This window comes from Ochotona curzoniae, unplaced genomic scaffold (assembly GCF_017591425.1).
Source record: "Ochotona curzoniae isolate NIBS_2020 unplaced genomic scaffold, NIBS_Ocur_1.0 contig_883, whole genome shotgun sequence".
In the NCBI taxonomy this organism is placed as follows: Eukaryota; Metazoa; Chordata; class Mammalia; order Lagomorpha; family Ochotonidae; genus Ochotona; species Ochotona curzoniae.
Window position 1 is genome coordinate 63,730,385 of NW_024466599.1, and position 71,931 is coordinate 63,802,315.

Genomic DNA, 71,931 nt, shown 5'->3' on the forward strand with positions numbered 1-71,931 from the left:
GGGTGTCTGCCCCTGAGCCAGGAAGATAAATTTCTCTGTAAGTCGTTGGAGACTCGTAGCCATGGGAAAGGCACTGACTTATATGTGTGGAATGTTACCCTAATTTGCCTAGCTCTTCCTGGGCCTATCCCTATAGGCCTTCATTCTTTATTCCCACGGACAGTGGTGTCTACGTCTGCATTCAGGTGACCTCTTGGAAATTTGCTTCTTTCTATGACTGTCTTCCCATGGAAATGAACATATGATATCACATTTCTGTGTGTTTTTCTCTTGTTCATTTGCCTTTTGTTACAGGACCTGTCCCAAAAGACAACAGTGAATGGTGGAGATTGCATCACTCGCCTCCATTCTGGGGATGAAGTTGGGCTCCCTGGGATCCCCATCTTGCTATGCTGCCTGTAGCTTGGAACCTGAGAAAACTGGCTGAAGCTGAAGTTGGCTTTCCTTGAACCACTGTCTGTAGCACACAGCCGAGAAAGGGATTTTTCCAGAACCCCCGAAACCTGGTTGACTTCCCCAGTGGGCAGCAAGCCATCAGAATGGAGCAAGAAAGTATGTATTTATTTGCTAAGTATAGAGCCAAGCAGCTTTGACTTCATTCCTAGGGATTGGGGGAAGGGGCACCCACAGGTTGAAGTAGGGACTGGGAGGTGCATGTTAGCTCAACAGCAAGTCCCGTGGCAATTTTAGTATATGTGCTGCCGAAGCGAGCACAGCTCAACAGCAAGTCCCGAGGTAGTCTGCAGTGTTCTTGGAATGCCATGTTCTTTGGGGGAATTTTGGTGATGGGAAAGTGGACTTCAGTCTGTCAAGTGGTTGTTGCTTCTTGCTCAGGGCCTGGGGTTCCTGCAAAAACCCTCAATGTAAGAGCGAGTCTCAAGATGTTATCTATAGAGACCCTGGGCGGGTGGGGGGCCCAGGGCCGACGCCAACTTAGCAGTGGACTCCAGGCAGGTGGATGGCACCTCAGACCAGCATGCACTAGCGCATGAGAAGACCAAACCCAGGGTCTAACTCTGACTGCATATGTGATGGCTGTGAATCACCCTGGAGGGGAGGTTTGGGGAAATGTAGGTGGGCAGACTGCTGAGGAAGTACATTATAGGTGAGTAATGACTTCTGGGGGACTCCCACCTACTGGGAATTTCAAGTAAATAAGGGGACTGAGACTGGGTAGTTTGGAAGTAGAAGAGCTGGAAGACATACGAGGGTCAGACCAGGACTCCTGCCTGTGTGGGAGACCTGGTCTAGGCTAGCTGACATTAATCATAGTCCACTAGTACACATGAATGCTAGGGCTGAGAGGTCTGCCTGGCAGGACTAGGCACAGTGTCTGCCAGTGAGTGACAGGGTAAGGGCTAGGCCATGACATTAACCAGCATGCAAAAGAACTGGGTCTGGGGACAAATTCTGTGGGGCATAAGTGGGCTCGCTCCTGTGGGACTGCCTTACTAGCTGGATCCTAGGATGACTTTGAGTAGCTGACCCCCATCTCCGGATACTGATGCAGTTAGGCTGCTGGGAGTGGCCCTCTCCCCATTTCTTTCCTCTTCCCCCAGATACAGGAAAAATTAGAAGAAATTGTCTCATCTACTTTCTCCCAAACCCGACCCTCTCCACCCCAGTCAGTGGTCCACACAGGCATACATCCTTCTCAACTATGTAAACAACATAAAAAAATGAATTTACTTTTTAAAAAAGATGTTATCTAGAGAGGAGATAAATGACCTCACAGACTGTGGTCAAGGATACTGTGGGGCCAGCTGCGCTACTCCCAGTGTGTTAATTTTAGTAACAGCTTGTTTTGTAGAGAAGCTAGCTGCTGAAGGAGAGAGACTGGGACCTCAACATTAAAGGCACCAGTGAGGCTCAGTTTCCTGGAGATAAAAGTTTCTCTTTGTTCCTTTGCAAATTTCAGATCAACAAAAGAGAAGCATATGCAGGAATGAAGTTCTTGGGATTGTGGCTCTGGTAAAATCTGGTTTTGCGATACCCACCAGATTTTGTCTCGAGAACTTAGTTTGCCTTTTGTGAGCTCATGAGATTCTGATACGGGATAGGTGGGCAGCTAGCTAGGTCTGCAGAGCTAAAAGTCACAAGCCTCCTTGGATAGTCATATCCTCCTACTTGTCAATCAAAACATTCCCTTTCCCAGGCCGCTTCTCCTGGGACCTAAGGGAAATGCCAGGAAGATAGGGATATTGAGCTCCATGTGGAACTTGTGGAGGTGCCGTGGAGTTCCATCTATATGCAACCTCATAATAGAGATCGACATCTGGGACCTTGGCTGGAGGGGCTGCCAAATGCTGCCCATCTGTGTGTCTTCCTCTCCCACCCCTTTTCTTTCTGAGCAGAACTTCTGCTTTTCTTATGACAGGCATGTCCCCATGTGGGGCAACCCATGCTCATGTGCATGTGTGCATGCCCCCTTTCTCACCTTGAAATCCATTTTATGACTTTGTGCGTGTTATACAAGCCAGCACTTAGCCTGTTTATGCAAGAGCCTGGAGGCAAAAAATATTTTAATGTCCCCTTGTCAGATCTGTTCCTGGGCCTCTGTTACAGGTGCCCACCCATCAAACTGATAATGCTTGAGACGAGGACTATACAGACATGCAGTTGGAACCCCATTTACAGCTAGTGACCCTGACAAGCACTGCAGCTCTTGTAGTGCCTTTTGACTGCCTGTGGGAGCGACTGTGGGTCTTGTGGAAACTGTATCTTTGCATTCTTTAGGGGAATCTTCCTGTATTTGTGGTTAACCACCATTCTTGCTACATTTATGTAAATAATTTGGCCAAATATGATGCTTCTGGACTGACTTTTCAAACAAATCAGTTTCACTGTGACCAACCTACTGTGAAATAGGGGTAACTGCAGGGGAAAAAAATGTTCCTTTTTAAAAGATCTGTGTATTTACGTATTTGAAAGTATGACAGAGAAGTAGCAAGAGACTTTCCCATCAGCTGATTCATTTCCCAAATGTACCCCCATTTGGGCAGGGCTGGGCCAAAGCTGGGAGCCTGAAACTACACTCAGATCTCCCGTGTTAACAGCGGGGATTCAAGTCCTTGGGCCATGGTCTCCCACCTTCGCAGGACTGGACTGGAAGTGGAGGAGCCAGGATGTGAACACGAACTGCCATGTGGGGTGCAGATATTCCAGGCAGCAGCTTACCCTTCTGCACCTTGATACCCACCCCCAAATGACATTTCAAGAGAAACTTGGAGAGTCCTGCTGATGAGCCGCTAGGTTCGTTCGTGGTCCTTGAGGTTGTGTTATCCACCTGCAAGCTGGATTGGGTTCCTGATGCCTTCCGTTTCCTCCTGTATCTGGTGAGGACTTTGAGACTAACATTTCCAGTCCTCTCCCACCCTCTGGACTTGAATTCACTAAAAATAAAAACTGCCCTTTTCCCAAAGCCCTGTGAGCTAAAGCTGGACAGTTTGACGTGGATGTCAGAGAAGTCACTGCTGTAGCTCCTGAATGGGCAGCCTTGGGGCCGGCTACTCTGAGGGCTGCTCAGGAAGCGCACTGCCACACCTCTGCACCACCAGAAGATCCCACTGCATCCTCTAGGCACAGAAAATTCTTCAAGGCTGACACCTAGAAATCTGTCCTGAGGAACCAGGCTCATAGTCTGCTCCAATTAACAGCCTTAGATTTTGCTTTGGTTTCCATGGAAATATATAAGGTGGGGAGCTATCCCTCCCCCAACACACTCACAACTCTACCTTGTATGAGCTAGCAGGTAGAAAGCCAAGCCAGACCCTCAGGACACAGAATGAGACCATCTGGAAATAAATGGCTGCCCCTAGGAAGAAAAGGATCAAAACCTAATGAGTCCTTGAAGACCAAATGTGAACCAGAATCTCAGTGCAAAACAAAAAAAAATTTTTTTCTCCTGATAATGTGAATCTGGAAAATAAGAACCAAAGAGGAGATTTTTACCTCCCTCTCTCCACCAGACCATGTGGCAAACACCCCAAGGGCCAATATGATTAGGCTCTGTTCTTTCTGCAAATTTTTGCCTGTTTCCCCTCAGACTTTTGGGTAGCATGTCCTAAATGACATGCAATATATTTTTTTAAATTTTTATTGGAAAGGCAGGTATACAGAGAAGAGCTACAAAGAGAGTTTCCGTTCTCTGATTCATTCCACAAGTGGCTGCCAACAGATGGAGCTGAACCAATAGCTTCTTCCAGATCTCTCATTGGAAGCAGGGTCCCAAGGTTTTGAGCCATCCTTTACTGCTTTACCCAGGCCTCAAGCAGGGAGTGGGAAGGGAATAAAGCAGGGATACAAACCCATACCTATATGGGATCCTGGCCAGAAGCAAGGCAAGAATTTAGCCACTAGGCTATCATGCTGTATTAAAAGCAATGTTTGTGAGGTCATGTAACAGGTGTGAGGAGATGTGATGCAAGCCTCAATTTCCTCAATTTCAATATGACTTCAAAGGCTGATTGCCATCTCCAGCTCCAAAGCCAGACCCAGCTCAGGGCTGGTCAGCAGCTTCTGTTTGTGGAGTCAGGATCTGGGAAGCCATGATGGGACCTCTCCCTATCTGGTGTAACTGGACCCAGGGTAGTAAGCTGAGCTTCCAAAGTGCAAAGCTTCTGCAGAGGTCCCAAGAGCTGATGTGCACCAGGCTCCATTTTTCAGAAGCAGCAAGTGATTCCTGAGAGTTAGTGACTTAGTGACTTGGCCAAGTTCTCACAGAAAAGTAGCTCCTTGACAGAGCAGGGGCAAATGATGGGAGTGGGAAAAACATCCCCACAAGGTACCTGACTTTGTGCATTATCTGTCATCCCAGCTAGGAGCTGGAATTGATCTGGCCCTGCCCCAACCCATTCCTTCCAACCGGTTCTCAGAGTTTGTAGGAATCTATCCTGCTTACTGGCTCAGCTCACTCAGACCAGCTGCCTGTCATCTTCCAGCCCTAGAATATCAAAACCAGATCTATGCACTTATACTAACTCCCAAACCTGTGGGAAGGTAGATAATAGGGGAGAAGCTAATGACTGACAGCTTTAGCCAACTCTATGCAATGGTGTGGACCTGAAATTGACAACCCTGAAAAGATCCAGGCAGTTCATCACTGGTCTGGGGAGTCCTCTGACAGCTCCTAACATCATGTTTTGATCCACCCTGGCGAGCCCCTAAGACAGCCTGGCCCAGCTTGCATGGCAGGTTCTCTTTGTCTTCTTGTGCATGGTGCAGGCCTGGCTCCCATGTACCAACAAGCTCTTACCCCTTCACCAGTTAGTGGAACCTGCAAGTTGCATGATGTTGCAAACTCAGAACCAGCTCTGGCTGGAAATATCTAACATGGTTGCAGGATTTGTCTTCCCCAACCCCACAATCTTCAGGCCATCTTAATGACTATAAAATTCCAATGGGGGAGGGGGCTGGGGACATAGCTACTCCCAACACGTAGCTGACACCATAACATTTCCACTGTTTCCTAAAATGGGCAGTGAGAAGCTGGGTGCTAGAGCCCTGTCTGTGACTCTTCCCCCTTTTGAGTATTCAGTAAGTCTCCCCTCCATGCCTCCACCCTCCCCTCTTTCCACATCACCCTCAGGGCCCCTGGTGACCTAGCCTTGTGGATGAGCTTTTCCTCAGTTAGGCCTCTACTGTATAAATTAGAGCTCCTTTCACATCCAGCCTTTTCTTGACCTAGGGCTTTTTCCACTCATTGAGGCTTTTTCCTTAATGGATGCTTATCAACCATTGCCAGTTTTTTCACTGGAGAGAAGTTTTTCTTTTTGAAATCCTTTCAGCATTTTTTTTTTTTGGTTGTTTTGTTCTTTCATGTCTTGGTTTTTGAGCTGGCACTTTTATTTTTCTCCAAATCAATCCTACCCTCCTGTACATCTCTATGCCTCCATGTCTGAATCCTTCACAAGTGGAAGGAAACCCCCAGGCCCACAACAGAACTACTTATTGGGATATCAAAGAGTGAGAGACTCTGACTGTTAGAGTGAGAAGATCTGATTGTTGTTACAAAAGGAATCTGTGGTGAGCTGACTTAGGACCTCCAAAGATACCCAGGCCCCAATTCCAGGACCCTGAAAGTGTGTTGCTTTATTTGGTAGATATGCTTTGCAGATGAGGCCCATGTGATGGGGAGATTATCCTGTGTTGTCCCAGGGCATCTGAAATACAATCACAAGTTTTCCTACAGGAGTTAGGGGGAAGAGCTGATGATGGCAGGGAGGCCAGGGTGCAGCAAGGAAGGGCTCACAAGTCAAGGAGGGCAAGGAGCCTCTAGAAGCTGCAGGACAAGAAAATGGATTTGCCCCCAGAGCCTCAGGAAGGGCCCAGCCCAGGGAACTCCTTGACATTAGTCTTGAGATAGTCAAGCTGGGATTCTGGCCTCCAGCACTGTGAGAAAGCTTGAGGAACTTTAAGCCAACCAGTTTGCCTTTTAATGATGCTCATGGGGATTTGTCTGTGGGCAAGGCGGGCCCAGGAGAGCAGGGGAAGACACCCTCGCCTGAGTGGGGAATTGTGTTTGTTTAGACAGTACTGTGAGGGGCCACTGGGCTGTGACAAGATGGGTCCCTGCACAAGATCTGGAAGGAAGGAGCTGAAGAAAGTAAGGGCTGAATTCCTTTTCACAAGGTACGAAAGGATGGTGGGAAGGCTCAGGTCAGTGTTTGCTGTTGAGGTAGAAGGGACAAAGTGAACTGTGACATGACAAGAGCAAAGTTGTAGATACACAATAGGGGTTACATTTTAAACACAAGTGGTCTGACTTTTGTTTGTCAGTACATCATGAAATGTCCATTGGCCCTAACAGCCTTTGCATGTATGTCATTTTACCTTCTGTTTTGCTTTTGTTGGTTCTGAAATAGGCCAAGGAAAGGGCCTGAGCTCTCAGGGCAGGGCAAGCACGTTCAGTATAAGAAATGAGCAATATTAACCCATTGCTCTTTGACTTTTACACAGTCCCTGAAGCTGGGAGTCGAAGAAGAAACTCTGAAGGGCTAATATCAGGTTGCTATGTCCAGAGTTCAAGGCGGCTTTCCTGGTGGCATCATACACAGGAGATGAGTTAACATTCCAACTCAGGGACTCTGATAACCCTTTTTTAAAAACTCGTTTTGTTTGAAAGTCAGAGTTACAGATTAAGAGAGAGAGACAGAGACAGAGATAGAGAGAAGCAATCACCCATCCTCTGGCTTACTCCCGGAATGGCCCTACTTCAGTGGGATCATTAACTGTGCAAAGAAACTGCAGGCAGGGTGAGCCACAGAATGGGAGCTCAAGACCATTTCATCTATCTCCCAAGGCCATTTTGTCTCTTTCCCCTGGGGACAGGCTGACCCCAATTCATACTTGGAATGAATAATGTTGTACCATTACCTGGTGCCCTAGCTTGTCTGGAGCTCCTGGTGGGTGAGTCCTGTTTGCCTTCACTAAGTAATAATTATGGAGGGCTATATGCTTTGTATGTCCTCATGTATACCTGCTTTAATTGGATCAGCACAAAACAGGGGCCTTCATTTATCTGTGAGGAAAGAGAGTGGCAGAGTTGCATGCATGGCCTGGCTAGCTCTGTAGCTGATAAGCATCAGATTTCTCTAGAACCTTGTAGCTTTTCCTTTTGTCTTTCCTGTATTCCCCTATCTGGTTAACCACTCCCTGGGGAAAGCCCACACTCATTGCCTTTTCACTTTGAAAGTGCTTGCCTCCCCCAGCCCCCATATCTTTTCAAAATATGTATTTGTTTTTATTGGAAAGTCAGATTTACAGAGAGATAGAAACAGAAAGATCTTTCATCCATTGATTCACTCCCCAAGTGGCTACAATGGCCAGAGCTGAACTAATTTGAAGCCAGGAACCAAGAGCTTCCTCTGGATTTCCCACACAGGTGCAGGGTCCCAAGGCCCTGGGCTGTCCTCCACTGCTTGCCCAGGCCACAAGCAGGGAAATGGATGGGTAGCAGGGCAGTTGGGACATGAACTGGCACCCCTTTGGAGTCTCGGCTCATGCAAGGCAAGGACTTTATCTGCTAGGCTGTTGTGCGAGGGTACATGCCCTTTGGCACCTGGCCTTACACTGGCGCTGGTGGGGCAATGGGTTATTTCCTTGGGCTTTGGGGCAGGGCTGCCTGAGATCCAGTATCAACCGCTAATCTCATCTGTCCTTCCTAAAAAAATCCTCTGGTCACAAAATAATTGCTGCACATCCATCTCCAAGGCTGCTTTCACACCAACACAGAGCTGGAGGCCAAGTTCTCACTGCCCCCATCAACTCTGCTCCTAGCAAAGCAAGAAACGGCACTTGATTAACATCTGCCCCATCCAGAGAGAGGCTGGTACAGGCAGCAGCCACTTGAGCCAGGGGGGAGATGGGCATAAGCAGAGTAGTGACGTCCCTCATCATGGGGCTGCCCGTGCCTCTTCAGCTCCTCCTTTATCTCAGCATCTCCTCCTTGGCAATGACTGACTAATGTTGCTGTCCAGTGTGCAGGGACTTTCTCAGCAGGTGTCATCAAGGCTTAGAGCAAGCAGCAGCTGTCCATCTGAATGACTTGGGTGTTCACAACCATGGAATATAGGAAATGCCACCCTGAAACATGGCACCTTGGAAATGGAGAGCGCAACAGGTGCTGCAAGGCCACCCTCTTTCTTCCTCCCTCCTTCCCCAAAACAGACCATAAGTCTCAGAAGGGCCACACTCACATCTCCTCCCCCTGCTCTCCTAAAGACAGGTGACAGTCATCCTGTCCTAGACCAAGAGGCAAGGAACATTATACAGAGAGGCCAAGAATAATATGAGCACATAGGCCTTGTTAACTCCACCCTGGCCACTCCTGTCAGATCATCTTTTGTCCCCAGCCTTGTTTGTGCCTGACTGTCCACGTCTTCATCAGATTAAGTATAAACAGACATGGGTTTCCCGTGACTTTTGGACTTCATTTCTGAAGGTTCCTGTGCCGTGGGAAACGTGCATTAAATAAATTGTGAGGCTTTTCTCTTGTTAACCCACCATGTATGATAGGGATCTCATTCATGGACCTGAGGACAATGTTGTTACTTTCTCTCCTCTACAACAAGATATGCTTGCTGCTGTCTCCCAGAAACCCAGAATGGTGTGCTTCTCAAATACCCAGGTGTGTGTTGAGCTGTTTTTGATGTTGGGGAAGCAGAGATGCCCATAGATCGAGTACGGTCCGTTAGAGTAGCACCCAGGGAGAGATGAGAACATAAGAACACACCCAGGCTTGGAGAAGGGTTAATGAAGGTTAACTGGGGAGGCTTGAAGGATGCAGAGTGAAGGCAGCTTAAGCCTTAAAGTCTTCCTCGCTCATTTATTTAAAATACTGATGTCTTTGAAAGTGACAGAGAGAGAAGGGGACACAGAGAAATCTTCCATCTACTGGTTTATTCCTCTATGGCCACTGAGGCTCAGATTTGCCCAGGCTGACTTCGGGAGCCAAGAACTCTATCCAGGTCTCCATTGTGGGTGGCAGGAGCCAAAGTAGTTGAACCATCATCATTGTCTACTTAGGCACATTATCAAGGAGCTGGATTGGAAGTGGAGCAACCAGGCTTCAAACCAGTGCCTTGATGTGGTATGCGGGAATTGCAGGTGACAGCTCAGTCAGCTGCACCACAACACAAGGCGAGCCCCAATACTCCTCATTCATTCAAGAATTTTCTGAACAGGCTCCATGTGTCAGGCCCGGGGAAATAGCAATGACTGCAATAGATAACCGTGTTCTCCAGCCTTGTATGAGAAAAGCAAGCAGCAGCTTGGAGGTAGTGAGGGCAATGCAGAGAAATAGAGCAGGGTGTGTGTGGGGGGCGGGGGGAGCTGCAATCTTAGATTCACTGCCCACAGAAAGCCTTGAGGAGCAGACGTGTTTGAGTCAAGGTTAAAGGCTCTTGAGGGAATAAGCCCTGTGCAAATCCCGGGAAGGTCTCCTGGGAATCATAGGCTCCAAGCTGGACCGGTTCTTGGGGTTTCTGAGAACAGTTACAGAGTAGACTCTTTCTTGGCCAGGCAGTGAAAAGGTAAAAGTCCTTTTGTTAAAAAAAAATACATACATATATTTGATGTTGTTTACATAGTTGACAAGGATGCATGAGGGACCACTGATTAGAGTGGGGCGGGTTGAGGCATGAGGAAGGTAGGTGGAACAAATGCTTCCAATTTTCCTTTTCTTGTAAGGGTCCTTTTTAAAAGGAATTACTCAGGGTAGCAAGCGCACAGGAGCATCTGTGAGCACCCCCCTTCCATTTTCTCCAGTGGTTCAAAGGGTAGGGTGCAGGGGTGGTGGCTGAGAGATCACTGAGGAAGGGAAGGGACAGATTGATGAAGGTGACATTTGGCTCCTCAGGGTGGGAGGAAAGGAGAAATATGATCAGCTGGAGTTTCTGCAGGGCTTAGAGGGCCATGTTACTACACCAGGAAGTTGGAAAGTAGAAGCTTAATTTCAAAGAACTGCCAAGCCATTTTCGCAAGTGGCTGCACACTTGCATTGTCACCAGCGTTCCACATTCCTGCACACTTGGTATTATCCATTTGTAAACTATCAGGCATCCTAACAGGAAAGGAGTGGCATGTCATGGTGATTTTCATTTTTATTTCTTTGATGTTGAATGACATTGTACGCCTTTTCATACATTCACAGTGGAAAGCTGACAGCTGGTTTGGAGCAGGGCCAGATGCTGAGTCTAAGAGATGTAGAAAGGGGAACAGTGAACTGTGCTTCAAGGTGGCGGGGGAGCCAGTCGGTTTGGGACGGTGCCTCTCCCTCCACCCCAGCCACTCCTGAGGTGACACAGACCAGACAGGGCCAGGGCAGAGATGGTACTCCCCATCTCTCCTTGTTTCTGCAGGAGGTGGATATCTGAGTTGTGGCTGCTGAGAGGTGGACGGCCCCTGGCAGCTGATGCCTACCTATACCCCTTCAGACTGTCCTTTCCCTTTGGCCTGTGCCTGGAACCTGAAAGCAGCAGAGGTCTTACCCTGAGGACAGTGGATGCCAGAGCTGGAAGGATCCTGTGTCCCACGCTTTGGAGCCTCTGCCAATCCTAATTGGCACTTCTTCAGAAAGAAATGAATTCTAGTGGGTATTCACCATCACTGTTTTGTTGTGGGTCTTTTTGTTTGTTTTTTCAGTTAGGGCCACTGCTCTTTCTAAACCTCATCTGAACTGATCTGCGGCAGGCCATCTAAAGAATCATCAGGGACTGCTATGAAGAGCTACTGGGAGGGCTAAGTGTTCAGCCTAGTGATGAAGACACCTGTTAAGATGCCTGCATGCCATATAAGAGTACCCGAGTTCAAATGCCAGTTCCAGCTCCTGATGTCAGCTTCACACCAATGCAGATCCTGGGAGGTGGCATTTTAAACAGTTGGGTTCCTGCCACTTACAAGGGAGACCAGGATTGAGGTCTGACTCCTACCTTTGGCCCTGGCCCAGCCCTGCCTGCTGCTGGCATTGAGGAGTAAATCAGTTAATGAGAGTGCTCTCTGTCAAATAAATAAATGCATTAAAAAAAGAGAGCTGCTTAAGGACTCAACATGGTAGCAAGTGCCTAAAATCCTCACCTTGTATGTGGTGTGATCCCATATGGGTCCCAGTTTGTGTTCTGGCTACTCCATTCCCATCCAGCTCCCTGCTTGTGGCCTAGTAAAGCAGTCAAGGATGGCCCAAAGCCGTGGAACCCTGCACCTGTGTGGGAGACATGGAAGAAGCGCCTGGCTTCAAATCAGCTCAGCCCTGACCTTTGTGGCTACTTGGGGAATGAACCAGAGGAAAGGAGGTCTTTCTCTCTGTTTCTCCTTTTCTCTATAAATCTGAATTTCCAATATGCACTATACCATAACAGTTATGCCTCTGCCTGTGGGACTAGTATCCCATATAGATGCCAATTTGAGTCCCAGCTGCTACACTTCCAGTCCAGCTTTTCTGATAACCAGAGGAGACAACAGAGAGTGGTTCAAGTCCTTGGGCTCCTGCACCTAAGGGGTATAACCAGAAGAAGCTCCTGCCTATCTTTGAATTGGTCCAGATGTAGCCATTGTAACCATTTAGGAAGTGAACTAGCAGATGGAAGATCTCTTTCTCTCCTCTTTCTGCAACTGCCTTTTAAGTAAAAATCTTTTTTTTTAAGCTGTTAGAGGATGATGCATCATGTAACTTCTAAATGTGTGGGATTTACAGACTCACAGGCCAGGATGGTGAACATCCTAGACTGAAGCAGGATAACAGGTGAACCTTACATGAGCAGAGGGTAGGAGGAGACTGCAGGGGACAAGTGCCCCAAATCATGGAGACTTTGGTCACTCTGAAACCTGATCCATGCTGCTAAGCCAGGAAAACTGACACTGTTTTTCTTTTTCTTTTTTTAAGATTTGATTATTTTTATTGGAAAGGCAGATTTACAGAGAGAAGGAAAGACAGAGAGAGAAACATCTTCCATCTTGGATTCATCCCCCAAGTAGCTGCAGTGGCTGGAAGTGAACTGATCTGAAGCAGAAGCCTGGAGCTTCTTCCAGGTCTCCCACATGGGTGCAAGATACCAGGGTGTTAAGCCATCCTTTACAGCTTTCCCAGGCCACAAGTAAGGATCTGAATGGGAAGTGGAGCAGCTGGGACATGAACTAGTGTCCATTTGGGATCCTGGCAAGTGCCACTAGGTCATTGTACTGGGTCCATGGCACTGTTTCAAATGGCCCCTGGAGAAAGTCCATCATTATGCTCGCTCAGCATTAGAGTTTATCCCCTTAGATGTCACTAGACACCACCTTCTAGCACCTCACAGACAAGCAGACTCCATTCCTTAAAGCATTCCTGACCTTCATTCCTGACCTGCTAAATTCAGTGCTCTGTGTTCATGTCCATCCCCAATGTCCAACACCCATACCAGACCCAGTGAGCTAGTGTAAGCAGGAAACCCACTTTCTTTCTTGGCCCCTGTCAGGGCTTGCCTGCTGCTTGTTAATCAGCCCAAGCCTCCATATCTAACCCCTGCACTCTGCACCTGCCACCAGGACATAGAAACAAGGTTCTTGCAGAGCTGAACCCAGCCCACAAGGCCTGCCGTCCTTCTGGCTTCCGAGAACCTGCCCTAATGCCAATGATATGGAGGCAAGAGAATGAACCACCATACATCCCTATTTCAGGGCAGAGAGAGCTTGCCTAAGTGCCTGGGCCCCTGACCCAGCTGCGGAGGATTGTCTGCAGCCAGAAGTGCAGAGCAAACCGGTGTTGATAATTTTGTGGGAACTGTCCCAGTAGGAAGGCATTACTGGGGAATGGAAGCGCTTTTTGCTGTGCTCAATACGTGTATCTGAGGCAAGGGTCAAGGATGCCTGTTTGCTGGTTCTGTTCATCTTGGGGAGACCACGGAAGAGCGGCAGGGGTGAAGGAAGGAGGTGGGGGTAGGGGTGCTTCCTTCAGCGTTGTGCCCAGGTTTCTGCTGCATGGACTCCAGGAAGACCTTATCTCAAAGGCAAACTGAATTTTCCCAAATATTTGATTGACTTCTAAGTTGTGTTTACCCAGCAGCTGTTCTAGTCACCAAACCAAGGTTGCCACACAGGGCAACCTCTATCTCCAGAGGTGGTGGCTGGAGCTCCAGGTAGCAGTACTGCCTCATCTCGGGGAATTTTAGGATTCTATATAAGCATTCGAATTTTTTTTAAGTGGCTTGGTAATGGCTCCTCCCTAGCCCACCACAGGTAGGAGGACCAGAGCTCAACTCCAAGAGGTGAATCCATAGCTGTAGCCCCTGCCACTGGTGGATCGGGGTCTCCCCTTCAGCATGTCCCAGGACCTCCCAACCATCGGTGGCCCAGCTAGCTGTTATCCTACTGTTTATCATCCATAATGTTCTCCCCGCCATCCCCGTATCTCCCAGGACACTGGCCCATGACTCCAGAGTCTAGCCAGAAGTAATAACTTTCTGCTAGGGAGTGAGGACCCTTCCAGAGTCAGCCCCACTCACTGCCATTCCTCCCCTTTCTGTCCGGTGCCAGGACCTAATAACTGACCCATTAACCTATATGCCTATCCCACAGTGTCAGAGCTGCTGATATGAACCTCCAGGAACCTCGAGTCTGCTGGAAATTTAAAAAAGCAATTGCAAAGGGGAGAAGTTGCTCTTGGGGCAGGCAAAAAGTGGTAACATCTGAGGAAAGGCATCATCTCCTGGCCCAGAGCCTCATTGCCTAGGTTGACCCGTGCACCCAGACGTGATTCACTTCTGTGGAACTAAGCCCCCAAGAACACTAGATAAGACCGGCACATTGAAAGTCAAGTGGTTGCCAGCAGTTGTTCGGTGAGTGTTGGACTCTGGGTGGAGGGTATTTGGTGATCCCAAGGGCTAGGATTCCAATAACCTCAGATTCAGGCACCTGTATTGCATGGCTCCAAGGGATGCCGTTCTCATTGAAGACCATGAGAATAAAGTACCCAGTGCCAGGAAGCTGTGCAATGCACAACCCTTGCAGATCTTAGTCATTTTGGTGTATCTGGGAAAAATGTGGCTTTCTCCAGACTATAACTTTATGGTCTCTGGCAGGGGCTCAGGTGTTTGTAGGTTGAACCAGGTGATTCCTTAAAGGCACAGGGATGTTGGAGGGCCTCAGCTTCAGGGATCACCTACAGGGAGCAGGGCACCAGGGAGTGCTGCGGTAGTGCTTCATTTTTACACACCCCCTCCCACCACGCCACCCCTGTTATGGACTCCCTTCAATTTTTGTATATTTATTTTTGTTTGAAGGGCAGAGTCACAGAGAAACAGAGATCTTCCATCTGCTGGTTCATGCTCCAAGTGCCTGCCATGCCTGGGACTGGGCCAAGCCAGGAATCCTGAACTCCATCCAGGCCTCCCACATGGGTGGCAGTGTCCCAGGTATGAGAGCCATCACCTGCTGTGCCTTGGGTGCACATTAGCAGGACTTGGAAGCTGAGTTGGGACTTGACCCGGAGCACTCCAATGTGAGAGGCAGGAGTCCCGAGAGGTGGCTTAGTCTATACAGCTGGAACACTCGCTCTGGATGACATTGACAGGTAGGTTGATTCTTCCAGTTCAGGCCTTTTGGGCAACTGGGGAACATTTTGATTCTTGAAAAGCTATTCCTACATCTTAGCTCGGTTACAGTCATTACTTATTTTATGTGTCAACTTGACTTTGCTATCTAGTGCGTTCTTCTAACTAGAAAGCCTGCCTTGCTAAAGTTGCCAGGTGCTGCTCTGTTGGGGGATAGTGGTGAGAGGGCTTCATCACCACCTGTGGCCACTCAAACTCCCTTTGCTCATGTGATTGTGGGTACGAGGCGTCCGTTCTGCTTCAAGGCTAAGCCAGTGTGCTTTGGTGTCTGCTATGCTGTGTTGTGTTTGGCAGGAGTGCCCTTTGCCCCACCTTTGAGCTTCGGGCTGCTGGCTGGGATGTCTGGGTGGGTTGGGTGGCTGTGCTCCCTGGTTTGTGCCTGCTGTGGTAATGCTGTGGTAATAGCACCGGCCTTAAAGTATGTGCCTTTTTGGACAATAAATGATAAAGTTCCCGTTGCAGAAGTTTCTTAGCAGGCAGAAAATCAAGATTCTGATTTGTTTTGGTTGGAGGAACAGTAATTCTATAACCTGGAATGTTCTGAACAAGAATAGAAGATTTTACAGGAGTTGCTAGGGGTTCCTTGGAAGGGGACAGGAAGGCTGGGCCAGGAACCCTGGCCCAGAGCCAATGTGGAGGTGACTAGTTGTAGACTTCAGAACTACAGCATCCAGGGGCCACCCTGTCTGCATCTCTGTGTGGCTTTGTGCACCTGCAGCATATTTCTACTCATGTTCAGGAGTAGACTCTAATGTATCTGGCATACAACAGTGGAGAAGATCTGACCTATGTCGTTGAAATTTATTGTCTAGTGCGAGGAGAAAGAGAACAGGAACAACAACAACAAAAATAATCAAGTGTGATTCTGTGTCATGGCATTAAGTATCATTGAAGAACATCTGGATAAATAGTGGGCAGTTATTTTATATGGCAGTTGTTAAAACTTGTAAGCCCAAGGGATCTCTGAAATAAAAGGGGTCATTGTGCCATGACAGATGTCAGCCCCTCAGAAAAGGACAAGATCCTGCACAGAATCCAACCCAGGGTAGGTATTTTCTGGAAAAAAGTGTCTGCTGACCCACAGCTAAGAGCATTTCTTCAATCATGAAAATCAGGGGAGGGTATAAGGGTGAGTTTCCTGCTCTGAACTCCCATTGGCTGTAGCTTTCAGGGGCGGGATTATGCATGCAGGAAAGGTTTGGGATAGGAGGAGGAGTGAGTGAGGCTTCCAGACTGGCTGGGGTTGTGAGCATGATGGGAAAAGATGGCACAAAGGAAGGCAGCCTTGGTTCCTGTCTCACGTGAAACTTCCATTCAGACAAAGCAGTGAGTGGAGCAAGATTTGTTTAAATCAGAAACCTCCTCTTGGAGCAGCCCAGAGCTGGTGTGTAAGGGAAGGGAAAATACAAAAAATGGTGACTATGGAATCTTCCAAATACAATTTTAGGGAAGAAATAAGTAGAGCACAAGTTAACAAGCATTAATAAGAGATTGTGGACAAAACTCATCAAAGGATTGAAATTGCACAAACAAAAAGCAATCAGAGAGGTGTGACTGGTAACTTTCTGTTTACTAAGCAAATTCCGAAGTGTAGAATCATTGCTGTTTCTCTTGACAAAACAAAAAGCCAAGGATTAGGATTTTTTTTGTGTGTGTGTGTGTGTGTTTCTAAAGCAGTTGCTGGGCAGATGCAAGCCTTTCCTACACTTTTTATTATTATTATTATTTTGATACAGTTTGGTTGGCGCTGGGCTCTCCCTTCTGCCTCTTCTATACCTTTCCTATACTTCATTTTTTTAGATTTATTTCTTTTTATTGGAAAGGTGGATACAGAGAGGAGGAAAGACAGAGAGGAAGATCTTCTGTCCCTTGGTTCACTCCCCAAGCAGCCACAGTGGCTGGAGCTGAGCCAATCCAAAGCCAGGAGCCAGGAGCTTCTTCTGGGTCTCCCACTTGGGTGCAAAGTCCCAAAGCTTTGGGCCGTCCTTGACTGCCTTTCCAGGCCACGGGCAGGGAGCTGGATGGGAAGCGGGGCCACCGGGATTAGAACTGGCGCCCACATGGGATCCCGGTGTGTTCAAGCGCAGGTCTTTAACCGCTACACTATCTCAGGCCCTTTTCTGCACTTTTAAAGAGACCCCACCACCACCACCACCACTACCACCTTTTCTCATTCCTTCAGGGAGCTGACCCTGACTACCTTATAGCCCATCTACCTTTCACAGAAATAGGACATAGGGACGCCTAGGGCATAGTCACTGGCCCCAAGGGGATTGAAGGTTTTAATACAATCAGGATGTAAAATGGGCTTGGTCTTTGGTTGCTGAGGAATTAACTCTCGCTCTCTCCCCAATCAGTGCTCCAGGCTGCAATGAAATCCAGGATACCTCAGAATTTTTTTTAAGATTCATTTATATTTATTGGAAAGACAGATTTACAGAAAGAAGGAGATACAGAGAGAAAGATCTTCTGTCTGCTGGTTCACTCCCCAAGTGGCCACAACGGCCAGCTGAGTCAATCTGAAGCCAGGAGCTTCCTCCAGGTCTCCCAGTTGGACGTAGGGTCCCAAAGCTTTGGGCCATCCTCTGCTGTTTTTCTAGACCACAAGCAGGGAGCTGGATGGGAAGTGGAACAACCGGGATCTGAACTGGTACCCATATGGTATCCCAGTAAGTGCAAGGCAAGGATTTAGTCACTGATCCATAACCCCAGGCTCCATCTCAGAATTTTTATCAGGTGGTCAAAGTTACCTTACTGATGTGGGGAGGGGGTGGATGGAAATACCTATCTTAAGTGCATGGCTGAGACCCTAAAATAAAGACACAGCAACATGCAGCAAACATCGCCATTTAACATGGTATGGCACAAGTGCCTTCAGAAATGAAGACCCAAAGAAACAGGTGTATCTCTTCTACAGACAGTCATAGGAAACTCTGACCAGAGGGCAATGGTGCATGATCCGAACGTCACAACCTCGGAGGGGGGTACTTTGGTCAGAGGATGTTAAGGAAGGCCTCAGGACCTCCACAGGGGAAGAAGGCAGGAGGAAGTCAGAGAGTGACCTGCCCCAGGGTTTTGTTCCGCTCTAGGGAGAAGGGCCAGGAATAGGTAATGTCACCAAAGGATGGTTGGAGTCTCTGCCCAACAAGCATACCACCCAATCTGTGACCCCCAGTGTACTAGTGGCAGGGAAAAACCTGCTTTGTGGCAGATCAGAATGGATACTGCAATCTATTTTCCCTGCTGCCTCTGAGAGCCTGGGAAAAGTTCTCTGACTCAGAAAGAGAAGTCAGGGTATGTGGACAGCTTGACAGGACAATTACTGAATGGCAAGGCCCAAAGCAAGAATACACTGTGAGGATGAGTCCAGTTGGCAGATGTTAAAATCTGTCGGCCTTCTTACTTCCGAAAGTTGTTGGACTGTTTCTGTTGGTGGTGGTTGGACAGTGGGGGAAGGGATGTGCAGCTCTGGTTCCAGGTGTCACCTGTAGGTCATAGTTCTTTTTGCATGGACACGGCTGAGCTGGTCAGCCTCCGTCTAGCTGAAACTAATTTAGACAAGTTAAGCAATGAAGCTTGTAAAAGAACTTGTGAAATAAGGACTTAGTAATTTGACATACTGTGGTTAATGAGTAGAATGTTGGGGTCAGCTTTGTGGCACAGTGTAACACTGGCATTCCATATAATTAATGTTCAAGTCCCGGCTGTTTCACTTATGACCCAGCCCCCTGCTAGTGCATCTAAGAAAGGGGCATTGCTTGGAGGATGGCCCAAGCGATCCATGAGGACCGGATGGACTGCCTAGCTCCTCTCCTCTCTCTGGCCCCAGTTGTTGCAGCCATTTGGGCAGTGAACTAGTATCTCTAATTCTGCCTTTCAGAAGTATATATATATATTTTAAAGATTTATTTTTATTATTTTTTTATTGGAAAGGTGGATATACAGAGAGGAGAGAAAGAGAGGAAGATCTTCCGTCCTATGATTCACTCCCCAAGTGAGCTCAACGGCCGATACTATGCCGATCCGAAGCCAGGAGCCTCTTCTGGGTCTCCCATGCGGGTGCAGGGTCCCAAAGCTTTGGGCCATCCTTGACTGCTTTCCCGGGCCACAAGCAGGGAGCTGGATAGGAAGCGGGGCTGCCGAGATAGAACCGGCACCCATATGGGATCCCGGGCGTGCAAGGCGAGGACCTTAACCACTTGCGCCACTGCGCCGGGCCCCAGAAGTATATATTTTTTTAATTTGGAAGGAAGAGTTATAGAGAGGATAAGGCAGAAAGAGGGAGATCTTCCATCTGCTGATTCACTACCCAAATGTCCACAACCGCCAGGGCTGAGCCAGGAGCTTCTTCCAGATCTCCCACATATGTGCAGGAGCCCTGGGTCTTGGGCCATCCACTACTGCTCTCCCAGTCCATTAGAATGGAGCTCAACCAGAAGTAGAGCAGCAGTAACTCAGACCAATGCCAATGTGAGATGCCTTGCACTTCAGGCAGTGGCTTAATCCACTGTACCATGGCACCAGCCCCCCACATAAATAAATCTTTTATAAAATGGGTAGGGTGATAGCATAGACTTTTGGAGCAGTGGTTAAGATGCCTACATCCCACCTCAGAGTTCCTGAGTTCAATGACTGAATCTGGCTCCTGACTCCTGCTTCTTGCTGATGATGAAGACCCCTGGCAGCAGCAGTGATGGCTTCCGCCGCCCACACAGGAGCCCTGGATTGAGTTGCTGGCTCTGAGCTTTGCTGTTTCCCAAGCCTGCTATAGGCAGTAGTGCATGGAAGCTCTCTGATTCTCAAGTAAGTTAGCAATGATAGTAAGTGGTTGGTCATAAAGGAATAGAACAGGGAAGACTGGAAAACCCCTCAGGCTTTTGAGCATCGGGCAACAACTTGATAGCTCCTGCTGGAGCTGTTTTCTCAAATGCCACGTTGCCCAGGAGACATAAGGATGCTGAAGGAGCAGCCAGGTGGCCAGAGACTGGGGGATGAGAGTTCCAGGGAGAGGGGACAGCAAAAGAGGCCCTGAAGCAGGACAGGCTTATCTGGGCAGGAAGCTAACAGAGGGTGATTTTAGGTACTTATAGGAAGTTTTCAGCAGAAGAATAATGTAACTTCTGTTAATAATCAGCTTAAAATCTTGTATTAAGATTTCAAAGTAGTGGCCGATGCTATGGTGCCACAAGTGAAGCCACTGCCTACAATGCTGACATCCCACATGAGCACCAGTTCAAGTCCCAACAGCTCCATTTAAGATGATTCAAGTTTCTGGTCCTCTTACATCCATGTGGGAGACCCAGATGAAGCTCCTGGCTGTGGCCTGGCGCAATCCCAACTGTTGAGGTCATTTGGAGAGTAAACCAATAGGTGAAAGATTCTGTGTGTGACTCTGCCTTTCAAATAGATCTTTTTTAAAAAAATTTCAAACTACTCAAAAATAGTCTCATGTACACAGTTTAATAAATTAGCAAAAATTTTGTCAGATTTGCTTTATCAATTGCTGCTTTTTTGCTCCAATATTTCAAAGGAAATTTCACGCATCTTATATTTTACTCCATTAAGGATGCTTCAAAAGTTTCATGGAAAATGGGATTAAGTGTATTTTGGGGCAAAAGCACTTTTTTCATAGAACACATTTTCTATTAGTTTAAAAAAAAAAGTATTGGCTTGCATCATTTAAAAGGGAAATAAAGACGGGGACAGTCAAGAGATCTTCCATGTACTGGCTCACTCCCCAAATGCCTGCAAACAGCCAGGCTGGGCCAGGCCCAAAGTGGCTGGCACCCAAGCACCTGAGCTATCTCCAGAGGGTGCACACCAGCAGGAAACCAGAACTGAAAGCAGAGCCTGGATGAGCACAGGCCCTCTAACGGGGATGCCGGCGTTCCAGGCAGGGTGCCGTGTCAAACACCTGCCCTTCTTACAAACTTGTTAAAGATATTTTACGTGCATGAATTTCAGTTTTTTCTACCAATGTTTTCATTCCATTTTCCATGATTTTTTGAAGTACCCTTTTGCATACTTATATGTGCATTTCAAATAAAGCAGGAAGTTCATGTCCTCTATAACCTCAGTGCTATGATTTCACCTGTGTCAAAAGTAACCATAATTCCTTGAGCCATAAGCATGTGTCTGCTACTTGTTCACATTTGGATGTATTTTAACTGGGACCTGAGCAAGCTTCTTAATGATCTCAACTCCATGTTGATGTGACATTTAATGGGATTTTTAAGATTTTGTTGTTGTTGTTGTTGGAAAAGCATATATAACGAGAGAAGGAGATACAGAGAGAAAGATCTTTCATCTGTTGGTTCACTCCCTAAGTGGCTGCAGTGACTGGAGCAGAGCCAATCTGAAGCCAGGAGCCAGGAACTTTCTGGGCCTCCATTCTGGATGCAGGGTTCCAAGGCTTTGAGCCGTCCTCTACTGTCTTCCTAGGCTAAAGCCAGGAGCTAGATGGGAAGTAGAGCAGCCGGGACATGAACTGGCACCCACATGGGATCCCAGCACATGCACGCAAGGATTTAGCCACTAGGCCACCGTCCTGTGCCCCAGCTGTTGGGTTTCAATGGGGAATCAAAAGAGATGCCCCATGGATTGGTGGCTCTCTGGCTTAAGTATAAAGCTATGAAATTAGCCACTGTGTTGAACCTGGGCTGCAGGAGGACCTTGGGGCCTGGCCTTCATCCCACTGAGAGGCGAGGATTACAGGAGAGAAAAAATGTTGTGTGTGTTTGCTGTGGGGACAAATTTGCTGATGGATTACATGTGGAGACACTGAAAGTTCTGTTTCAGTACAAAGATTGTCATCAGCAACCATAGGTGATTGTCATCAGAAATGCACATATTGGCCTACAGCAGAGCCTCCTGAACTCTGCTCTGAACTCTACTCTGAAGAAGCCTCCTGGGAATTCCAGCAAGGAGACAAAGTGCCCATTCCTATCAGCATTTTAAAAAATCCTTTTATCCCAGAAGAGAGGAGGAGAAAAATTTTTTTTCTGTCCTTCTGAATTCTTGCCCAGGAGCTCTGCAACAAAGGGTAGATCAATAAGAGGAAAAAACCCACAAAATTATATACATTTTAAATGAAGAGGGAGTCTTCATAAGAACTCAGTAAACGGTTAGACTGTAGCATTTTTCTGTGAGGATTTGTTGTAGGGGCCGCAGAGAAATGCTCATTGCCTCCATCCCTGCTAGACTGATTCTAGACTCTTGCCTTCAAGTGTGCAGGGACCCCGGGCGGAGACGTGAATGAAAGGGAGCAGGAAACTAAGACTTCCTTAAAGACAGGAAAAGGACACTCAGCATGCAGGCAGCTTACTAGATTGGAGGTCATGCTTTTTAAAATAATGTATTTATTTTTATATTTTTTAGATTTTTATTTCTTTTTATTGGAAAGATAGATATACAAAGAGAAGGAGAGATAGACAGAAAGATCTTCCACCTGATGATTCACTCCCCAAGTGGCTGCAACGACCAGAGCTGAGCCAATCCGAAGTCAGGAGCCAAGAGCCTCTTCTGGGTTTCCCACGTGGGTGGGAGAAAGTTTTCTATTGGCAAGTCAGATATACAGAGAGAAAGAGATATAAAGAGAAAGATCTTCTGTCCTCTGATTCATTCCCCAAATGGCCACAGTGACCAGAGCTGAGCCAATCCAAAGCCAGGAGCCAGGAGACTCTTCCAGGTCTCCCATATGGGTGCAGAATCCTAAGACTTTAGGCCATCCTTGACTGCTTTCCCAGGCCACAAACAGGAGCTGGATGGGAAGTGGAACAGCTGGGACATGAATTGGCACCCATATGAGATGCTGGCAATTGCGAGGCGAGGACTTTAGCCCACTAGGCTTTTGGCACCGGGCTCAGAGATCATCTTTTTATAGGATAGACACTTCTCAAGTTGGGGAAAATTGCTTTTTTTTTTTTTCTTATGTGAAAAGGGATCAGAAGTTTGGTAATGGGCACTGTGAATTTTGAAAAATTTATTGGATAGTAAATGGAGTTGATCCATGGTCAGGGAGTGGTTTGGATTCAGGAGAGAGTTCTGGTTTGGGATAAGAATGTAGTCATTGTCAGCACCTCTAGTGGGTATGGAAGGGCTCGCCCAAGGGGCTTAGCATACAATGCTTGAACTGGGTTTAGCTCATGGATCAACATATCTTCCCTGTCAAGCACTGTATAGTATTTTGAGCTCTGTGGGCCATCTGTTTCTTTTGTGAGACTGGGGAATCCAATAGCAAGGGGCTGCATCTGCTAAGGACCTTCTTGCTGCACCCTTGTAGGGCAGCCGATGTCTCATGGTAAGAGAGAACAAAAGAGGGCCAAACTCACTTTCTGAATAGACCCAGCAAGCTTATCCCCTCCCTTAACAGCCTTAATCCATCTTTGAGACCTGAGCTCTCATGACCTGAGCCCAAATGGGATTCCAGTGCTTGCAGGCAGGGATTAACCTACTGTGCCACAACAGCCCCATAAACATTTTTTTAAATCATCAAAATAGTTCAGCATGGTGACTTATCTGGCTAATCCTCCTGTGTCACCAGCATCCCATGTTAGCCCTGATTCATGTCCTGGCTGCTCTTCTTCCAACCTAGCTCCCTGACTGTGACCTGGAAAAGAAGTGATAAATAACCCAAGTTCTTGGGCCCCTGTACCCACGTGCTTTGGACTTACTCAGCTCTGGCTGTTGTAACTGGGGACTGAACTAGCAGATAGAAGATCTCTGTTTTAGTGTCTCTTTCAATCTTTCCCTTTCTCTCCTTCTTTCTAGTAAAAATCTGTGTTTCAAATGAAAGTAAATAGTAGAGTCTGGCATGGTAGCCTGGTGGCTAAAGTCTTCACCTTGCATTCGCCAGGATCCCATATGGGCACCAGTTTGTATCCCAGCCATTCCACTTCCCATCCAGCTCCCTGCTTGTGGCCTGGGAAAGTAGTTGAGGATGGCACAAAGCCTTGGGATCCTGTACCCATGTGGGAGATCCAGAAGAGGCTCCGGATTCCTGGCTTCAGATCAGCTCAGCTCCAGCCGTTGCGGCCGCTTGGGGAGTGAATCAGCAGATATATCTCCTCCTCTCTGTATATCTGATTTTCCAATAAAAATAAAATAAATCTTAATATTGGAGGGACCAGGGAAGACAAGATTGCTTTGAAAAGGGGAAAGAGAGAGAGAAAGATGTTAATGTGTGTCCTGGGAGATAGCAATGTTGGCTAAAGTACTTGGCCCCATCGCCCATGTGGGAGACCCAGAAGTTCTAGGTTCCTGGCTCCAGCTTGACCCAGATTCAGCTATTTGCAGGGAGCAAACCAGCAAATGGAAGATTTTTTTTCTGTCTGTCCTTCTAACCATTGCTAAGCCTTTCAAATAAATAAATAAACTTTAAAAAAATAACTGGAGCTGAACATTCTTAGAGCAATACAGATTTCATTCAGGACCATTGCAAATGGGGAGAGAGACCTCAATACAGAGCTGGGTGACTAAATTCCAAATATAACATGGACAAGAAAGTATTGAGTCAAGGAGCAGAGGAGGGGAAATCGCTGGGAAGAACTAGGTGAGGCGATGGGAGGAGCCTGATTCAGATTTGGCCAAGAGAGTCCTTGTCAAGCTGGAGTGGGGAGGAGGACGGAGAGGGAGAGGGCTGCAAAAGCACAAGAGGAGGAATCCTTGAGGTCATGTGGATGTGCTGCACCTGTCTCTGACCAGTGTCACTGCCAGCTGTGATGTCCCACAGTCCCACAGGATATGATCACTGGGGAAGCAAAACAGTATGTGGGGTGTTGCCTGACTTCTTACAACTGTGTGAATCTGTATCTCAAGGTAGGAATGTATGTAACAAGCAGCGTTTAAGGGGTGGGTACTTGATGGAGTGGTTAAGATGTGCCTCAGAGCACTTACACCTCATCTCAGATTCTGGGTGTGAATCTCAGCACTGCCCCTGAGAAGGAGCAAGCGATGGCTCAGGTAGCTGGGTCCCTGCCACCCATGGCAGACTTAAGGACTGAGCTCGAGCCTGCTGGCATCAGCCTCTCCCGGCCCTGCTTGTTGCAGGCATGTGAGGACTGGACTAGCAAACAGAAGAGCTCTTTTTCCAGCTCCCTGTCTTTCAGATAAACAAAGGATCAGTAAATAGCTTTTAACAAAGTGAATGAATCTCTAAAATACCAGCTTTCATAGAGTATGAGCCTGTAACGGTAAATGCAAAGCCAGACAATGGCATTTTGTCCTTGAAAAGGAAAAAAATGTTTTCTAAAAAAACCACATTTATTTGAAAGAGTTACAGAGAAAGCTCTTCTGTCTCCTGTTCACTTCCCAGATGGCTGCAACAGCCAGGGCTGGGCCAGCCAGTGCCAGTAACTTCATCCAAGTCACCCACACAGGTGGCAGGGTCTAACACCTGGGCCGTATTCCTCTGCTTTTCCCAGGCACATCAATAGGAAGCTGAATCAGAAGTGGAGCATCATGGGGCAAAAATTGTTGCAGGTGTCATATTCAATGGCTTTACCCTCCTCACCACAACACTGACTACAAAAGTACAGGCTGTATCCTCTTGGCCTTACTTACAAGGTTCAAAAATCTATGTTTGCATAATGTGCATGGATTTTTTAATACCAGATGTGCTTCGATCCCTTTGATCCGGCATTCCAGAGCCCTCCGCCGCCCTCCTCCCCACTGCCTGGTTATTACTGTGTTTCCTGGCCCCCATGATGGCCAACACTCCCCTCCTTTCCTTCTTTCACTATAATCCTTGAATTCTTTTTTTTAAATAAATATTTGTTTATTTATTACAAAGTCAGATATACAGAGAGGAGGAGAGACAGAGAGGAAGATCTTCCGTCCAATGAGTCACTCCCCAAGTGAGCGCAACACCCAGTGCTGTGCCAATCTGGAGCCAGGAGCCAGGAACCTCCTCCAGGTCTTCCACGTGAGTGCAGGGTCCCAGGACTCTGGGCCGTCCTCAACTGCTTTCCCAGGCCACAAGCAGGGAGCTGGATGGGAAGTGGAGCTGCCGGGATTAGAACCGGCACCCATATGGGATCCCGGCGCATGAAAGGTGAGGACTTTTAGTTGCTAGGCCACGGCGCCAGGCTCAATCCTTGAATTCTTAAGGACCCAGCATGATAGCCTAGTGGCTAAATCCTTGAATCCTTTTTTTGTCCCCCAAGATTTATCCATTTCTTATTGGAAAGTCAGATACACAGGAGGAGAGACAGAGAGGAAGAGCTTTGATTCACTGATTCACTCCCCAAGTAATGCAATGGCCAGAGCCAAGCTGATCTGAAGCCAGGAGCCAGGAGCTTCCTCGGGGTCTCCCATGTGGGCACAGAGTTCCAAGGCTTTGGGTTGTCCTCGACTGCTTTCCCAGGTCACAAACAGGGAGTTGGATGGAAAGTGGGGCTGCCGGGATTAGAACCATTGCCCATATGGGATCCTGGCATGTGAAAGGGGAGGATTTTAGCCACGAGGCTACCATGCCATGTCCCCAATCCTTGAATTTTTAAACCTTGACCTTCCTCTATGGATAACTGGCTCCAGATAAGGGGTATCTGGCAAAAGTTCTCTCCGAATACATTTTCCATACTCAAAAAGAGCTGAAGTGATTTTCTTTCCCTTAGTCTTTCAAAAGAAAGGTACTATACTTGCAATAAAAGTTTTCCCCCAAATTCACTTGAGACTTTAATGCTGAAGTTGTAGGTTAATGGTGGTAAGACAGTGAAAGCACTCAGTAAAGGTGCTCAGAGGTGGGGCCTAGCAGGGAGTCCTTCCGTCGCTGGGGATGTGCCTCTAAGTACTAATTCTCATGATGGGGTTGGAATGAAAGCCAGCGTTTGGGCCCCACTACTGTCTGCTTCCTGGCTTGTGGTCTTTGCCCTGCAAACTCTCTGCCATGGTCATCCACTGCTCTCATCAGAAGCTGAACCAATGGGGCCACCAGAGCTTGAACTTGAACCTCCAAAACTTTATACCAAAATAGTTGCCTTAGGCTTTTCACTGTAGAAACAAAAAATGGAGGCATACTGAAAGCACACCAAACCAGCAAACTGTCATGCATTAACTAATTTCCAAGGGAATTATTATCTACCTAAAAATCACTGCCATCCACCCCCACACATGCATGTGCGCACATACACACACCCTGCCTCTGCTTCAGGGAGGCCCACTCTGTCCTCTCTGGTCTGCCTGACTCTGGGGTACCCCGGCTTTGCCCCACCAGAGTCAGCTCCCCTAGAAGCAGCCATGTCAGCAGCACCAGCAGCAGCACCAGGACCGCTGGGACATAGCAACAGAGGCCCAGGCTTAAAATCAAAGAAATTATGCTAGCAAAATTAATGAATGCAATAAGCACTGCCTCCATTTTTAATAGAACAAACTTGATCAGGAGTGGGAAAAACCTGTCCCTGTGGATAGCTTTTCTGGGCAATATATTGTTTCTATCTTGTTTCCAAGATTAAGTTGGCCCCTTTATTAGAGAAGAGGGTGACTCCAGCAGAGCTTTCCTTCCTCCAGCACCTCTGATACCCAACAGCTTCCAGTCTTCCCACACCTGACCCTCTGAGACCATAGATGGAGCAGAGGATCTGCATGGGAGGCTGAAGGGCAGGTGAGGTGAGCCCTGCGAGGTGAGGTCTACAGGGTGAGTGCTGGTGCCTAGGCTAGGCTCGCTTCTCAGGACCACTACAGCCTTCCTATAGTTTGCTAAGGATAAGTATACAGCAGATGCACTCTGAAGAACAGATATTTAGGGTGAATGTTTGGCACCACAAGTATCACCGGAGACACCCACCTTCTAGATCAGAGTGCCTATGTTTGTGTCTCAGCTCTGCTTCCAATTCTAGTTCCCTGCTAATGCACACCCTGGGTGGTGGTAACAGATGATGACTCAAGTACTTGAGCCCTTGCCACCCACATGGGAGACCCAGATGGATTTCCAGACTGTTGGCCCCAAGCCTAGCTCAGCCCAGGCTCTTGGGGGGCATTTGAGGAATGACCCAGCTGAGAAATTGCCCTATCATTCTGCCTTCCAAATGGATAAGACTTGATATTCAGATTCATCTGACCTGTTTATTCAACTCATTTTATTTCCCCACTGAGATCTCTCAGCTCCTTCTGTATGGTCCTCTGAAATTGATAAAGCCATTCCCTTTCTGGGATTCTGTCACTGTTAGAAAATTATTTTTCTAAAAAATTTATTTATTTTTATTGCAAAGTCAGATATACAGAGAGGAGGAGAGACAGAGAGGAAGATCTTCCGTCCAATGATTCACTCCCCAAGTAACCACAATGACCGGTGCTGCGCTGATCCAAAACCAGGAGCCCAAATCCTCTTCCGGGTCTCCCACATGGGTGCAGGGTCCCAAGGTCTTGCGCCGACTGCTTTCCCAGGCCACAAGCAGGGAGCTGGATGGGAAACGGGGCTGCCAGGATTAGAACTGGTGCCCATATGGGATCCCGGCATGTTCAAGGCAAGGACTTTAGTTGCTAGGCCACAGCTCTGGGCCCAAGAAGATTATTACAAATAAAATCATGACACTCACAAGTACAATATAGAATCATTTCAAAGACTAACTCATTCGTTAAAGGGAGCCAGCACAATGTTACTCCTGGCTCCAAGGAGAAGTCCGAGAGCCGGCATCCCTACTGTGGCAGCAACATGGACACCAAATGCGTTTATAGAGAGAAGGTTACACTTAGGCAGTGTCTGCGTGTGTTCGAGTGGGCAGAGTCCTTTGCACTTCTATCAGCTCAGAAAACCAAACATGAACAGACCCAGAAGGGATTGCTGATCAGGACATGAGGCTGCAGGAAATGCTGTCCATCCCCAACTCTGAAATTTTTCCTGATATCTTCAATGGAAAACAAAGAATTTTCTTTATAACTGTAGATTTCCCTTACAAAGGGTAATGTCTACTCTGTTTGCAGAATTTCTTCTGTGTCTGCTGTTTCTCAAAATAATCAGCCTAAAATACTTATGCCACGGAGGTATATTTTAGGCTGGCACAGTCTGGTCCCCTACACCACCCATTTAAATGTTGTCCTTCACCCCTCATTATAGACTTCCCCTTTTTTGTATTAAATATTTTTACTTTTTTGCAGATAGTAGATGGCATAAATTTTCTGCTTTTTACTTAACAGAGTAAAATTTGCCAATTTTACTGAGAAAGTATGATTTTCTCAAAGTTAAAAATACAAACCTGATGCAAATCTTTAGGATGAGAACATGTCAAATATTTATTGAACTCATTAATGAGGGAACCAGTAAGAAAGACCAGTTGAAAGAGAATGAGACCAAGTGGCTCCTTCGTAGTGGCAATAAGGCAGAAAGCTTGAGAAGTTTGCTAATTCAGATAGAAACACTGGTTAATGGTCTAAATTAGCTGTGCTTTGTGATGTGATCTCTCCAAGGGGCTGATATCATTATCTTCATAGAACAAGATTAACAATTAACATGAATTGCTATTCAGTTTCTACAAGTTAGTCTCTTAATAAAATAATGAACCAAAAGCATAATAAGTCAGAGATTCATGCCTCTGGCTGATCGGAAAGCCCCGGGTGGATCTTCCAGAGAAAATCTAGAAAGAATAGCAAAAGACCCTTTTCCTTCTTTCCAAGTTCTGAGACTTTTTAAAAATTGTTCATTTACTTGCTTAGTTTTAAAAGATCTCTCTACTCATTTGAAAGGTAGAATGACAGGGGAAAAAAAAACTGGAAGGGAGAGACCTCCCTGCTCGCTCTCCAAGTGCGCACAGGAAGCAGAGCTGGGCAGGCTGAAGCTCCGAGCCTGGAGTTCCACCTGGACCTCTCACTCACCGAGTCCCCGAGTCGTCTTCTGCTTGCTCCCAGAGTCTCCGTTAGCAGGAAGTGGGAGCCGGAGCTGGAGCCAGGCATCAACCCAGGCGCTTCAGAGCTGGACACAGGTGTCTTAACTGTCACACCAAATGCCCACCCCTGCCTGAGCCCTGGAAGCACAGGAAAGCCATCATTGGGGCTAAGGACAGTTCAACAGAGATCATTTCCTTTAAGCACCCCATCCTTCCTAGATTGCTAGGCTAGGGAGCAGTGTCACAGCAGCCTGCCTCCAGCCATTATAACTTGAATGACTATCTTGTGGTAATGGGTGTAGGTATTGGGTGAATGTTTTGTTTTGTTTTTCCCAGATGGCAGTGTGCCTTCTGGAAATGACTTTTCATTTACAAGAGCATCTGCTGGTAGGGATTTCAGATACTGCCTGAGGCCAGTGGTACTGATATCTGTGGACTGTGTAGGGAGTGTTCTATAATGGTCTATTCCTATGAAGAAGGCCAAAAATAGAGCACCCCAAAGAATGACTAGAGGAGACCAGAATGTGCCACCTCAAAATATAGCACTTTGGCATAAGGACTCTTTTCAGCTGATTATTTTGAGAAACAGCAGACATAGAAGCTCTAGAACCGGAGTAGACAGTCCCCTTTTGTAAGGGCAACATGCAGCTATAAAGGAAATCTCTGTGTGTAAGGGTGGCTCCTCTCTGGAGGAGGAAGAGAAAGATGACTAAGTCACAGAATCTCTTAGTAATGGAAGAAGAGGGCCCAGCGCAATGGCTCAGTGGCTGGATCTACACCTTGTTGGTGCTAGAATCCCACGTGGGTGCCAGTTTGTGTTCCAGATGCTCCACTTCTCTTCCAGCTGCCTGCTTTGTAGCCTAAGAAGGCAGTGGAGAATGGTCAAAAGCCTTGGGAGCCTGCACCCACATGGAATACCCAGAAGAAACTCCTGGCTCCTGGCTTCAGGTTGGCTCAGCTCCAGCCATTACAGCCACTTCAGGAGTGAACTAGTGGGTGGAAGAATCTTTCTGTCTCTCCTTTCTATAAATCTGCTCTGCCTTTCTAACAAAAATAATAAATTTTTTAAAAAGAAAACAAAGGAAGAGAAGAAAGGAAGGAAGGAAGGTAGAAAGGAAGGAAGGAATGAACGAACAAACCTGGGCCTGGTTAATGCCAAATTTGTGTTAACTTTACCAGTGTGCCAGCATAGTTGTCTAGCCTATTCTATTTGTTTTGTCTAAATATATGTGGAGGAAGGGGGGTGTTCTGGCTCTGTGAGCCCCAGAGGTGGGGCGTCAGGCAGGACCCAGATCTCCTGGCCTGGGTTCTTAGGCCTGCCTGCATGGTGGGTGCTGGGTCCATGAGCCCCAGGGATGGGGGCTCCAGTGGGACCTGGGTTAGGAAGCCTAGGAGCCCTCCTCAGTAGGTATCAGACCCAGATGCACATGGGGGTATGGCAGTCCACTGGGGCCTACAGAGGACATCTGGTACCATAGCAGAGGATGGAGGGCAGAACAAATTTGACAACCACCCAATCAAGCGATGACAGCAAATATCTGGGCAAATAGAGGCTCTAATATGGACTATGTCAATTAACGGTCCTTGGAATGATTTCCTCATCCTTGGATTGGCCCTAGTTCAAGTCCCAGCTACTTGACTTCCTTTCTGGCTCCCTGCCAATGCTCCTGGGAAAGCAATGGATGATGGCCCAAGGGCTTAGGACCCTGTACTCATCCATGTGGAAGACCCAGAGGAAGTTCCTGGCTTCAGTCTGGCCCGCTGTTGTGACCATTTGGGAAGTGAATCAGCAGATGAAAAATGTGCCTCCCCACACCCTGCTCTCTATAACTGCATTTCAAATAAAAATCTTTATAAAATATATTTAAAAAAAAAAAAGAGCAAAGGCCCATGGGTCCGGCGCCGTGGCCTAGCAGCTAAAGTCCTCACCTTGAATGCACCGTGATCCCATATGGGTGCCAGTTCTAGTCCCAGCAGCCCCACTTCCCATCCAGCTCCCTGCTTGTGGCCTGGGAAAGCAGTCAAGGATGGCCCAAAGCCTTGGGACCCTACATCTGCGAGGGATACCCCGAAGAAGTTCCTGGATCCTGGCTTCTGATTGGCACAGCACCGGCCGTCGAACTCACTTAGGGAGTGAATCATCAGGCAGAAGATCTTCCTCTCTGTCTCTCCTCCTCTACGTATATCGATTTTGCAATAAAAATGAAACAAATCTTTTTTTTTAAGATTTAAATCATCCATCTGATGATTTACTCCCCAAGTGACTACAATGGCTGGAGCTAAGGCAATCTGAAACCAGGAGCCAGAAATTTCTTCCAGGTATCCGACGTGGTTGCAGAGTCCCAAGACCTTGGGCTGTCCTTGACTACTTCCCCAGGTCACAAGCAGGGAGTTGGATGGGAAGTGGTGCTGCTGGGATTAGAATTGGTGCCCATATGGAATCCCAGCGTATTCAAGGAGAGGACTTTAGCTACTAGGCCACCACACTGGGCCTTTGCTCTTTTTTAGAAATTTTTTAAAAGATTTATTTATTTTGATTACCAACTCAGATAAACACAGAGAAGGAGAGACAGAGAAGAAGATCTTCAGAGAGGCAGCCATTTCTCAGATGGCCGCGGGTGGATGATGCCCATGCCAGCAGCCTGGAACTCTGGGTCTCCCAGTTGGGTGCAAGGGGCCAAACACTTGGGCAATTAGTCACTTGTTTCCCAGGTTGAAAAGGTAAGCAGCAGAGCCTCAAATGGGCACTCTGATAGGGGATGTGGGTATCCCAAGCAGTGACCTGACCTGCTGCTTGTTGTAGTTTTACACACACATACATGTGTACTTCCAAGAGTTCACTGGCATCCCGGCACGGTAGCCTGGTAGCTATAGTCCTCACCTTGCATGCACCGAGATGCCAAATGGGGGCTAGTTTGTGTTTTGTCTGCTCCACTTCCCTTTCAGCTCCCAGCCTGTGGCCTGGGAAAGCAGTTGAGGATGGCCTAAAGTTTTGGAACCCTACACCCCAGTGGGAGATCCAGAAGAGGCTCCTGGCTTTAGATAGGCTCAGCTCCAGCTGTTGAGGCTGCTTGAGGAGTGAATCAGCGGATGGAGGATCTTTTTTTCTGTCTCTCTCTGTAAATCTGACTTTCTCATAAAAATAAACAAGTCTTTAAAAAAAAAACCTCACTGTTCACTGGAAGTAGAATGTGAAGCGTTTGGGAGAAGCGGAATTTGCTGAAGAAAGGCAGGTGCTGCCGCAGGGAGGAGTTACCCAGCAAAATCTAAGCCAGGCATGAGTTTCTGCATTCAAGTTGGTGTGATCAGTCCAAGCATCATTTTGATGCAAAATACTCTGAGGTCCCTGAAGAGCTTGTCTGTAAGGTGCATAGTCTGTGAACTCTTGGAGACCTCTTACAGACACAGTTAGCTACAGTCTCCTTGGCTTACAGAAACAGCCTCCGGCTTAGAACGGCGCCTTTAGCTTTGTTGCATTTCATCCCTGTTGTTGCTCCCATCCTTTCTTCTCTATCAGCCTTCCTGTGCCAACTTACGTTGAGTGCCTGGTGTCTGCCAGGCGCCGTGCCAGGCCTGGGATGCAAAGACCATGGATTCAGCTGCTGTAGCATTCAGCCCTGCAGGGAATGCCGGCCCACCGACAGGCAGCCACCAAGCAAGGGGAGAGCTGTGCTGGGGCCACGGGCTGGGGGCGGGAAGGCTTCCTGGGGAGGGCCACTTGTGCTGCTTGGCAGGCTAGGTGGGAGTCAGCCAGCTGAAGATCAGTGGGTGGGGAAGGCATTCCAGGCAGGGGGAACAGCTTGCTTGAAACCACAGACACAGAAGCGAGGCACAGCTTGGTGTGGGCCGGAATTGCAAGTCCTGGAGCATTGTTGGAGCTTAACATTCAGTGAGGGGCCAGAGAGCCGGGAGGTGGGCGGGAGGCCAACTCCAGGGCAGCGCTTGGGCTTGCTGAGGGCATCCAGGCTGACTGCCCAGCTCATTTCTCCTGTTCACTCACTTCTTTTCTCCTGGGTCAGCCAAAGTGCTGAACTCTTGTTTGCAGCCTCTTTTGAATTATTATCTGTTTTTGGCTATTTTGAGAGACAGAAAACACGCTCCTCTCCTCTGGGTCATTCTTAAATGCCCACAGTGGACGGGATAAGGCCAGGGGACCTTCTCCATCCGGGTCTGCAACTAGGGAGGCAGGGACCCTAATACTTGAGCCATGACTGTGGCCTCCCAGGGTGTGCTTTAGCAGGGAGCTGGAATGAGAAGCAGAGCGAAAATGTGAATTCAGTCCCTGTGATGTGGGAGGACAATCCAAACCAGTGTCTTAGCCACTGGCCACCTGCTTGCCCCACCCCCAACCCCTGCTAGACCCCAGCTCCTGTTCTGCAGAATCCATCCCCACTCCTGCCCCTGTCATCAGATCTGGTTTTAGTCTCCCTTTGCAACTCACCAGCTGGGTGACCCTTTAAGCCCCTATTTCCCCATCCATCCTGGGAGGACCAATCAGAGCAGTGTCCTCCTTGTTCCCACTGAAGGGAAACAGTGCCCATAAACTACAGGTAACATGGGGGCAGGATGATGTAGAAATGAGGGACACAGACCTGAGAGCCACGCTGTCCAGGCCTGTCACTGCGTGATTGTAAGCAGGTAGCTTAATCTGTTTGGGCTTCAATTTTCTTATCTGTTAAGTGAGTGCTACATGTAGTCCATGGTGTTGTAGAGCTACAAAATCAACATATAGGAAAGGAAGTGTTAACAGTTTTAACTCTTCCCATCATCCTGGGGTTGGGGTTGGGATAAGCTGGCAGCCGTGCAGATGACAGAGCCTGTCTGATTGAGGTCAGTGGAGTGCACACAGCTCTCTCCCCTTCTGTGGAAGCCAGGATTCCTGAGTGAGTCCTCTCACTGCCACCTGTTCCTTCCTCCCCCGGCCTCATGTCTCGTCTCATCACTTGTGTGAGACACAGAGGCTAATGAGCCGATCTCTGTCACAGACGCAGAAGCAGAGGTGGGGACTAAAATGACAAAGTCAAATTGGAAAGCAACACTTGGGAACACCCTGAAGGCAGCCTGGCATAGAGGACATGGCTAGCCTGGTGACAACCACCTGCTCCCACTGCTTGGGTGAGGCTGGTCACTCAGACAAGGCAGTTCACATCTGCTTTCCACTGCAGGAGGTGAGGGGGCTCCATCTCCCATCCATTCCCTGAAAAGCTCGCCAATGTATTGCTGCGTGGTCCAGCTGGCTCCATCCCTTGCTCTGGCAACCAGGGTGACTGCAAAAGTGTAAATTGTTCTTGCTAAGGAAGACCCGGATGCAGCAGCACAACTCCCCAGGGGTTTAGCCATGGGCTTGAGGAGGAAATAGCCCATCTGTGTCTTCTGATAAACTGTGGGGATGAGCAAAGCACAGCTCCCAAGGATACACCTCCACACCAAACAGCATTCTAGGCAGATTTGCTGAGAAGGCACTTGGGAAGAAGCTGACCCAGCAGGACCACATTTTCATGAGGCTCCAGGGAGGGGAGAGGGAGTCCAGGAGGTGAAACATTTCTGGAGAGGTCAATCTGACAGCTGAACTAAAAAAAAGAAAGAAAAAGACTGAGGCTAGGGAAAGCCCTCTGGGCCCTGAGCACCTGATGGGTGTATTCCAGTGTTTTCCCAGGAACATTAACAAAGAGCTGGAGCAGAAGTAAAACAGCCAGGACTCAAACCACCATGCATAGGGGATGCTGGTGCTGCAAGCAGTGCCTTAACCCACTATGCCACAGAGCCATCCCCAATTCATTACTTTTATGTTATGGCAAGGAGGGTGCCAGGTCCTGGAGATACAACCAACAACAAAATGTAGCTCCTGTTCTCCCAATTAGGTTGAAAAAGTAGACAATTAAAATGTACTCTGTCCGTTACACTGGCTTTCATATAAGTAAGTAAACAACATGCCCCTTCTCCTGAGGCTCCCTCCTGGGCTGTGGCTGTGCCCTCGGTTCAGTGCCTGCCCTCTCTTAAATCACAGGACAGAGCTCCCTGCTACCCAGTGCCTGAAGAATCATCTTATGCATTCCATCCAGTTTGTACGGAGCCAAGAGTGACATCAAATTCTCCATCAAAACTGACTTCAAAACATCTTTGTTGAGGGACAGGAGTTGTGTAGATTAAGTTGCCACCTGCACATGGGATGTGGGGACCCTGGTTCAAGTCTAGTTGCTTCATTTGTGATTCAGCTCCTTGTTACTGCACCTGGGAAAGCAGCAGAGGACGTCCAAATGCTTGTGCCTTGCCACCCATTTGGGAGATCTGGAAGAAGCTCCTGGGTCCTGGCCTAGGTATGACCCAGCTGCCACTGTTATTGTCATTTGTGGAGTTTCACCAAAAGCTTCTTCTAGAAAATAGTCTGGCAATTTCTTATAAAGATATTCCTCTTTTGAAGATCTAGAAATTCAGGCCCAATACAATGTCTAAGTGGCTAAAATCCTTACCTTGTACATGCCGAGATCCCATATAGGCACCGGCTCTTATCCCAGCTGCTCCACTTCTCTTCCAGTTCCCTGCTTGTGGCCTGGGAAAGCAGTCAAGGATGGCCCAAAGTCTTGGGACCCTACTCCCACGTGGGAGACCTGGAAGAAGCTCCTGGGTCCTGGCTTTGGATCAACTCAGCTCTGGCCATTTTGACCACTTGGGGAATGAACCAGCAGATCTTTCTCTTTGTATCTCCTTTTGTAAATCTTTACAAAAAAATCTAGAAATTCTACCCAAAGTGCATAACTAACAAAAATGAAGATATGATATGCACACAAAATATTTGTACCCAGATATCTATGGTTATCATTTATTTCTACTAGTCCAAACCTAGGAGCAAACTTTCTGTCCTTCAACTGGTAAAGGGACACACAAACTTTGGCATAATCATACTGAGAGGAGGCAGGCTAGACTGCCTTGCAAAGGGCCAAGGGCCCATGCTAGGGAGATAGGAAAGTCCTCTGTTATGAAAAGGATTACATGGTTACATGGCAGCATGCATTTGTCCAAACTCATAATGTCTTGCATGTGTATTGTTCATACACACAGCTATGCAAATTTGTACAAAAAGATTTATGAGCTAGGTTTGTAAAAGGAAATGAAAGACTGAAGAGGAGACTCGGTCAGGATACAGAAAGAAAGGAGGTGGAAGCTAGGACTCCTGAGGGAAAGAGGAGGGAGAAGATCCAAAGCATACGTAGAAGCTTACTGTGTCCACTCAGGTGCCGGGAGGGCATTGGGCAGGGAGCTGACGGCCAGCAGGTAGAAGGACAGCCAGGTCAGACTGTGCTACGCACCTAACCTAGCCTATGGTTTCCCAGGGTGGGATTTCTCCAACATTTTGTTCAGTTAAAGGAAGAGCTATAGGGCCCAGTTTTTCAGGAATTTGGAGCAGGAGACCTGTAAGGGGAAGAGAAAATCCAAGACTTGATGCTATAAAAAGTAGCTGGATGACCAGCATGGTGGATCAATCCTCTTGAAAGCACCAGTTTCCCACATGGATGCCAGTTCATGTCCCAGCTGCTTCAGTTCCCATGCAGCTGCATATTTGTGGCCTGGGAAAGCAGCACAGGATGGCCCTAAGCCTTGGGACCCTGCACCTGCATGGAAGAGCTAGAGGAAACTCCTGGCTCCTGGCTTCAGATTGGTTCAGCTCAGCTCTGGCTGTTGCAGCCATTTGGGGAGTGAACCAGCAGATGAAAGATCTTTCTCTCTGACTCTCCTCTCTTCTAGTCTGCCCTTCCTATAAAAATAAAATAAACCATCTTTTTTTTTAAAGTAGCTATAAGGATACCCAGGGAGAAGGCAGAGGTGAAACCAGGACAGGTGCAGGCAGGGAAGATGCGAGACTGGAGGGGCCAGCCGAACAAGGGAGAATGCAGGGCCAGGAGGTTGTGCTGGGCTGGAATTGAAGTTTAAAGTTTCTGATCTACTCGCCTGTAGCTCTCACAGCACCCAAGAACCCTGCATCACAGTGACTGCCTCATGTTCATTAAAGGCCTGGTATAAGGGAAGCCAAACTGTCTTGTCAAGGGAAGACTAATAGAAAGGGAATTCTCCCAGGGCTGTGTTCTTACGGCTCCATCTGCCCCCCTAAGCTGCACATGTCACTCTGTGAGCTTAAATGGAAAGCCTAGGACTCTATCTAGCATGAAAATCTTCATACCCTGTAGGCAGCCGTCTTGCTTCGGAACTTTTTCTCTTACAGGTGTGTTTGCATAAGTATGCAGCAACTTCTATACAAGAGGATGCTTTGTGATACTATTTTTGGTAGCAACCATCTCTGGAAGGAGAGATGCCACCAGAAGCTGGCTCAGCAGAGGTGGTAGTTCCATACAGTTAAGCATGATTACATCTGACAAGGACAGGAAGAGTCTCAAGTGGCTGATGTGGACGGATGTTAAATCACATGGTTTGAGTACACTTTGAAGATACAGGGAATAGGGGTGCAGGGTTTTGTCATTTGCGTAAAAGTAAAAGCACACAGGGATGCTTCGAGTGCTCAGAGGGTTCCTGGACACAAACAGTACTGAGAACTACAGACACTCATAGCATGGTAACAGCCTTACAAAGTGAAGAAATTTCACCTGCTCATTTACACAGATCCCATCACAGTCTCTCCAGGAATGTCTGACTTGCTGGCATCACAAACATGGTGATGCTGCGATGGCTGATGTGCTGCACCACATGGCCCCTATGCAACCACCAACTCTTGGGAAACTCTGAAGTGTCTCTGGAGATGTTATCAAGTTCCTGTATTTCTCTTTTTAAAGATTTATTTATTTTTATTGCAAAGTCAGACATACAGATAGGAGAGAGCTAGAGAGGAAGATCTTCCATCTGCTGGTTCATTCCCCAAGTCACCACAATGGCCGGAGATGCACCAATCCAAAGCCAGAAGCTAGGATCTTCTGCCAGGTCTCCCACATGGGTGCAGGGTCCCAAGGCTTTGAGCCATCATCGACTGCTTTCCCATGCCACAAGCAGGCAGCTGGATGGGAAGCAGGGCTGCTGGGATTACAACCAGCACCCATATGGGATTCCGGTATGTTCAAGATGAGGACTTTAGCTGCGAGGCCACCATGCTGGGCCCAAGCTCCTGTATTTCTTCCATTCTTATTCAGCCATGTTCCCCTTCCAGGGATCCCCTTGGCCCCTAGAACTGATCTTAGAGTTATTTACAACTGAAGACATTTGAGATCATCAGGACTTCAGAACTACCTTTATGAGGCTGGTGACAGATCCTTCCACAAGAGAAGCTGCTGTAAATCTCTTCCCCCAGGGCCTGTTCTCCAGAGAAGCAGTGGCAGTTCCCACAGACGCCCTCAGGGAGGGCCCCACTGTCCACTGGCTTCCCTCATGGTCCATTTGTCCATTCTTAACAAGACCCGCTCGTTCTTCCCATGGAAGCCTTCTCCCTGCTTCCTTCCCCTTGGTGAGGCCGGGCTGCCAACCCTGGGCTCAGCTTCTCTCAGTGAGCCCCTTTGGCTGCAGACTCCCACAGATCCAGAAAGAAAGCTGGGTTTCTCTCCCCTCATTTCTCTGGCTATTGTCATTCATCTTCAGGCCCTGCTCCCTGCACTTAAGTCCTCAGGGGAGGAAAAGTTTCTCCTCGCTTCTTGCTTACGAAGGTTGAACTGTGTTTGGGTAGCAGGTGTCGGAGCCCACAAGGAGAAAGAGGTGGCACATTATTAGAACATAGAGAGGTTATTTCAGGCAGCAGACTGTGTTTATACTATTTTAAAGGCAGAGATGAGAACACACTCACAGTTCAGGTCATTTGCCCTGCCACACACCGTTCTTGCTAATAGGGGGTACCCCAGTGTCTCCCCTCAGCCAGCCTCTGGTGTCTGTAACCACGGCCGGAGGCTAATCATGGGGAACTAAATAATCTTTGAAAATCTTTGATGAAGAAGACAGAGAAGAGCCATGTGTGTGACCCTGAAGAGAACAGAGAACTAAATAACAGAGCCCTTAGCATGAAAAGGCTTGCAATCTGGTGGCACCAAATGAAGCAACTGACATGAAAGTATCTGACAAAGAAAAACTTCTTTAAAAAATGAAAGATTGTTTTTATTTATTTGTAAGGCAGCATGATAGGAAGAAACAGCTTCCATGTGCTGGTTCACTTCACCAAATGGCTGCAGCCAAGGCTGGACTAGACTAAAGGCGGGAACCACTGTCCCAAGAACTTGCTCAGTCTTTCTCTGCTTTTGCAGGTGCATTATCAGGGAGCTGGATCAGAAACAGAACATCCAGAACTTGAACCAGCACTCTGATATGGCATGCTGGCTTTGTAACCTGTAGCTTAAACCACTGTGCCACAATGCTGGCCCGGAAACTACCTTACACAGGGAAAGTGCCGATATATTTTCTTGAGGCATGGAGTTTATGGACATGTCCTTAACAGAGGAACAGTCTCGGTGAAAACCAAGGCTCACAACATCATCTCCTTTTCTTTAAGATTTATTTTCATTGTAAAGGCAGATTCATGAAGAGGAGAGAAAGTCCCATCCATTAATTCACTCCCCAAATGGTTGCAATGGCCAGAGCTTAGCCAATCTGAAGCTAGGCACCAGGAGCTCCTTCTGGGTTTCCCACGTGGGTGCAAAGTTCCAAGGCTTTGAGCCATCCTTCTCTGTTTTTCCCAGGCAATTAAGCAGGGAACATATGAACTGGTGCCTATATGGGATGCCAAGGAGGATTAGCCAGCTGAGCCATTGTGTTTGCCCCCTCACAACCTGTTCTTGTTGTATGTAGCTACTATTATACAATAATTGCCAAAAAAAAAAAAATGTTTAAGATACTTATTTTTATTGGAAAGGCAGATATACAGAGAGAAGGAAAGAAAGATCTTCCATCCACTGGTTTACTCCCCAAATGGCCACAATGGCCAGAGCTGAGCCAATCTGAAGCCAGGAACTAGGAGATTCTTCTAGATCTTCCTCATGTCATAAGGGTATGGCCCCAAGGCTTTGGACCATCCTCTACTGCTTTCCCAGACCATAAGCAGGTAGTTGTATGGGAGGTGGAGCAACCAGGACATGAACTTACACCTGTATGGGATCCTGGCAAAGTGAAAATATAGCCATTGACCCATTGCACTGGCCCCAATATTTGAAAAGTTAAGTCATGGACATAGATAGTATGGAATCTGAGAAACTGGAAATGATTTCTAGTTTGTCCTTTACAGTGCAAATAGACAAAGGGCACTTGAAGAGCACAAGGCAGGGTTATTCATCCAGAGCTTGGTAAAAAGGGGATCAGCCACATTAGCTGTGTTTGGCAGGGATCAAGGGCAGGAAATGTGGGTATATCCTGACTTTAGGTTCCAACTAGACTGGGCCTTCCTAAGCGAATGGTTAAGGGAGAATGTTTGGCTTTAAGTTGGGAGCAGGAGAAAAGATCAGGAAAGCTGCCAGGCACTCATCAAACCCTGCCTGCTTTGGGTCTGTAGAGGCCACCGTTTGCCATCCTGGGCTGGCTACTGCACATAGAAGGCCAACTTCAATAGGTCTGACTTACAGAGAGCCATCTGGTAGCCTGGCCTGGTTACTGCACATAACGGGTTGGTTTCCCCAGCAAACTGCTGCACATTGTGGGTTGGAGCTCTATTTTGATATCTGGTCCCATAGCCAAAAAAGAATAAAAGATGTATACTTCTAGAATTCAGGTTAAGCACTTGAGTGAGTGGGTACTTGAGTGTCTTGAGGTCTTGCTGTTTGTATCATGCAAATTCTCACAGAGTTTGAGAAAGATGCAGTCCATGTGAAATGCATCCAGTAGAGCGACTGGCACAACACAGGCATCAGTGAGCATTGATCGCTGTGTCCTAATCCTCCCACAAACCTCCAAGACAAACCCTAGGGTTTTTCTGTCCTAGTATCTGACCCATAGTAGGTGCTCAGCAAATACATGATGAACAAAGTGTGAAGAAGCAGGGCCGGAGGGTGACTTGCCAGTCTATCTACACGCTGCATTCTCTCTTCAATTCCTTTCCAAGACACACCGCAACACCTGGACTTGGGCCCCCGCCCCTGCTCATAACTCCAGCGCAGCCCTGTATGGAAGCCGAGAGATGCCTGCCTGCTTCTTACCCACCCCAGCCAGGGAGGCCCAGGGACAGCAGTGTCTGACTCTCAATGACACTTTGCCTTTGCTGAATTATTCAGGCCTTTCCTTAATTACTTAAGACTTTAAACTGCCTCTCTGTCATCCTGGGAGCCTGCCCTGTGGAAATCCGCGTCAATATTTACAGTCTGACTCAGCGGTTTTCAGAGCGGCTATGATCCATCGCTTCTCGGCCTTTTGGCTAAGATCAAGTGCAGAGTGGCTGTGATCCTCCACACCAGACAAGATTGTCCTTTGGAGCCGCCTCCCTGACCTTGAGGAAGAAGGGGTGGGGCCCTGGGATCCTGGAGCAGCACCATGTCTCACCCACCTCCAATCCAAACCCCCCTTACTCAGTCATTCATCTCCAACTGTCCATCCAGGGAGATGCAGCAGCACCTGGGTCTGTCCTCTTGGTGCTTCTAGAATCAGCTCCCTCCCCAGCAGACCGGCTGCAGCACCTGTCCCTCCAGCCACGATCTTCGTATCCTTGTGTCTCCAGGCTTGTGCTGCTCCAGGGATGCTGTTGTGGCAGCTGTATTGTCATTGTGACAGAACAGCAGCAGGAAAGGTCACTGGGTCTGTGTCTAGTCCCCAGGAGACGTGGTGGATTCCTCTCCTCGCCGAATTCTTGGGGAGCAGCACAGCTAGCTACCATCTTCCATCCCTTTGGGGGCCCCCTCTCTCTGTTGTAGCTCTCTCCTTTTGAGTCCCAGCTTTCCTCCTCTATAGATCCGTCAGCATTCTTGTCTGCTGGGTCACAGCTTCTTTTTTCTTCCAGACCCTTCTTCTCTTTCTTGCTCTCTCCTGCTCTCTTAAAATTTTATGTATTTGAAAAGCAGGATTATAGAGATAGAGGGAGAGACACACAGAGAGATATTCCATCTGCTAGGTCACTGGCTACAGTGCCTGGGCATGGACTGGACTGGAGCCAGAAGCTTCTTCCCAGTCTCCCACATGGATGCAAGGGTTCAGGTACTTGGGCCGTCTTCTACTGCTTTCCCAGGTGCATTTGCAGGGAGATGGATTAGACGTAGAATATTTCCAATTTAGAAGCAGGTGGGACATGAACTGGCACTTGTATGAAATGCTGGCATCAGAGGTGGCAGCTTAAAACCCACCATACCACAAGAACCTCTGGTTCTTTGTCTCTTGCATACAATGAATGAGCATATGGTTAAAGAAAAAGTGAGCAGAGCAAAGGGCATTTATTGAGGAAAGCTAAGAAAATTCCCTTCCAGCCAGGGCACTGCCCCAAAGGCACTGCCTGACTCAGGATTTTTATGTATTTCTAAAGGAGAAAGTCCATCCTAATTGGTTGAGGTGTATGCTATTGAGATATTCCATGTGAACTAATCATAGAACTGATGTTGGAATATTTTTTCTTTTTTTAAAGATTGATTCACTCTTTTTAGGACCAGAGTTAGAGAGAGAGAAAAGAGAAAAAAGAGAGGGAGGGAAGGAGGGAGACAGACCAACCATCCATTTATCCCCGAACGATTGCAACTGCCTGCTTCATCCTCGTCTCCCACATGCGTGCGGGGTTCCATCTTCTGCTTTCTCAGGCACATAAGCAGGGAACTCAATAGCCAGGACTCAAGCTGGTACCCACATGCCATCCTGATGTGGCTTATTCACTATACCCAAGGCTGACCCTGGAGGAATCTCTTCCTCCTTCAGGCATGGGGTGCAGGTAGCAGCATCTGAAGATTACCTTACAGATGCTTCTTCATCTGTCCCTGCCTCAAGGCTCCTGGAGGACAACTACAGGGGTTTGTCTTTTGCCTTTCTGGGGACCTCTGGAGTCCTCATCCATATGACCCCGATTGCCTTTCACTTAGAGCCCCCCAGAGACTCCCCATTGCCTGCTACATAAGTCCAGCTTCTTCACAATAGCATTGGGACTCTCCCTTTTGGGCTATTCTCCCACCTCCCCTGCCTTGGACCACATTCCCCACCAAACCTCTGCATGTGGCCCTTGACATGTACATTCTACATGGAATCAGAGATTTCATTTCTCAATTGCATTATTAACAACTTAGTAGTTGGAGGTTGTTTGATGGACTACCCAGAATTAGAATATTCCCAGGCCTAGGTGCAATTCCTACATAATACTTCTCTAGAAAAAACCCTCAGGCTATGTACCCGTGAGCCTTAGGCGGCTTCACCCTACCAGGATGTTGTACTTCTGCCTGGAAGGCACTCCCAACCTCCTTTTCACCTGGGTGTAAGACTCACTCAGCCCAGGACTCACTTCCAATAAGCTCAGTAGGGCTTCTTGTCCTAATAGCCCCTTGCACCAACTCACCTGTCTGACCCCTGGGCATCGGCTGGTGTAGCTTCTCAAGGAAAATAAGCTCTTCCTGGGCAGGGCCAAGTCTTTAGCAGCTCAGTATCTGCAGTGTCTGGCACCAGACAGGCCACCTTTGCAGTCTGTGAACCTAGCCCAGGTCTAACTCTCAGCAGTGCCTGAGCATAGAACAGTGATTAGCCATTGGAGCAGGATTTGGTGGGGAGGGTTGATGGTTTCATAATTGGAATGTCTGGAGTTGGGTCTGACTTCAGGTATGACTGGATTAGCTGTGATGGTAATTTAGCATCTGTAGCCTTGTACGTAAATAGCTTTGGTTTAGCATCCTCAAGGGAAGGCAAAAATTCTGTTTGCTAGTGTCTTCCTAGCGGTCTCCAAGAAGCTCCTATTTGGACTGTCCTCGTTATATGATCAGGTGGGATCGTTGTGGCTACATCACCCTGGCTCATTGGCATGTCCTTAGGCTGGGACTGGGGTGCAAGAGTGTCCTGATTGGCAGCAACCTCGCAGGCCCCTGCTGTTCTCCTGGAGTCAGAACAGGGCAGCTGGCCTGGCTTCTCTCCCTGTGACCCGGACTTGAGGCCACACACCTCAACTTAGCACCTTGGCAATGCCCACTATCCTTAGACTTGCGGTCAGCAGTGAGTAGGTAGCAGAGGCTCTTGAGTTTGATGGCCTCTCTGGTCTAAAAATGCAAAATTCATGGAGGTTCTAAAAACACAGAGCATGTTCCGGAAATACCTCTTGTAGAACTTGCCAACTCTGACCAGTGCCACACAAGCTGCTCCGCACTCTTCTGTAATTTGAAAAATTGAAGTAGAACATGTAAATAATAAAATGCTCCCTTTTTAGTGTGTGGTGTTGGGAGTTTGGTTGTAGTCATCTACCACAGTCAAATACAGAGCAATTCCACAGGTCACAAAAATTTCCATGTGGGCTCAGTGTGGTAGCCTAGTGGCTAGGGTCACCAGTTTCTGTCCTGGTTGCTCCACTTCTCCTTTAGCCCCCTGCTTGTGGCCTAGGAAAGTGGTAGAGGACAGCCCACACCCTTGGGACCCTGCACCCATGTGAGAGACCTGGAAGAAGCTCCTGGCTCCTGACTCTGGATTGGCTCAGCTCCAGCCATTGCAGCCGCTTGGAGAATGAGCCAAAGGACAGAAGATCTTCCTGTCTGTCTCTCCTCTCTCTAAATCTGACTTCCAATAAAAAAAAATTTTCCCTGTGCCCCTCCCCTTTAAAATTTTTATTTATTTTAATTGGAAAGGTAGAGTTACAGAGAGAGAAGGAGAGAAAGAGCTTCTATCTACTGGTTCACTCCCCACATGGCCACATCAGCCAGAGCTGAGCCAATCTGGAGCCAGGAGCTTCTTTCCAGACATCTTTCCAGATCCAGAGATTCAAGGACTTGGGTCAGCCTCTGCTGTTTCCCAGGCCATCAGCAGGGGTCAGAACGCCCAGATGGCGCCCATGAGGGATGCTGGCATCATAGGCAGAGGTTTGGCCTCTTTCACCGCTGCACCAGCCTCACTGTGGCCCCTTTGTAGTCACACTGTTTCATGACTCAGAATACCGGTCCATCCTGTGTCTCTGTGGTTTTACTTTTCCCCCGAACATCCTGTAAATGGAGTTTCTCAGTTCATAGCCTTGAGGTTTCTTTCCCTCAGCATAAAACAACTGAACTGCCTCCATTGTGTCTTTTTCAGTAGTAGTTGGCTCCTTTTATTGCTGAGCGACACGTGTCACTGTGTAGATACTCCACTTATTACTGATGCTGTGACTGAGGGACATCTGGGCTCTTTCCAGCTTTTTTGACTAAAACTGCAAAAAACACAGATCCTCATTTCTCTCAGGTCAACCTAGGGCTGAGATCCTGAGTTCCCTGGTAGATGGTTGGCTGCCAAACTGCCTCCAAAGAGGCTGCCTCGTCTTGCACTCCTAACCAGCAATGCATCAGCATTCCAGCTCTCTGTTTTCCTGACAGAACTTGAACTGGGCTTTTATGTAAGCTGCTCCGACGACACATCGTGCCATCTCATTGTAGTTCCAGTTTGCATTTTCCTAATAACTAATTGTGTTCAGCATTTTTGCTTGTGCTAATTTCCCACGTATATACCATCTTTGTGGAAGTTTAATCCAGTACCTGATTTTTAAAGTTGCATTGACATTTTCTTATTTTTTTAAAAATGCATGGTTTGAGTTTCTTGATGTAAGGCAACTCTTTTTTTTTTTTAAGATTTATTTATTTCCACTGGAAAGTCAGATATACATAGAGGAGAAGAGACAGAGAGGAAGATATTCCATCTGATGATTCACACCCCAAGTCACCGCAACGGCTGGTGCTGCGCTGATCCAAAGCCAGGAGCCAGGAACTTCTTTCCAGGTCTCCCACATGGGTGCAGGATCCCAAGGCTTTGGGCCGTCCTCGACTGCCTTCCCAGGCCACAAGCAGGGAGCTGGATGGGAAGTAGAGCTGCTGGTATTAGAACCAGTGGCCATATGGGATCCTGGTGCGTTCAGGGCGAGGACTTTAGCCATTAGGCCATGCCGCCAGGCCCGCATTGACATTTTTCATGGCTGAGTTCTTTGTACACTCTTAATTTTTTTTTTAAACTATCAAAATTGTGTTGGGAGACAGGCATTGTCACAAAGCAAATTAAGCCATTGCTTGGAATATCCACATCCCATTATAAGCATGCCCGGGAGAGTTCCAGCCACCCTGTCCTTCCAGTCCAGCCTCTGGGGAAAGCCCCTGGAAGACACCAGATGGCGGCGCAAGTACTTTGGTTCCTGTGGCTCACATGGGAAATGCAGACAGAGCGTGCAGGCTCCTGGCTCTGGCCTGCCCAGCCCTGGCTAGTTCTGCTGTTTCAGAAGTGAAGCAGTGGATAAGAGATCTCTTACTCTCTCTACCTTTTGAATAAATAAATCTTTTTCAATCTTTTTGTTCTTCTGCTTTTCTGTATACATTTTAGAACCAGCCCAGAGACTCCACTCTCGACAGGCCCTGTCTGGGGAGGCCCACATTGTGTCGGTGATGGCTCGGAAGTAGCTCTAGAGCAGGACGGAGGATGCGAGATTCTGGGCCAGACTGCTCTGACTCAAATGCTAGCTCCAGCTACTTGTCTGTTTATGAGAGAGATTGATTTGTTTCCTATACGCCCACCATGGCCAGGGCTGGCCTGCACCCAAGGCATCAATCAGGAGCTCAGTGCAGGTCTCCCACCGGGTGATAGGAACTCAGTCACCTGAGCCATCACCACTGCTTCCCAGGTCTGCATTAACAAGAGCAGAGTGGAGTTTGAAACCAACTCACTCCAAAGCAGGATGCAGGCATGTTCAGTGCTAGGCTAAATGCCCACCTGATAGCTCCAATGCTCACTAGAAACTTAAGAAGGTTACTTGACGTCCCAGGGTCTCAGTCCTGTATTCTATAAAATACAGAGACTGTGATCCCGTCTAAGTGATTGCTGTGAGAGCTGTGCTCACAAGAGGAGGGCAGAACCTCTGTATGACACACGCGACCAATAGCAGCTATGGCCTGTGTCACTTCTTCCCTACTCAAGTCTTCTCCCTCACTCCAAACCTCTACTAGATCCTGACTTTTCTTCCAAGGATGTTTCTTTGGCTGCTAAGCCATTCAGTGACCAGCATCTTACATTGCCATGGGCCCTGTGGCAGACCAATAGGCAGAGATAGTCTGTGCTGTTTCCCCTGGCTGGTTCGCATTTTGTGATTCTGTTCCTCAGCCAGTCTGCCCTGAGAACAGACTTGGGTGGTGAACAGACTGCTGGTGCCCTGAAGTACCCAGGCCAAAGACCAAAGTGGGTGTGAAGCGTCCAGCAGGCAAGGCCTGTGCCTCTGCTGGCAGACTGGCTCAGTGCTTCCTCCACATGCCTGCCTGGTTGCCAAGGTCAGGAACTTGACATTACTGGCTCCTCCCAGTGGAAGATGCTCCCTTCACAGAACTAAAGATTGTTCAGATGTAAAATTTCAGTATCCCAGGTTTTTGGGGCTTTTCCCAAAGGGTGTTTATACCCATCCCTGTGGAATAGTATTCCTAAAGAGTCGGGCGATATCTTCTGTATTGCTGAATGTTGTTTTCTTCAGTATATTGGTTTTTGTTTTGTCTTAAATTAGTCTCAAGAGCTTCATTTAAAAATATTTTTAAAAGATTTATTTATTTCTATTGCAAAGTCAAATATATAGAGGAGGAGAGACAGAGAGGAAGGTCGTCCATCCTATGATTCACTCCCCAAGTGACTACAACAGCCAGAGCTGAACTGATCTGATCCGAAGCCAGGAACCAGGAGATTCTTATACATCTCCCAAGCAGGTGCAGGGTCCCCATCTTTGGGCCATCATCGACTGCTTTCCCAGGCCACAAGCAGGGAGCTGGATGGGAAGCAGGGCCGCCAGGATTAGAACTGACATCCATATGGGATCCCGGCATGTGCAAGGCAAGGACTTTAGCCATTAGGCCATTGCACTGGGCCCTAAAAAAGATATATTTTGATTGAAAAAGCAGATTTACAGAGTTAGGAAGAGACAGAAAAAAATATTTTCCATCCACTGATTTACACCTCAAGTGGCCAAAACAATCGCAGCTATGCTGATCCGATGCCAGGATCCAGGACCTTCTTCTGGGTTTCCCATGTAAGTACAAGGTCCAAGGCCCTGGACCATCCTCTACTGCCCACCCAGGCCACAAGCAGGGAACTGGATGGGAAGTGGAGCAGCCAGGACACAAACCACGCCCATATGGGATCCTGGCATGTACAAGGTGAGGATTTTATCCACTGAGCCTTTGTGCCAAGCTCTTAAATATTATTGATTGTTGCCATTGTAGTTCTAAAACATCACTTTCTGCCTGCCAATGTCACTTTTTTTCAAAGATTTATTAGATAAAGCAATAGAGAGAGGGCAGGAGGGAAGGAGAGAGAGGTAGAGTGATAGAGAGCAAGAGAGGAAAGACTTTCATCCTCTGCTTTATTCTCTAAATGACTGTAACAGCCTGAGCTGGGCCTGGAGGAGCCCCGAGGTTCCTCTGGTTCTCTTTAGTTGGTGTAGGGTTCCAAGAACTTGGACCATCCTCTGCTGCTCTCCCAGACCATTAGCAAGGAGCTGGGATCAGAAGAGCAGTTTGCCTGGACCAGAACTGATATCCATATGGTATGTCAACATCGCATGCAGTGGCCAGTCCACTCTACCGCAATACTGGCCCCTCTCCACTTTGTTTTGCTGAATCTTTTTTATTTGTTTGTTTGAAAGAGAGAAAGAAAGATCTTCCATCTACTCCCAAATGCCTGCAATGGCCGGGATGGGGCCATGACTTAATAAATCAATCCAGATCTCCCACATGGGTAGTAGGGAGCCAGTTACTTAAGCTGTTACCTGCTGTCTCCCAGGGCACACATAGAAATCTGTATATTTCTCTTCCAAATAAAAACAAATATATTTTTAAAGATCTTCCATCCTGGTCCGGTGCAGTGGCCTAGCCTGGTGGCTAAAATCCTCGCCTTGAACGCTCTGGGATCCCATATGTGCGCTGGTTCTAATCCCAGTAGCCCTGCTTCCCATCCAGCTCCCTACTTGTAGCCTGGGAAAGAAGTTGAAAATGGCCCAAAGCTTTGGGACCCTGCACCTGTGTGGGAGATCTGGAAGAGACTCCAGGCTCCTGGCTTTGGATAGGCGCAGCACCAGCTGTTGAGGTCACTTGGAGAATGAATCAATGGATAGAGATCTTCCTCTCTGTCTCTCCTCCTCTCTGTATATCTGCCTTTGCAATAAAAATAAATAAATCTTTAAAAAAATAAAAAAGATCTTCCATCTGCTGGTTCACTCCCCAAAAGGCTACAATAACCAGAGCTGAGCCAATCCAAAGCCAGAAGCCAGGAGATTCCTCTGGGTGTCTCATACAGGTGTAGAATCTCAAGACTTTGGGCTCTCCTCTACTGCTTTCCCAGACCACAAACAGGGAGCTGGATGGGAAGTGGAGACCATGTTGGATTCCAGCGCATACAAGGCAAGGATTTACCCACTAAGCTATTGTGCCAAGCTTGCAAATAAATTTTTTTTTTAATGCAGAATTTACAGAATTAGGAACAGACAACTGTTTTTTATCACTCTGGTTTTTCTCCCCAGCTGACTATAATGACCTGGGCTGGGCCAGGCCAAATCCAGGGCCCTGGAATTCCGTCTAAGTCTCCCAAAAGGATGCAGGGTTCCTAGGCTTTGGGCCATTTTCCACTGCTTTCCCAGGCACGTTTGCAGGGAGCTGGGTTGGAAGTAGAATAGCTGGAACTTAACTGGTGCTCATATGGGAGGCCTGTGTCACAGGTGGTGACTTAATATGCAGTGCTACCACACCGATGCCCACATCCTTCCCCTATCATCTATCTTACCCAGATCTTCGCCGCTGTTATCCCAGTCCTCATCCATGAGGACAGCCATGTAAGTTCAATGTCAGCAATTAGCACTTTTCTTCTCCCAGACTTCATCATAAAAATGTTCTTGGCTTTCAGATGCGGCAGACAGATTTCCAAATTCTGTCTAACAGATATGGGAAAGCAGACAGGGAGTTAGATGGAAATAAATGAGTTGGGATTCCTCCAGACCTGCATGGTAGCCCTAGCTCTTCACTAGTAATTTAGTTTTCCTACTGTCCATGATTCACCTGTGTCTCACCCAGGATCTGGAAGGAGGAGCTGCCATGATGGTCCTGTGGAGCGTCAACACCAGGAAAACCCCCAGAAAGCCTCTCCCACTCACCACACATGCAGCTCTGCCCAGACCATGCCTCATTTAAATATTCAATTAAGGTGCCACTCCTTGACTCCTAAGAGAGGTCTGTAACCGGGGAGGGGGCCCTCTGCACTTGACCGGGCCTGAGTTCTCTGGTCTCCCGCCTGCTCCTCACGCAGCTCTCTAGCCTACACATGATGAGTATATCTCCAAGTGGGGTGGCTGGTCCACACTCACAGGTGAATGTATGTTTTTAGATAAATTCTGCATTCTGCACTGCATTTCCACTTTGCGTTGAACTGTTTGGGGAGGCTTCAAATTTTTCTTTTTAATTTGTTTATTTTCAAATAGTTACAAAGACAACAAGCTTTCATCCACTGGTTCACTGCCCAAAAGACTGCAGTGGCTGGAGGTGGGCCAGTCCAAGCCAGGAGCTTCATCCAGGACTCCCATGAAGGTATAGGGGCCCTAGCACTTGGGCTGTCCTGCTCTACTCTCCCAGGCACATTAACAGGGAGCTGGATCAGAAGTGCAACAAGCAAGAAACGAATTGGTGCTCATATGGGAAGCTGTCATTACAGGCAGCAACTTTATGTGCTATGCACAGTGCCAGCTTCTTGCTTTGCATTCTTATTTCTGCTGAGGAAAGGACCTGGACAAAAGATTAAGATGCTGGGCCTGGCACAGTGGCCTAGCAGCTAAAGTCCTCACCTTGAATGCACCGGGATCCCATATGGGCGCCAGTTCTAATCCTGGCATCCCCGCTTCCCATCCAGCTTTCTGCTCATGGCCTGGGAAAGCAGTCGAGGATGGCCCAAAGCCTTGGGACCATGCACCTGCATGGGAGACCTGGAGGAAGTTCCTGGCTCCTGGCTTTGGATCAGTGCAGCACCGGCCGTTGTGGCCACCTGGGGAGTGAATCATCGAACAGAAGATCTTCCTCTCTGTCTCTCCTCCTCTCTGTATATCTGACTTTGCAATAAAAATAAATAGATAAATTTTTTAAATTGTTTACATTCTCATTTATACAAAAGTGAGAGACAGGCACAGACAGGTATCTGGCATTTTCCTTCCCAGATGCCTGTAGCATGGAGCTTAATCTGGGTCTCCCATGTTGAGTGGCAGGGACCCAACCACCTGAGCTGCCATCTGCTTCTTTCCAGGGTGTTATGGAGTGGCAGGAAATAGGCTCAGAAGCCAAGGCAGGACTCAAATCCAGGTATTGTGTGATGAAACAAGAGCCTTTTAAGCACTGTGCAAACACCTGTCCCTCAGTCAGTCCTTTTCTTTCAGAGAGCTCTCAGTCTCAAATATTTTGGTTTAGGGGCCGGTGTTGTGGTATAGTGGATTAAGTTGCCCTCTGCGACACCGGCATCCCATGTGTATATTGGTTCAAGTCCTGAATCTTTCACTTAATTTTAAATTTATTTATTTTTATTGGCAAGGCAGATTTACAGGAGAGGAGAGACAGAGAGAAAAATCTTCTGCCCACTGGTTCACACTCAAATGGCTGCAATGGCTAAAGCTGAGCCAATGGAAACCCAGGAGCCAGGAGTTTCTTCTGGGTCTCCCATGTGGCTGCAGGGTCCTAACACTTTGGACCATTTTTCTCTACTTTCCCAGACCATCAACAGAGAGCTGGGTGGGAAGTGGAGCAGCCTGGACATGAACCATATTCATATGGGATCCTGGTGCCTGCAAAGTAGAGAATTAGCAATTGAGCCATTACGCAGGGCCAGCTCCTTAATTTCTGACTCAGCTCCCTGCTCATGTGTCTGGAAAGGCGTTGGAAGATGGCCCAAGAGCTTGAACCCCTGCTGTTGATGTGGGAGCCCAGGTAGGTCTCCTGACTGGGGCCTTGCCTAGCCCGTCTTCATGGCCTGGGAAGTTGACCAGAGGGAAAATCTCTCTCTCCTTTCCCCACTCTTCCCCCTCCAGCATTCCCCACTTCATTCTTTCACTGTGCCTTTCAAGTAAAATTAAAGATCAATCTCTTTTTCTTGGCTTGACCCCTGATTCTGCTTAAAATGCAGGTGAAGAGAAATGCATGAACCTGGGTTGCACATTTTGAATCCACAAAAATTCTAATTAGAGACCCAATGCAATGGCCTAGTGGCTAAAGTCCTCGCCTTGCATGCACCTGGATCCCATATGGGCACTGACTCGTATCCCAGCTGTTGCACTTCCCATCCACCTGCTTGTGGCCTGAGAAAGTAGTAGGGGATGACCCAAAGTCTTGAGATTCTGCACCTACATGGGAGACCTGGAGGAAGCTCCTGGCTCCTGGCTTTTCATTGGCTCAGCTCTGGCTGTTGAGAGTGAATCAGTGGATGGAAGGTGTTTGTCTCTCCTTCTCTCTGTGTATCTCTCTGTGTATCTCCTTCTCTCTGTTTATTTCCAATAAAAATAAATAAATCTTTTTTTTAAAAAATCCAGTTGGGAGTGTACCACCACCCCTACTCTGGGGACCCACACTCTAAATCTTTCTGGAAGAATGGTGTGATCAATTCAGTGTCATGAAAGAGAAAAGAACTGAACTGTTCAGAAATGGTTAATAAAATAATGCCTCCCCACAGAGATTGCTTCAGTAGTAGAGCCCAAAATAGAATGAATGAGGAACAAAACAGGTTTGGTTTCAGCAAGTAGTCCCTGCAATTTAGAAGACATCCAAATGAATTTGGCAAAAAAACAAGTTGTGTTTCATCTCCATGGGGCAATTATTTCATCTTTCACCCATTTTCTTTTCCTCTGTGACTCAGGAGGCAGTGCAGTGCTCTCCTAGAAGGTTGTAGCATTGCACACCTGAGCTTGAACACATGCAAGGCTGTTTGAGCCACTGTAGTTAAAAGTTTGAAATTTGGTGTAGGGCTGGCTTTGTGGCACAAGGGCTAACCACAATGCCTACCACACCAGCATCCCGTACGGGTGCCAGTTCAAGTTCCAGTTGCTCCACTTCAATCCATCTCCCTGCTGATGCTCCTAGGAAAAGCAATGTAGCCTGACCAGGAGTTTTGTTCTCTGTCATTCACATAGGAGATCCAGAAAAAGCTCTTGGCTCCAGCCCAAATTAGAGCTGGTCGTGGTGATCACCCAGGGAGTGAGTGAGCTGATGGAATCAATGTTTCTCTGTCTCTCTCTTCCTCTCTGCAGTTCTTTTATAGTAATAAATACACTTTTAAACGATTTATTTTTATTGGAAAGTCAGATATACAGAGAGGAAGATCTTCTTACCACTGGTTCACTCCCCAAGCGATTGAAACAGCCAGAGCTGAGCTGATCCAAAGCCAGGAGCTCGGAGGCTCTTCTGGGTTTCCCACACGGTTCAGGGTCCCAATGCTTTGTGCCGTCCTTGGCTGCTTTCCCAGACCACAAGTAGGGAGCTGGATGGGAAACGGGGCTGCCAGGGAAGACTTTAATGTGTTTCGGTTCCATCTTCTGTTCCTAGGATTGTTAGGACCCTCCGAGGTGGAAAATGCGTTTGCTTCTCGTGCTGTGCACGCCAGGAGACAGCAGCAGGGGGAACCCAGGGCTGGTAGCTCTGCCCTCTCCCCTGGGTGGGTCCACCAGCAGCATGGACTGCGAGCTGGGTGTGATTTCCCACACTCCTGCAGATGGCGCTCTTGGCCATTCCGCTTCCGTGAGGGCCGCTGCTGCCTGGTGGAGAGGATAAAGTTTTGCCTGCGTGGCTGTTTCTGTTTCCAGTCCTTATTCCACCACGGCGGGGACACGGGAATCAACCACCCCACCTTTGTCATATTTCCCTACAGATCCAAGCTGCAACTTTGTGGAGCTGGCCTCCCGTATCAGAGTGCATGAGGTCAGATCCCAGCTCCGCTCTCTAGTCCAGCTTCCCACCAGTGGGAACCCTGGGAGACAGCAGTACCAGACCTGGACTGAGTTCTCAGCCCCTGGCACTGGCCTGACTTCGCCCTAGCTGTTTGCAGTGTCTTTCTGACTTTCAAATCATTCAGCTGGCCCAAACTTAAAAAAAAAAAAAAAAAAGGAATGGAATTATATGACATGTGATAGGGAGAATAATTTTTCTTCAATTTCTTGAGTTTTTAGTTCAAGTATACCCCTACGACAAGAGACAGATGAATAAGAGAAAAAAATCATGCTTTTCATGTATGCGTAGCAGACACTAGGGAATGAGAAGTTCCCAGTGGTGGCTTCTGATTGCTGCCTATGTAGCACCTGCAACACAGAGCAGCCACACTCAGAGGAAAAGCAGCTCTCGTGAGGAAGGCTGGCTGATGGGGACTCCTCTGCTGCCAACCCTGCACCCGTCCAGTTGTCTGCAGTGGCTAGCCTTTGTCCCCCTGGGGGAAGAGGCTGCAGGGTTCTTTTTGCATATCTGCGTCCTACTTTCATGAAAATAGAGAGCAGGCAGAAAGTTTCCCTTTTGCTGCTACTTTTTTTTAAAGATAGGTTTATTTTAAAGGCAGAGTTACAGAAAGAGAGAATCTTCTATCCATTGGTTCACTCCCCAAAAGTCGGCAAGGGCCAAGGCTGAGCCAGGCTGAAGCCAGGAGCCAAGAACTTCTCCCAGGTCTCCCATGCGTAAACAGGGGCGCAATCAGACCATGCTGGCTTCCATGACCTATCTTTGGGAAAGGCAATTCTGATGTTTTGAGTGCAGAGAGAACTTTTCCCCAATTCCCCTGACAGTTGAGCCTGACTCTGCTGATGTTAGATTAGTGGGAGGACAGACGTTCAGACTGATGAACATGTACCTGTTCGCAAAAGACGTATTAAAATGTGGAACACAAGGAAGGGCCAGATGGTTGAGGCTGTAGGTAGGGAAGAAAGAGCGAGGGATATGGGCCAGTCCATTTTCAGGGGAAATGAGTGGGCCCAGGGAACAGACTGGTTGGCAAGTGGTTTCCTTTAGAACCCAAGTGGACCCACAAAATAGACAAGAGTCTGTGATGAAATACCCCCTGATCGTGGCACTGACGAGTTTTGGGGAGGGGATGGGTGGAGTGTACTGCTAACGTGCTGAACACATGTCGCTTCAGGTATGCCTCGGAGATGCTCTCAGAATGATGTGGGCAGTGAATACATTAATTCCCAAAAACCCCAGTTCTTGCCTCCCACAGAGATTGAAATATTAAGCAGAGACTGATATTGTATGCAGATAGGAACAGAGTTTATTTGGCAATGAGTGAATAGAGGTGCATTGATGCGTGAGTGTCAATGAAGGCTACAAGGAAGGATATTCATACATCGTGGGATCTTAGCATGTGCCTCGGTCCCAGATAGAAAAAGTGTATCTTGTAAGATGGGCACATCAAATCAAGGGTTCAAGTGATGGTATTATATTGCAAAGATCCAGAGAGTCCAGCTCAGTCTACCTAACTAACTCCCTGCCTGCTTAAACCTGTATCAAGAAGAGATGAAAAGTCTGTGTAGGGGGACAGCATTATGACATAGCACGTTAAGCTGCCACCTGCAATGCCAGCTTCCCGTAGGATGGTGGTTCAAGTCCTGGCTGCTCCACTTGTGTTCCAGCGCCCTACTAATGTGCCTGGGAAAGCAGCAAAGGATGGCCCAAGTGCTTGGGGTCCTGTGTTCATGAGGGAAACTTGGAAAAAGTTCTTGATTTCTGGCTTTGGCCTAATCCAGCTCCAGGCATTGTGGCTGTTTGGAGAGTGAAACAGCAGATGGAAGACCTCTCTCGTTCTTTCCTTGTAAAATCTGCCTTTCAAATGAAAATAAATAAATGCTTAAAAGAAAGGAAAGAAGGAACGAAGAAGAGTGTGTGACAGGTGGGCATGAGGTGGTCAGAGATTTGCCTTAAAGGCTTTCTGTCTCCACTGGTTTAAAGTATTGATCATGGCCCCAGCTGTAACTGCCTAGGTTGTGCTGTACCCTAGGCAAGTGTTACACTGCTGGGAGAAAAGCAGCTAGTAGCTGGTGGGCATTCAGGGCCTGGTTAAGGCCAAATTTGTGTTATCTATACTAGTGTCCCAGCATAGATGCCTATTTTTTTTTTAAAGATATGTGAGGGGGCCCAATACGGTGTGGCCTAGCAGCTAAAGTCCTCACCTTGAACACACTGGGATCCCATATAGGCTCCAGTTCTAATCCTGGCAGCCCCACTTCCTGTCCTGCTCCCTGCTTGTGGCCTGGGAAAGCAGTCGAGGACAGCCCAAAACTGGGGACCCTGCTCCCAAATAGGAGACCTGGAGGAAGTTCCTGGCTCCTGGCTTTGGATTGGCGCAGCACTGGCCGTTGCGCCCACTTGGGGATTGAATCATCAGATGGAAGATCTTCTTTGTCTCTCATCCTCTCTGTATATCTGACTTTACAATAAAAATAAAATAAATCTTAAAAAAAAAGATATATGAGGAAGACAGGGAATGCCAGGCCAGCATATGCCACCTCAACCCCAGACAGGGGTGATGCAGATTGCCCAGGGAATGCACTTTGGGGACATGTCTGAGTGGAAGAGGCTGAGGGCATGACAGGGGAAGAAGGACTTCTGCACTCCTTCAGACCAGGTCACTGCACTTACAGTTGGCAAATGAGCTGAGACAGAGGAGTTTAGAGGGAAGAAGCCATAGGACATGTCTGGGTCAAAGCTAGAGCTAGGGGGCATGCCTGACTGGGCTGGACCACAGTACCCACCCACGAATGCTGATAGGTGCTACAGACCATATCAGGCTGGGCTGCAGCACCCACCAGAATGAGAGAGAACCAGATCACGGGCAGATTCTGTAGGACATATATGGACTCACCTCTGGGACTGCAGCACCCATGGGATTATGCAGAGAGCCAGGATGGTGAAAGGCTGAGCCAGGCTGGACCATGGAACTTACCTGACACCAGCAGGAGAGCCAGGGCTGGGAGGAGTCCGGGTGGGGCCAGGCTTCAGCATCTGCTGGCACATGCAAAGACCAGAACTGAGGGCAGGCCATGCCAAGCAGAGCACAAGTAAGATCCTGGGCCTGGTAGGGGAATTTGGGGAACTCTCTTGCTAGGCAGCAGCTCCTGCTGAGGAACACAACAGCTGGGGCAGGAGGTTGGCCAGGCCAGGCAAGGTACTTGTCAGCATTTGTGTGAGCTGGGTCTAGGCGCAGGCTGGGCTGGGCCAGGCTGCAGCACCTGTTGACACACATGAGAGTCAGAACAGGGTATGGGCCATGCCTCACTGGGCGAGGCTACAACACCCACCAGTAAGAGCTTCTTGGGGGTTTCCTGACCAGCAGGCCCCTGTGTCCACTGAGGGGATGAGGTTGCAACGGTATTCCTTTTGTTTTTTTAAGATTTATTCATTTTTATTACAAAGTCAGATATACAGAGAGGAGGAGAGACAGAGAGGAAGATCTTCTGTCTGATGATTCACTCCCCAAATGAGTGCAACGGCTGATGCTATGCTGATCCGAAGCCAGGAGCCAAGAACTTCTTTCCAGGTTTCCCACACGGGCACAGGGTCCCAAGGCTTTGGGCCGTCCTTAACTGCTTTCCCAGGCCACAAGCAGGGAGCTGGATGGGAAGTGGAGCTGCCGGGATTAGAACTGGTGCCCATATGGGATCCCAGCACATTCAAGGCGAGGACTTTAGCCACTAGGCCACGCTGCTGGGCCCACAATGGTATTCTTTAGCACAAACCACTAGAGAGTCTGATCAAGCATGTCCGTCTATTGTAATGCACACACAAACTTACACAGACTAAGAAGGCTGCAGCAACCATTGGCATGCGTATGGACTAGATTTGGGGGTAGCCCAGACTGGACTAGATTTTAGCACCCACTGGAGTTGGCAGGAGTGAGAACGGGTGTGGGACAGCCAGGCTAGGCTGCAGCACCCACTGGTTCACATGAGAGTCAGGTCAGGGGGTGGGCCAGGCTGGACTAGGCTGTAGCACCCACTGGCAAGAGTCAAATTGGGTGTGGGCCAGTCAGACTAGGCTGTACCTACTGGTGAATGCCAGGACTGGAGGCTCAGCCATGTCAGGCTGGGTTCCAGCACTTGTCAACACACATGAGATCCAGGTCTGGGAGCAGACTTGGTAGGGGAACTTGGAGAACTCCCCTATGTAGGCCACAGCTCCTTCTGGCAGGTGCCAAGACTGGGTGCAGATCAAGTCAGGCTAGACCACAGTACCCCTGGCAAACTCATGATTCAGGGCTGAGAGTGGGCCTGGTAAGAAGTGCCTGGGCACTCCTTTGATAGGCTGCAGCTCTCTCTTTGAGCATAAGAGCCAGGGCTGGTGCTAGACTGAGCTGGGCAAAGTCGCAGCACCTGTTGGCATCTGTAGGCTAAGTCTGAGGATGGGTTGAGCTGAGCTAAGCTGCAACATCCATAGATGTGCACAAGAGCCAGAGAGGATGCAGGTTGGACCAGACCAGGCTGCAGTACATCCTAGTACACAGAAAAACCGGGGTTGAGGGTAGGCCTGGAAGGGGGTATTAGGGGTCCCCCCAACTAGGCCAAGCATTTGCTGGTGTTCATAAAGACCAGGCCTGAGACAGGCTGTGCGGGGCCAGCTGCAGCAACCATCAGTTCATGTGAGAGAAGGGGCTGGGGTAGAACTGACAGGCCATGCTGCATCCACCACCATGTGCATTAGCTGGTGCAGGTGATGAACCTAACGTGACCCTGCGTTAGTTGGCACACACAAGAGTCCACCTGAGGCTACCCCAGATCTCCTGAAGCATTTCCAAGACGTGTCCATAACCTTGGGTTCTCAGGAACGTAAGAGACGCCACCCCGTTCCAGGATGAGATCCTGCTTTTCTTTTGCAGCTCAGGCAGTAAGTCACTTGCCCCAAGGTGGTTTCTGTGTGTGGAATTGGAAGTAACTGTCTGGCTCAGTTATTCACTACTAGGCAGGCTATAGCTCTTACGATTGGGTCGTTTAGACTGCACAAGGCTTAGACTAAGCGTGTCTGTTTTGTGCCACTGTTGTTGACTGGATGGTTTGTATCATGCACTGATGTAAGCTTGGTTGATGGAATAATTTGTACAAAGTGCCCGTGCTCTCTTAGTTGATTGAATAATTGTGGCTTAAAAGTCCCTAAACATGGCTGATCAGGGTGGCTGCTCTGTTCTACTTGCAGTGTTTCGGGACAGTCCATCGTTCAGCACTGGCTGATAGACTCCTGAGCTTCCAGGAGTGGGATAGATTTGATTAACTCACATCATACCCATGAGGGAGACAGAGCAGTCTCCTGGCTCCTGGCTTTGGGTTGGCTCAGCTCTGATCATTTCAGCCATCTGGGGAATGAATCGGTGGGTGGAAGATCTCTCTTTTTCTCTCTGTGTCTGTCCATGCCATTCAAATATATATATATATATATGACAATGTGTGCACAATGCAGAAATCCTGAGGCGGGGTTGATCAGTGAGGGAGTCTTTGCCCATGTGAGGGTGGAATCTGAAGGCGCACGTCTGACGTCAAAAGTCCAGATTTAGTCAAATCCAAGAGAATTTCAAGAAGTTCCAGGAAGTGGAATTAAAAGATAAGTTTACCAAAGTTGAAATCCATGAATTTCAAGAGATCTTCAAAAAAGTTCATGTGTTATAAAAAAGTTACGCAGATTTCAAAAACAGATTTACACCAAAATAAGCTTAGCTCTCTCTCTTTTAAAAATTTTTTCCTTAATTTTTTTTTTTTTAAAAAGATTTATTTATTGGAAAGACAGGTACAAAGAGAGGAGAGACAGGAAAATCATCAGTCAGTCATCCCACTCCGCAAGTGTCCACAACAGCCTAAACTGAGCTGATTTGAAGTCAGGAGCCTGTTCCGGGTCTCCCACACGGGTGCAGGGTCCCAAAGCTTTAGGCCATCCTCTACTGCCTTCCCAGGCCACAAGCAGGGAGCTGGATGGGAAGCAAGGCTGCTGGGATTAGAACCAGCATCCATATGGGATCCTGGTGCCTACAAGGAAAGGATTTAGTCGCTGGGCCTAAGCTTAACTTTAATTCCAATAACTTTTTATATTTATGGCGTTGTACTTGTTGTGTGACATCACTTTGAGTACTGTCCAGTAGTGGATCTGACAACCCCACCGCACCCTCCTGCTGCATGGGCAATGGGGCTGTCTTGGGGGTGATGGTTTGAAAGCTTAGCGAGCAGTGACCCCCGGTGGCCGTGCTCGGTTCTGCAACCTTAACCTGCCAGTCCCCAAGCAGTGGGAAGCCGGCTTCTGGCTTCTGGATGCCAACACTCTGGGAAGAGCAGAGTCGGCCCAGCGATTGTGGGGGTGTGTGTTTGTACACCAGGGTCAGGCCCACCTCTGCAAGCGAGGCTTTTTAATATGTCCTGCTCGGCTGGCTGTCCTGATCACCACTCTATCTCCCCCTGGTGGGGGATCTGAAAAGCACAGATCCTCAAAGCAGGGACAGCAAGAAGGTGGTGTGTGGGCGTTGTCGCTCACGGATGCCACTGCCCTCCCACTGCTGGAGTTGTTCACTCAGAGCTCAAGTGTTGCCCTGAGGGGAGCTGATGGTTGCCTTCAGCTTGGTGGTGCAAATCTCCCTTATTATTGGTGAGAGCCACAAGTGCCCCCTTGCCCCAAGGGTGCTGATCCCAGGGGCCAAGAAAACGCTTTTTTTTTTTCCCTCAACAGGGCTTATGGCTTATATCTCCATAACAAAAGAACTGCAAAGCAGTTTAAATGCCCAATAGTCTTTTTTTTTTAAGAGCCTGGAAAGAGGGTTTTTTTTGGTTGTTTTTTTTTGGGTTTTTTTTTAGATTTATTTTATTTTTATTGGAAAGGCGGATATACAGAGAGGAGAGACAGAGAGGATGATCTTCTGTCCAATGTTTCACTCCCCAGGCAGCCACAACGACTGGAGCTGAGTCAGTCGGAAGCCAGGAGCTTCTTCCAGGTCTCCCACACAGGTGCAGGGTCCCAAGGCTTTGGGTCGTCCTTGACTGCTTTCCCAGGCCACAAGCAGGGAGCTGGATGGGAAGAGGGGCTGCTGGGATTAGAACCAGCGCCCATATGGGATCCCGGGCGTGCAAGGCGAGGACCTTAACCACTGCACCATCAACGCCGGTCCCCCATTTTAAAAGGAAGTCCCAGGGCTGGTTTAGGTAGAAGGACAGGACAGGGCAAGACTGGGTGGATAGGGTAATCTGGTGGCTTGTAAGAAGGGGGCACACTGCACATTTGTTCTGATTCTCCTCTCTCTGAGTCCCTGCGTGACAGTCCAGCACCCTGACTCTGGGATGGGGTTCGAGACCGACTTCTGGGGAGAAGGGAGGGGGAGGGCTGAATGGCCTGCTTTGGGGGAAAGAAGGTGGGAGCAAGGAAGGTTGGAGAAGATCAAGAGGCCTTGCCTCTGCTGTCCTCCATCGGCCTCACACATGGCCCTGTGGACCACAGAGGTGGTGTCCCAGCTCACACTGCGGTGGCAGTGGAATGATGATTTTGCCCCCATGATGCAGTTCTCTGAAGGGATCCCTGTCTGAAGCTAGCACCCAGCGAGGAAAGCTGTCCCATGTTGGGGTGCTGCATTCTGAGCCCAGTTACATATATGGTCCACATGGGCCTACCGCTTGGGAGTGGCCAAGGAGAAGCTTGAGCCTGGTCACACAGTCAGGCAATGCCCCTGGGACATGGCACCTCCCAGTCCAGGCCCTGATAAGCCCACCTGCTGGGGTGTCGGGGTGAGGTCTGCCTTCCCAGGTCTTCCTACTCCACCAGCCCACCCAGTGCTGGAGGTCCCAGTGGCCGGACCAGCCTGGCCATTGTTGTGCCGGTTTTTTAAAACCCCCAGATAATCATCAAGTCTGAAGTCGGTGCTGAGGCAAAAAGGTGGTTTATTCAGGTTAGCCTAGGTAACCCAGCAACCTCCCCCAGCCCAGCATGGCTGGCGGGGGAGGGGAGGGGCAGCCGCAGCCGAGGCTGCAAGGATCCACAAGGAGGACCAAAGAAGCACAAGCCAGAAGCGCCAGGGAAGCACCCGAGAGCCCAAGCTCCCCAGTTCTTATACATTTCAGGCTATTAATTATACAGTCATGACTTAGCAGGCTTCTATTGGTGGGTTTGAAACAAGCCACTTTCAAAAAGTACAAATCGATGAGCTATTGGGCAGTGATTCTTACCAAACACCAGGTACCTCCTTCCTGAGGAGTGGTCTGCCTACATGACCTGCCAGGTGTCCTGCTGGGTGTCATGTAGACTATCAGGCCTGGAGTTCACACAGCCCCTAGCCAAGCCATTAAGGCGGAATCACAAAAGGCAGGAAATCCCTAGGTTCTTCAGGCCCAAGCCTAATTTCTTTTAAAAATTATTTTTATCTTATTTGAAAGATAGAGAACAAGAGTGAGTACCCAGCATAGTGGCCTAGTGGCTGGAGTCCTCACCTTCTGTACACCAGGATCCCATACAGGCACTGGTTCTAATCCCAGTGGTCCCACTTCCCATCCAGCACCCTGCTTGTGGCCTGGGAAAGCAGTCGAGGATGGCTCAGGGCCTTGGAACCCTGTACCCACATGGGAGACCCAAAAGAGGCTCTGGGCTACTGGCTTCAGATAGGCTCAGTTCCAGCCATTGTGGCCACTTGGGGGAGTGAATCAATGGACAGAAGATCTTCCTCTCCGTTTCTCCTTATCTTTGTATATCTGACTTTTCAGTAAAAAAAAAAAAAAAAAATAGAATGAAGGAACGAAGGGATAAACCAACGAACGAATGAACAAACTGGATCTGTGTGGGGCCTGATCCCAGTATACTGAAGACAGAGGACAGGAGTAGCCAGTCTCTTGGGAAGCAAGATGGGCTGAACAGCAACTGCAACCAACGAGGCAGGAAACCAGAAGAACCAGGCAGTCCCACCCAGGATGGATTTGGGCTTGTGCTGGCCCCTTGCCCTCCCTACCATCCTTGGCGGTCAGGGAAGTTTCCAGGAAAAGCAACCGCAGGCTGGGGGGACCAGGAGCTGCCTGCCTCCTCCCTAGGTGGTCCCAGCAGATTGAGCAAACCTCTGAAAGGCTCCCCCAGCCCCTGGGGCCGTTGTGGCTATCTTCGGGGACACCAGTGATCTCCAGCCCCTAGAAAGGCACTCCATCCCACCTGGCTGCCACCTCGTTCCACCCCTTCTCTTTTCTGAGGATGAAAAATAGAACATGAGTCTGGGCTGAGAAACTTGAAAGCAGCTGCCCTGCCCTTCATGTAGCTGTGATAAGAGGCAGCCAGGCACCTAGTCAAGGACGACCTACAGTCCCAGAGTGGCCGAAGGAATCCTGTGGCCTCACAGGCTGCGGAGGCTTTGCTCCTGGGAAGACTGGGAACAAATGCTCCCCACTGCCTGCCACCTGCAGGGCCCATCTTACTTGAACAGAAATCAGCTGGGATTGAGAGCCCAGGCATGCAGCTAGATACAGGGGACTTAGAGACACATTGTAACTGTTGTGTGTAAGGAGACAGGGTCTTGGGTCCCCCTGGTCACCGACTTTATTTTATTTAAAGATGTATTTATTTTGATTGCAAAGTCAGATATATACAGAGAGGAGAGACAGAGAGGAAGATCTTTCGTCCAATGATTCATTCACTCCCCAAGTGACCAGTGACTGGTGCTGCTCTGAGCCCAAGCCAGGAACTTCCTCCAGGTCTCCCATGCGGGTGCAGGGTCCCAGTGCTCTGGGCCGTACTCTACTGCTTTCCCAGGCCACAAGCAGGGAGCTGGATGGAAAGTGGAGCTGCCGGGATTAGAACTGGTGCTCATATGGGATCCCGGCGCGTTCAAGGCGAGGACTTTAGCTGCTAGGCCACTGTGCTGGGCCCTACTGTTGATTGCCACACGCGGTGATGTTGATTGCCACACACGGTGGCCTAAAGATGGCGCCTGGCGGAAATAAACACGTCAGCAGGAGTAGCTCCTGTCACGTACATTGGAGAGTATTGCGCAGGCGCTTGCACATGCGCTGAGGGCTGACGCGTGAACAGCGGCGTGATCAGCGCGTGCACAGGCCTCTTGCCCTATCCAAACTGCAGGATTGGCGCGTGGTCTAGAGGCTCACCAATAAGCCGCCACTTGGGCGGAGCCATCCCCGATAAGAGCGAGAGCACGAGCTGGGTCGGGGCCTTCCTCTTCATCATCTTGGTGTGCACAATAAAGACTACCGCGGAAGACTTCACTCGCGTCTGCCTCTTATTGCGGGTCGATAGGAGCGTGGGCGTGACAACTGGTGCCGAAACCCGGGAAATTTCGGGACCTAGAGGAAGGCCCCCCGTGCCATATGGGGAGAAGTCAGAACCGCGGCCATAAATAGGTAAGGAGCTCTGAGAGGGAGGCGTTACTGGGCTTGAGGAATTTAACCCTGAGACATGGGTGCGCAGACTTCCTTGATTAAGCCTTTACAGGCAGTTTTGAAGGCGCGCAACTTAAAGATTAATGAGCGCACACTGGAAGGCTTTATCAAAGAAGTAGACCGTCATGCGCCCTGGTATGTGGTTTCCGGATCATTGACTCCGCGGTCCTGGGAGAAACTCGGTAAAGATTTACAGAGAGCTAAGGAGCGTGACCGTTTGAGTCCGGGAGTTATGCCACTATGGAGATTGATTCGTGCATGCTTAGAAGACGACCGGTGCAAAGAAGCTGTGACTCAGGGTCAAGATTGCCTTCAAATAGCCCAAGATAGCCTCTCAGAAACAGAGCGGGAGGAGAGAGTTGGTACCAAGCTTAAACAAGAAAAGGGAGTCAAGAAAAATGAGAAAAACGATAAAAATGGCCATAGTCAAGAGAAAAAATCTTCCCTTTACCCGATATCGGAGTTAGAGAAGTTAAAAGTAGCTCCCTCTTCCTCAGATACAGAATCTTTAGACTCAGAGGAAGAGCGTAGACCAAGAAAAGATTATAATAGAAAAAGGAGAGGTGAGAAAGACTCCAGGGAACGCGAGGCCCAGGAGGAACGTTGTGGCCCCTCCTCCCGCAATGGGCGGAGCCAAGAGGCACCCACAACTCCGGAGCCTTCAGCGCCCCCCTTGCCCATGATAAATGATTCTTTTCTTAGTAATGAAGTGAAACGGGAACTTCAACAGGCATTCCCCGTACTTGAACAGGGGAACCAGAGAGTACATCACCCGGTGGAGGCCTCATTAATTAAAGAATTAGCTGCAGCTGTGTCTCAATATGGCCTTCATGCCAATTATACCTTATCCCTGTTAGAGCGGTTGGGTGGACAGGTTTTGACTCCGTCAGATTGGCAGTTTGTGGTGAAGGCCGTCCTCCCAAATATGGGTGTTTACTTAAATTGGAAGGGCCTATGGCATGAATATTTGGCCGTGACGGCACACGCCAATCATAGACGTGCTGGCGAGGCTGGAAGATGGGGGTTTAATATGCTTACTGGACAGGCTGAATACGCCAATGATCAAAATAATTTCCCCTGGCAAGTATACACACAGATTGCCGAGGCGGCAATTAGGGCCTGGAAAGGCATTTCCCTTAAAGGACAGGAGCAGTTGGGGATAACACAGGTAAAGCAGAGGTCTGATGAGCCTTTTGCTGACTTTGTTGCTCGAGTAATGCAAGCAGTGGAGAGAACTTTTGGAGAAGGAGAGCAAACAAATAAGATGATGGAACAAATTATCTGGGAACAGTGTAATGCAGAATGCAGGGCCTTGATAAAAGATCGTAGAGCCAGGGGACTGACGGATTGGCTGAAAATTTGCAGAGATACAGGAGGCCCTCTAACCGCACATGGCCTGGCGGCGGCCATTTTAAAGGCCTCCCCCAGAGAGAGGACATTGCCGGTATGTTTTCAATGCGGTAAGCCAGGACACATGAAGAAAGAATGCCGCGCCGGGCCAGGCCGTAAAGTCCCCGGAATATGTCCACGGTGCCGTAAGGGAAAACATTGGGCTAATGAATGTAAATCTGTCAAAGACATTGAAGGGCGACCACTTCCCACTCAGGAATCAAAAAACGGGGAGTGGGGCCCAAAGACCCAGGTCCCCTCAGTCCCTCGGGCATTTTATCGCTCCACACAGAAGAGCCCAACCCGCGCCAACACCCAGCAAGTATGGACCTCTGTGCCGCCACCGGAGTCCTATTAACAACAGAAGATGGCATCTTGCCAATTCCTGTTACCCTGACAGGCACGATGCCGCCAGATAAACTAGGGCTTGTGGTGGGCCGTGCCGCCCTGAGTTCGCAAGGCTTTATTGTAACACCAGGGGTCTTACACCCGGGCGCTGATTCCTTGTCGATTTTATGCTCAACAACACAAGGTACCTTCGCTGTTGCCCAAGGTGACCCCATTGCTCAACTTATATTTTTGCCAGTTTTATCTGAAATGAAGGATTCCTCTCAGACCAAAGTAGAGATCTCTAATATAAATTTAATGATGGATATGGCTGATAGACCTATGCTTAAATTACAAATAGAAAACAGGCCGTTTATGGGACTTTTAGATACAGGAGCTGATAAGAGCATTATAACCTCTAGATATTGGCCGCGTGATTGGCCTTTGCTTCGAACTTCCCATAGTTTACGCGGCCTGGGGTTTGAACAAGCTCCATCCCAAAGTGCCAGAGCCCTACAGTGGAAGGATAAGGAAGGCAACTGCGGGACAGTCACACCTTATGTCCTGGACCTACCGGTTTGCCTTTGGGGAAGAGATATTCTTCAACAGATGGGGGTGCGGTTAGTCTCCAATGCCTCCGGTTATTCTGAGACCTCTCGAAAACTAATGAAACAAATGGGCTATATACAGGGAAAAGGTTTAGGCAAACAGAATCAAGGTATTGTCCAGCCAATTGAACCTCGGGAAAATCCAGGCCGTAAAGGCCTGGGTTTTTAATAGCGGCCATTGGTATGCAGCTGCCCATACCTTGGAAAACAGCCGAACCGGTTTGGGTTCCCCAATGGCCGCTATCATTTGAGAAATGCCAAGCTGCTCAACAATTAGTTCAGGAACAATTACATTTGGGACATTTAGAGCCCTCTGTTTCTCCTTGGAATACTCCTATCTTTGTTATCAAAAAGAAATCAGGAAAGTGGCGCCTTTTGCATGATTTAAGAGCTGTAAATGCACAGATGCAATGTTTTGGTCCCGTTCAAAGGGGCCTCCCAGTTTTGTCATCCCTCCCTAAACACTGGCCGTTATTAGTGATTGATTTAAAGGATTGCTTTTTTTCTATACCATTAGCATTACAAGATAGGGAGAGGTTTGCTTTTACTATTCCCTCTGTTAATCATGAAGAGCCGGATAAGCGTTATCAATGGAAAGTATTGCCTCAGGGAATGGCTAATAGCCCCACCATGTGTCAGCTTTATGTTGCCCAAGTGTTACAGCCGGTACGAGACCGGTTTCCAACAGCTCGTATTGTCCATTATATGGACGATATTCTAATTTGTGCCCAAAACCAAGACCAGTTATTACAGATTTATGTTGATTTGAAGCGGGCTCTACAGAATTATGGCCTTATAGTTTCAGCCGAGAAGGTTCAAATGCAGCAGGTAAAAGCCTTTTTAGGATCTTTAATCACAGAAACATATGTTAGGCCTCAAAAGATAAGTCTTAAAATGTCTCATTTGCGAACACTGAATGATTTTCAAAAATTAGCGGGGGATATTAATTGGTTACGACCCTTCCTCAAGATCTCTTCTCAGGAGTTAAAGCCCCTGTTCGCCCTACTTGAAGGCGATTCTGATCTTGCCTCCCGACGAACACTCACACCTGAGGCACAACAGGTCTTAGTGAAAGTTCAAGAGGCCATAGAGAAGGCTCAATTAGTTCGCCTAGATCAAGATCAGCCTTTTGAATTATGTGTGTTAGCTACAGAGATTTTCCCCACTGCTGTGTTATGGCAACAAGGCCCATTGCTTTGGATTCATTCTCAGATTTCTCAGATTAAGTCTATTCAATGGTATCCATCTGCGGTCGCGTCCATAGTACTTAAGGGGTTAAAATTAGCTTTGTGTCATTTTGGGCGCTATCCAGACCGCGTAGTAGTTCCCTATACTGTTCAACAATTACAAGTGCTGAGTGGGTGTAGCAATGAGTGGTCCATCTTAATGTTTACCTATCAAGGAGTTTTTGATAATCATCTTCCAAAACACCCATTATTACAATTTTTACAGCGACATCCTGTGGTTTTTCCAGAGAAAACCAGCTCTCATCCTCTTACTGGTGCTTTGACAGTTTTCACTGACGGCTCCTCGACAGGAGCTGGAGCCCTGGTTGCTGAAGAGAGGATAATAACCAAGTCCTTTTCAACAGTCTCTCCTCAGAGAGTGGAATGTCATATGGTGCTTCTTGCCTTACAAACCTTTTCAGAGCCCTTGAATATTGTTTCTGATTCCCTATATGTGGTGAATGCGGTGAATGTTTTAGAGGCCGCTGGCTTTATTTCAGAGTCCGGCCCGGTGGCAGATCTTTTTAAACAAATTCAACAGGCCATTTGGCATAGAAACCACCCCTTTTATATAACCCATATTCGAGCCCATTCAGGGCTACCGGGACCACTAACTAGAGGAAATGCTCTTGCAGACGCCGCCACCAGGACTCAGGTTATGATGATGCTCGTGTCTCCACCATCCTCAGAGGAGAAGGCCCGCCAATTCCATTCACAGTTTCATGTTTCAGCCCAGACCCTTAGACTTCGATTTGGGATTACTAGAAAAGAGGCACGCCAGATTGTTCTCGATTGTCCTGCCTGCTGCGAATTTAGGCCTGTTCCGCATGAAGGGGTTAACCCCAGAGGATTGAGGCCTAATCAACTATGGCAGATGGACGTGACACACGTCCCCTCCTTTGGGAAAAATCAATTTGTACATGTATCTGTTGATTCCTTTTCAGGCATACTTTTTGCATCAGTACTAACTGGGGAAAAGGCTGTTCATGTAATCCAACATTGCCTAGAAGCATGGGCCGCGTGGGGTAAACCTGAATGTCTCAAAACTGATAATGGCCCTGCCTATACTTCGGTGAAATTTCATGCCTTTTGCAAACAGATGGGTGTGAAATTAATTACTGGTATCCCATATAACCCACAAGGACAAGGAATTATTGAACGTGCTCATCGCACCATTAAAGAATACATACAAAAACAGAGAACCGCCTGGGACTCATTTGGCCTCACTAGCCATAGCCCTCGGGCCATTTTGGCCCTGGCCCTTTTTACCATTAATTTTTTACAACTAGATGAGAAAGGCCTGAGCGCCGCCGATCGGCATTCCCTTCCTTCTACTAAAGAACAGTTATGGGTCAAATGGAAGGATGTATTAGAAACTAAATGGAAAGGTCCAGACCCGGTAATAAGACGAGCTCGAGGAGCTATTTGTGTGTTTCCACAGGATGCTCCAGTCCCGATTTGGGTTCCGTCACGATTGACCCGCAGCTGTCCAGGCCCGATTGAAGCAGCGCCTTCGCAAGAGGACGAAGAGGACGCCGCTGAGAATGAGAATCGTGACTCCCTTTCGGGGTAATACCCTGTTAGTGCTAGTTGGGGTGCTGCTTCTATCCAGCTTAGCCATGACTGAGCATCGTTGGGGCATTCTAACTGCCTTTCCACGGCCCCTGCCGGTCACCCATACAGCGGCTGTGTTTCCTCGCTTTTTTACCACAAATGAGACCCTTGACTTGCCATATTTGCCTATGGATATGGAAGAGGCCAATGTTACAAGCTATAATTTGGATCTGAGTGGCTCCCTATGTTTTCAGTTTTGGAGTGGCTCTGCCAGCGAGGATTATTCTTGTGTTACTTTTTCTCCACAGGCAGCTGCGTGGGTAGATCAGCCAGAGTTAACCTGGACACAGAAGCTAGATCAATGGCTTAGGCAAACTTTGTTGTCCACACAGTCGCCATCTACTGAGGCCGCTCCTTTTGCCAATGCCACCATAATTTTCGGGGCTATGCCACTCCGCCATCTTAATAGAAATCTGACGATTCCATCACAGCCAAAATGGATGCCCCGTTGTTCCACGCCCTATTCATCAAAACTTTTGAAACCATGGACCTCCTGTCAGTCCCCCATGGTTATGTGGGCCAGACGAGGCCAATATACCTTTTCTCCTGCTATGGGTACCTGGCGCAATAACTCCTATAGTGGCCTTAATTATACATATCAAAATCCAGTACAATCTATTTTTGTGAATCCCTGGCATCAGTGGCTTCTTTGTGGAATTAATGGATCCTGTACAGATTTGCAACCATTTTCAATGTTGAGAGGAGGCAAGATAATGCTTGCCAATGTTACCTGGAATTTTACGGAACCTTTTGAGACCTCGTTAAATGTTACCAAAGAATTTAGGACAGAGAGTTTTGTTTCCACTCCAGTTTGTGTGATTCCTCCGTTTTTGTTCCTGCTGTTTAAATCTACAGGCCAACCAGTGTCATCTTTGAATTGTTCTGAGAAATGGTGCAAATTGGCACAATGCTGGAATGCCACTGATGACTGGGATGGAGCTGTTGTGATGCACATCCCGAGATGGCTTCCCTGGCCCGTGGACACCCCCACTGCTCTGACCCTATATCGCCAGAAGAGGGATTTTGGGATAACGGCTGCTCTGATAGCCGCTATTACCGTAGCTCTTGCAGCCTCCGCCACGGCGGCCGTGGCCCTTTCCACCACTGTACAGACGGCCACTGCCTTAAATAACATTTCTGCTGCTACAGCCCAAGCCTTACAAAATCAGGCCCACATTAATAGCCACCTAAAAGGGGGCCTGATGGTCTTGAATCAGAGAGTCGATCTGGTTCAGGACCAGGTCGACACCCTGTGGGAAGTAGCACAATTAGGCTGTCAATGGCGTCTTCCTGGCCTATGTGTGACATCGGTTCCTTTTGTTAATGGCTCACATGCTGCTAATTTGTCCAGACAACTGTCTAGTTATCTTTTAGGAAATTGGACCAAAGAGTTCGACGAGCTTCAACAAGATCTAAGGATCGCGATCGTGC